General features: G+C 46.5%; 1 pseudogene; it reads right to left on the reverse strand.

Annotated features, from left to right (window-relative positions):
- Positions 1-35,728: 35,728 nt before the first annotated feature.
- LOC127045493 (chymotrypsin-like elastase family member 1) lies at positions 35,729-60,546 on the reverse strand (annotated as a pseudogene).
- Positions 60,547-60,948: the final 402 nt, after the last annotated feature.

Genomic DNA, 60,948 nt, shown 5'->3' on the forward strand with positions numbered 1-60,948 from the left:
CTCATCTGAGTGTTCTCGTCACCTCACGTTCAAAACTGCCTTCCTGGGGCTGAGACCTTAAGCACCACCCTGGTGGAGTCTTGCTTCACTTGACCCAAACCAGCAACATCTCTGTTTTCTTCACCAAACCACACTCAAATGCAGGAGAGCCCAAGCATCACGCTGCAGATGCTTTCAGAGCCCTTTTTTATTCCTGAGTCAGGACAAGCCATTCTGGCAAACACCCCACTTATTTGTAGCTTCGGGGAAGGCTGTGAAAGGTCAGGCCACCTCTTCCCAGAGTTCAGCCAAGTGGATCACTCAGTGCATTACAAGCTATAAGCAGCGAGCAGATATGCCCCTTCTCTCAAGGCCCCCTCAGTGAGATCCCAGATGACTTCTACAGCCAGACTAAGAAATATTCCTATGTCAACACTCTGCAAGGCTGCTCATTGGTGCCCAGCCCAAACTTTTCCTCAGCATTATGCCCTGATTTGGCAACTAGCTCAGATGCCAAATTCAGGTGAGCAGTAGCGAGCAAGTCACCATAAGTGGGATCCGAAGACGGAAGAACAGTTACTTACCTGGCAGTCTTAGCATAAGTGCCACGTGCCTCAGGCGGCACATAACCAGGATTCATCACTGAATTTAGGCTGCTGGTTGGATCAGTGGCTTCCCGGGTACTAACAGGGAGCACGACATGAACGCTGATCCATGCCTCCCACCTTGCAGCAACTGTGGCTCTTTGAGATATTTTAACCACATGGAGCCCACAAGCTGCCCTCCACCCCTGCTTCTTTGGAGACCTCTTTACTGGATTCTGACTGAGGGTATGTCTACATCTACAATTTTGCAGCGCTGGTTGTTACAGCTGTATTAGTACAGCTGTATAGGGCCAGCGCTGCAGAGTGGCCACACTTACAGCAACCAGCGCTGCAAGTGGTGTTAGATGTGGCCACACTGCAGCGCTGTTGGGCGGCTTCAAGGGGGGTTCGGGGAACGCGAGAGCAAACCGGGGAAGGAGACCAGCTTCGCCGCGGTTTGCTCTCGCGTTCCCCGAACCACCCTGCAAACCGCAGGGAAGGAGACCTGCTTGCTCGGGGTTCGGGGAACGCGAGAGCAAACCGGGGAAGGAGACCAGCTTGATTACCAGAGGCTTCCTCAGGTATGCTGGGATACCTGCTTATTCCACGGAGGTCAAGAAAAGCGCTGGTAAGTGTCTACACTTGATTACCAGCGCTGGATCATCAGCGCTGGATCCTCTACACCCGAGACAAAACGGGAGTACGACCAGCGCTGCAAACAGGGAGTTGCAGCGCTGGTGATGCCCTGCAGATGTGTACACCTCCTAAGTTGCAGCGCTGTAACCCCCTCACCAGCGCTGCAACTTTGTGATGTAGACAAGCCCTCAGTGAGGGAACAGAGAGGCAGCCTGGGCTGCTCTGCCCCATATGAAATGCCTGGTACAGCCCTGGCTGCAACAGACACTAATAGTCCATGATTCTAATCCCTCAAGCATGCAAGGGAGGGGAGGGGATGTCCTCAATGAGATCTACACAGAGAAAACACTGTGATAAATAGTATTTACTGTAAAGTAAGTCACTGTTCTTAGTGGTTAATGCCTGTTTAACTTCAGTACCTGATAAGCCCTTGGGAGTAAAGGGCCCCTTAGGTGAAAGAGAGTTTGCAAGACATATAGAGTAAGACCCTCACCCCCACGCTGGCCCCTGTAAACTGGAGCAGGCAGGAGCAATAAAAAGGGTCTCTCAAAGCCTCACACCCAGGGAGGATTGGCTCAGCACAGACACCCTGTAAGGCTGCCGTCAGAGGACCCTTCGCAAGTCCTAGATTTGGGTGCAGAAGGGGTATAATGAAGTGACGTGTTGCGGAGATTCTGGGACCCACTGCTGTGGCCAGTACAGCAGCCCACGAAAGCTGCGATAACTTACCTGGATTCCCAGGGTGCTCTAAGACATGCGGGAGCCACAGAACGACTCAGGCTCAGGAGAGTGCAACGGCGACTTAAAGCCACCTTCACTCCCTTCACCAGGGCAATGGGCTCCGCAGTGCTCAGCTTACCTGTGAGAGTGACTTCCATGGGGCCACTTGTGCGAAGGGCAGAATTCCACACAACTGGGGTACAGAGCCAAAGTCAGCAGGCCAAACACCTGCGCTGTGGAAAGGGCATCAAGTCAACCATCCCATCTGAAAGCTCAGCACATTGTAAACTGCATGAAGCTCAGCTTAGCAACTCTGCATAGGTGAAGGACCAAGCAGATGCCAACAGCCAGAAGGCCAAGTCCAACAGAGTCCTGGTGAGCCTGTCTTAGGGAACGTTTTTTAGCTTGTTCTGCCATAGGCTGAAGCATTGTCCTAGAAGGTGCAGTGCACTCGGATGAGCCGTGCTTTGCAAAACCTAAAGATTTAGGAGCTGGCTTACCGGATGGGGAAAGCCAGGTTAGGGGGCAACCAGGCTGCTATGTGACGGCCCAAGAAAAATAGTTCAATTGGTGTGGAGGCCAGTGCCATGAAATGTTTGTTTTTCAATATAGTCTTCAGTGGGATTTATGCAGAGAAAAATCAACGCTGAGGCTTCAGATTACCCCCCTGAGGTTTTGGTTTCGCCTAACAAGGAAGACTTTGGGACCTGTTTAAGCTCCTCCTGTTCCCTCCATATTTCATTCAGACAGGACGGCAGCTTCTTGAAAGCAAGCCAGTTGCTATAATTATTTCTGGGTGGCCAGTCCCCAGAACAAGCATTACTGTTAACAAAGCTTTTTATGTATGAACTTCCTGGCGCCTTCTGACAATTCGCAGAATGTAGCATTCAGGTCGCTACAGATTAATGACATACAGCAACACTAGGGCGGTCAGCGGAATATAGTACTAAGGAAAGTTCACAGTTCCCCTAAGATACATCACAGAAATGATGCCCGTGTGTTTCGCAGGCTAATGTTTAACAGCCTCCCAATTCAAAATAGCTGCCTGGGAGGAGGGTGTGTGAAATCAGACTGTAACTAAATTGCTGCACACTTGTACATTTGTGTGTGTGGGTGTGTGTAGCACACAGGAATGCTGATATAATGACACACAATTTATAGTGAAGGAGACAGCAAAAAGGGAGACTCAGGTGTGATTTTAAACATAGTGAAATTGGTGCAAATCGCTGGGAGGCCACTTATATTGGTTTGAGAGTGCCTTATTTTAGATTAGCTTAAACTGACTTAAATTGACTTAAGCTATATGGAAGTAAGACTGTCCACACAGTCTTTTCCACTAACTTAATGAAACAAATGTTTAAGATTGCATCTGAAGTTAAATCAGTGCAACTTTCTCATGCAGACAAGCGTAAGGTACAAAATCCTGTTTGCTGTTACACCAGTCAGTGGGCCTGAATCTCTTTTTCACATCCATACTACACTGGGATGACTCCATTGACTTCAACCGAGTTGCTTCTGATTTACATCAGTGTAAGCAAAAGGACAATAAGGCCCAATGGAGTTACTCAGGATTTGCATCAGTGTCAGAGAGAGCAGGATTAGGCCTACAGGTTGCCAAGTTTGGCATGAGCCAATATACAGTGCCAGTTCAGAAGGCAGCCGGTAGGTGTGAGCATTTGACTTTGAGAGTTGTGCTCTGTAGTGTGGCTGTCCAGAGGAAAATAGCATCCTAGAAAAATAAATGCATACAAGTAAGAAGAGTTTACACGGATCAAAAGGTCTTTTCAGAAATGCACCATTTTGCAGAAATGTTATCTTCAGCTTGATGTTGAGAAATCCCTCTGAACCAAGTGCTGATGGTGGAAAAGACAGAAAACACGTTGGCAAAATGTTCCAGTTTTCTCCAGAGCACAGTAATATTAAGGCTTGGTCAGAAAAATAACTATGAAAATGGCATCCTCTTATGCAGCCAATCAGTTCTGTGTCTGTGTTCGGCATCAGATCCGTTGAATTACTGACAAAAACAAGTTTTCAATGATTCTTACTTCTGCAAAACCCCATTATAGAGGGGAATTGTTCCAGACTAGCTACTCAGTTCAATTTCCCCATGTAGGCGAGGTGTTTCATGACCTTAGTATCTGAACTCCAACTTTTACTTACTTCTCAAGCATGATGCGGGGTGAGGGCATGGCTTTATGGACCAATAAAATGCTAGATTCCTTCTCTGTGGCTTTTACAAGCTAAATTAGATGTAATAGCACAAGGGATGGAAAAGGGTGAAGGAAGAGGATTGTATGATGTTCACCATCTTGGCCATGACTGGGGAACTGAACCAGGGAGCTACAGAACTGAAACTCCAGATGTCTGTAGCCCAAGCTAGAGAACTACCTCTGTAGCGAAAAGCCTCAATGTCATTGCCCGCTGTGGATTGGGTACAGAATGGAACACAATACAATCTAATCAGTGGGTTAGTTGGCTGGGGTGAGCAACAGGGCTAGAGAACAACTGGAGGTAGTTCTTGTTATGTGCACCTCATGCTCATTCTTCACCTGATCCAAAAAATTAATTTAACAGATTAAAACTATCACAGGAGTTGGGATGGAAGTGAAGTAAATGCATTTTCTTTACAAATAGGTTTCTCATTCTATGTAGCTAAGGTGTGATAACGAACAATACACAGCCCAGGTAGTTGTCCATGTTGGCAAACACAAGGCTTAACCCTTTCCTGTATCTATTATGTAAACATTTCTTCGGTTTAGTAGCCATAGGAACAAGCTCTATTTGCTGATATCGTTACCCTGGTAAAGAGCTGGATGAATCCCAGCTGAGCTTCAAGACACGCCCAACCTTCTGTTGTGAGGATCATTAAAGATTTTTTTTTTAATGATATCCTGTGAAGAAATCCACTAACCACTAACAGATGTGCTGCACACCGCGAAAGCATGGTTAGGAACAGAACAGCACGTTGAAACTTGTCTGACCCAGCAGCAGGTTAAAGGAACATGCTACAAAGGCACTGGCTCTGAAACATACTGCTGACTGAGGAGAATTCAGTGACAAGTGCAGGATGTCAGTAGCCTCTGCTGGTGAAAAGCAGAAATGCAGCGAGCTCCACGCTACATCAAATATTTTCCTTTGGTGTTATTTGCCTGGGTTAGGGTCACCATCTAGTGAAGGGAAATTAAAGGCTGTTTCTCTGAATGTGGACCCTATTATAGTAGCCTAAGAGAGCCAGCCTTTGGTGTAGGTATTTATTATGTGTCTGGGAGGAGACAACAAGCATGCTGGAGATGTGGGATGGATGACATAGACTCATAGACTCTAGGACTGGAAGGGACCTCGAGAGGTCATCGAGTCCAGTCCCCTGCCCTCATAGCAGGACCAAATACTGTCTAGACCATCCCTAATAGACATTTATCTCACCTACTCTTAAATATCTCCAGAGATGGAGATTCCACAACTTCCTTAGGCAATCTATTCCAATGTTTAACTACCCTGACAGTTAGGAACTTTTTCCTAATGTCCAACCTAAATCTCCCTTGCTGCAGTTTAAGCCCATTGCTTCTTGTTCTATCATTGGAGGCTAAGGTGAACAAGTTTTCTCCCTCCTCCTGATGACACCCTTTTAGATACCTGAAAACTGCTATCATGTCCCCTCTCAGTCTTCTCTTTTCCAAACTAAATAAACCCAATTCCTTCAGCCTTCCTTCATAGGTCATGTTCTCAAGACCTTTAATCATTCTTGTTGCTCTTCTCTGGACCTCTCCAGTTTCTCCACATCTTTCTTGAAATGCGGTGCCCAGAACTGGACACAATACTCCAGTTGAGGCCTAACCAGCGCAGAGTAAAGCAGAAGAATGACTTTTCGTGTCTTGTTTACAACACACCTGTTAATGCATCCCAGAATCACGTTTGCTTTTTTTGCAACAGTATCACACTGTTGACTCATATTAAGCTTGTGGTCTACTATGACCTCTAGATCTCTTTCTGCCGTACTCCTTCCTAGACAGTCGCTTCCCATTCTGTATGTGTGAAACTGATTGTTCCTTCCTAAGTGGAGCACTTTGCATTTATCTTTATTGAACTTCATCCTGTTTACCTCAGACCATTTCTCCAATTTGTCCAGATCATTTTGAATTTTGACCCTGTCCTCCAAAGCAGTTGCAATCCCTCCCAGTTTGGTATCGTCCACAAACTTAATAAGCGTACTTTCTATGCCAACATCTAAATCGTTGATGAAGATATTGAACAGAGCCGGTCCCAAAACAGACCCCTGCGGAACCCCACTTGTTATACCTTTCCAGCAGGATTGGGAGCCATTAATAACTACTCTCTGAGTAGGGTTATCCAGCCAAGTATGCACCCACCTTATAGTAGCCCCATCTAAATTGTACTTACCTAGTTTATCTATAAGAATATCATGCGAGACCGTATCAAATGCCTTACTAAAGTTTAGGTATATCACATCCACCACTTCTCCCTTATCCACAAGGCTCGTTATCCTATCAAAGAATGTTATCAGATTAGTTTGACACGATTTGTTCTTTACAAATCCATGCTGGCTATTCCCTATCACCTTACCACCTTCCAAGTGTTTGCAGATGATTTCTTTAATTACCTGCTCCATTATCTTCCCTGGCACAGAAGTTAAACTAACTGGTCTGTAGTTTCCTGGGTTGTTTTTTTTTCCCTTTTTATAGATGGGCGCTATATTTGCCCCCTTCCAGTCTTCTGGAATCTCCCCCGTCTCCCATGATTTCCCATAGATAATAGCTAGAGGTTCAGATACCTCCTCTATTAACTCCTTGAGTATTCTAGGATGCATTTCATCAGGCCCTGGTGACTTGCAGGCATCTAACTTTTCTAAGTGATTTTTTACTTGCTCTTTTTTTATTTTATCTTCTAAACCTACCCTCTTCCCATAAGCATTCACTATATTAGACATTCCTTCAGACTTCTCAGTGAAGACCGAAACAAAGAAATCATTAGGCACCTCTGCCATTTCCAGGTCTCCCGTTACTGTTTCCCCCTCCTCACTGAGCAGTGGGCCTACCCTGTCCTTGGTCTTCCTCTTGCTTCTAATGTATTGATAAAAAGTCTTCTTGTTTCCCTTTATTCCCATAGCTAGTTTGAGCTCATTTTGTGCCTTTGCCTTTCTAATCTTGCCTCTGCATTCCTGTGTTATTTGCCTATATTCGTCCTTTGTGATCTGACCTAGTTTCCATTTTTTATATGACGCCTTTTTATTTTGTAGGTCACGCAAGATCTCGTGATTAAGCCAAGATGGTCTTTTGCCACATTTTCTATCTTTCCTACCCATCGGAATAGTGTGCTTTTGGGCCCTTAATAGTGTCCCTTTGAAAAACTGCCAACTCTCCTCAGTTGTTTTTCCCCTCAGTCTTGATTCCCATGGGACCTTACCTATCAGCTCTCTGAGCTTACCAAAATCCGCCTTCCTGAAATCCATTGTCTCTATTTTGCTGTACTCCCTTCTACCCTTCCTTAGAATTGCAAACTCTATGATTTCATGATCACTTTCACCCAAGCTTCCTTCTACTTTCAAATTCTCAACAAGTTCCTCCCTATTTGTTAAAATCAAGTCTAGAACAGCTTCCACCCTAGTAGCTTTTTCAACTTTCTGAAATAAGAAGTTGTCTGCAGTGCAGTCCAGGAACTTATTGGATAGTCTGTGCCCCACGGTGTTATTTTCTCAACATATATCTGGATAGTTGAAGTCCCTCATCACCACCAAATCTTGGACTTTGGATGATTTTGTTAGTTGTTTGAAAAAAGCCCCATCCACCTCTTCCACCTGATTAGGTGGCCTGTAGTAGACTCCCAGCACGACATCACCTGTGTTTTTTACCCCTTTTAGCCTAACCCAGAGACTCTCAACACTTCCATCTCCTATGTCCATCTTCACCTCAGTCCAAGTGTGTACATTTTTAATATATAAGGCAACACCTCCTCCCTTTTTCCCCTGTCTATCCTTCCTGAGCAAACTATACCCATCCACACCAACATTCCAGTCGTGTGTATTATCCCACCAAGTTTCAGTAATGCCAACAATGTCATAGTTGTATTTATTTATTAGCACTTCCAGTTCTTCCTGCTTATTACCCATACTTCTTGCATTTGTATATAGGCATCTAAGATACTGGTTTGATCTTGCCTCCCAGCTTTGCCCTGACCCTCCTTTCTCTCTGCCATTATAGCCCATGCTCCCTCCTGTTTCCAACCCAACATGAGTTGGAACTGGGACATGTGTGGACGGGCAGGGCTGGTGCAACCATTTAGGTGACCGAGGCAGTCGCCTATGGTGCTGGCATTTGAGGGGCGCCATTTTCTTTGGCAGCAACCGTGGCAGCCTGAACTTCGGCTGCCCCGGTCGCCGTCGGCATTTAGGGGGAGGGAGATGGGGCAGGGGAATGCAGGGAGGGCCACCTGCAGCAAGTGTGGGGGGGCGGCACACAGGGGAATTCCCCACCCCAGCTCACCCCTGCCCCGCCTCCTCCCCAGGCACACCGTGGCCGCTTCACTTCTTCCGCCTCCCAGGCTTGCGGTGCCAATCAGCTTAGGCGCCGCAAGCCTGGGAGGCGGGAGAAGTGAAGCAGCGATGGCGTGCTCAGGGTGCTTGTGCTCGTGCGCGGAGCAGGGGTGAGCTGGGGTGGGAGGGTACCTCAGGGCGGAGAGTGGGGAGCTGCCGCAAGGGGGGCACCTCAGGGCGAGGGTGCGGGGGGGCACAAGGTGGAAGTTTCGCCTAGGGCGCGAAACATCCTTGCATCGGCCCTGTAGACAGGCTTGGGGAAACTTGTCCAGAGAGGCATTGTAGGCCCAGTATGTGAAGCACTAGACTGGGACCCAGGAGACCTAGGTTAAAATTCTGGCCTCATTTAACACAATGGGAGTTTTGCCATCGATTTTAGCAGAGCCAGTGGTTCACCCTGGTTTGTATTCTCAGCTCTGCTACTGATCTGCCGTGTGGCCTCAGGCAAGTCACTTCACCTCAGTTTTTTTTCCTTCCTTTGTTTGTCTTGTCTTTTTAGAGAGTGACTTCTTTGAGGAGAGACATTGTCTCTCACTAATGGCGTGTACAGCACCTAACTCAAGGTTGATTGGGGCCTCGAGGTGCTACTGTGATACAAATAACAACAGCAACAACATGCCTGATGGTGTTCACCCAGACATGGCCTCCAACAACCAAACCTGGCTAGCTCTTGAGCAAAGAGACTGACAGATGTGCGGAAGTATGAGTTGGCATGGTGCAGAGCAGGTGTTACACAAACTTCTGCTACGGAGAGAAATGACGTGATACCATCAAGTGAAAAGTAGCACTCTTGGGGAATAGGCGGCCGGTAGCAAGCCTACCAATAGGATTAGCTCAGAAAACATCAAAGGCCTCAGTTCTGTTCTTTTCCCCATCTGAGGCACTGAGTGGGACTTTAGTGGCACATAGGCCTTGTGCCAGGTCTCCGCACTGCAGTAAATTTCACTCAGGCTGAAGAAAAGTGTCCTTGTTTTGGAGGTGGGGTTGGATACAGAGATGTCCCTGTCTGACTACACTGAAGTAACTTTAGGTTCTAACTTGACAAAGACAAGGAAATCAAGGGTTTACACCCACCAAGCCAACAACCAGCATGCAGCTAGACCCAGCCTGCGAAGCACAGATTTGAATTCGGAACCAGTAAATCATTTTCTTTCATAAATGTTTTCAGTTGTTCCTTCAAGCAGAAACCTAAATCTAATAACCCATTCCTGTATTAATGGATGTGCAATTTCCAGTACAAGGTGTCCAACTAGTGTAAATCATGAGGGATTCCACCAAAATCAATGGCCCCAATTTTGCGCCGCCCCACCGCCACAAACAGCAGATCTCCTTCGTGCACAGCACTTCCTTAACCCTTTAACTTCCAGCCATTACAGCAGATAATACAATGTAGCAGGTCCTGGCTTCTATTTTGTCCAAATCCCTGAACAAAACAGGAGGATGGAATATATACTGAAGATGTAACTGACAATGCACATCAGCTCATTCCAGCAAGAAATCAGAGCCATTGCAAAATCTATTCCATTCCCCACCACCACCACCCTCACCCTCATCACTTAACCTTTTAGATTAAATAAATGCTGATTTGGCTTTAAATATGAAAAAAAAAATCTACATTTTAGGCGCCCTTTCCACTGATTTGGTCCATTTATCTAGCCAGTCTGAAGCAGGAGTAAAGATCTCACCCTAGCTTTACTGTGTGTCTATACAGTGCCTATCACAATGGGCCTTGGTCCTCATTTGGTGCCTCTAAGGACTTTAGCAATACAAATAAACAATAATAAATTGATCATCCAATAGCAAGCCAGAGACTAAATGAAATTCACAAAGAATTCCATAGCGTAATTTCAAACACGATGAGTTTCCAGAACAGAGGAAGAGGCTAAATTCATTGACTAAACTATTTGTTATGAATTATTTCCTCAGCTGTTTAAGCAATAATAATTAACCCTCCCACTCCCACCCCAGTAGCCATTATGTAATGCACAGTTAGCTGGGCGGATGACATGTATTTCTTCTGTGCATAAGAATCTGTTTAGTCATAATTTTAATTGATTGAGTCTTTATGTGTAATTTCCCGTTAGGTTAATTGTGCTCCCACTGCGAGAAGAATAGACCCCATTGTGTTGCTCCATCAGCCATATGAACTGTGAGTAATGGGTTTAAATCCCAAAGGGATGGGAGAACTGTAATGACGGGTTTGTGCAGTGCAGTGTGGACACTGAAGCTGAGGGAGAATTCTGTTCTATTTCTGTTCTTATGCCATGCCCATCACCATGGTGTCTGGCTGGCTCCAAAGCCCACTGCAGTCTGTGGAAAGGCTCTATTTGACTTCAGTGGGCTTTGCAGCTGGCTCCTAGTGAAAAGGCATCACACAGAAGTATAGTGCACAGGCAGCCTTCTAATTTCAGCTTCTGCTGCTTGTCTTTTCAGGTGACCAAAGCTACAGTTTCATTTACAATCTGGAAGAGTTCACTGGGCCTAATCTTGCTCCCTTTGCACTTAATGGGAGAACTGCCATTTTGTTCAGTGGTTGTAGGCCTTCAGGCTTCACTTAAGGTCAGCTACGGGGTGGCTTGGGCATGCAATATGATAAATATGCTCTCAGGACCTCATCCCTCCCATCCCTTCTTTCTCTGACTCTTCCAAGGCTGTGGCAGCAGAAGTTGGCAGCATATAGAATAATAGCAGACTTCATAATAGCTGCTTTGTGCCAAGAGAAGTTTATGTTTGATTTGAACAGCATGCAAGAGAAGGCCCTGGAGGAATTTCCATCAGGGATTCAGTATCATGCCTCTGCAAGGCTGTAACTTTAAAGTGACAGACCCTTAATTTTTTATAAGACTCGCTTTTAAAAGGCCACAAATCTGCCTGTTTTATTTTAATTTTTTTATTTTGCCTGCTTTGAAATAAAAGAATCAAACTTCTGTCTTTTATCCTGGCGGAAATATCCTGCAATGCTTGTCTTTCACTGTCAATTAGAGCCACTGCAAACTCTGCCATGCCATTAATGCCAGATTACACATCAGAACAGATTCTGAGGTCAGTTACTCTGGTGTAAATGGAAAGAAGTGACATGGAAATCACTGGTGCTCTTCCTGATTTAATCTGGTGTAAGGGAGAACAGAATTGGAACCAATGACAGCTTACACATACCAACTCACACATCACCTAAGCCCACTACAGACACAATTTATGCATCATTTGACAACAGGAGGTTCATCTTCACGTTGGCTGGAATTTGTGATGGGGTGTTCAATGAATGAATTTCTGCCTTCGCTGTCACTTCTGGGGAAAAAGAGCTGTGCTTTGATCACTGGCATTTGCTCCTTTCTTGTTCTGCTCCATTCTATTTTGCAAGCTCCCTTGTCTAGCTATTTCTTGCTCAGGGCTTTTAGCACTCTCCTTTTTCTATGCATGGCCACCACGTGAGTTTTTCTTTTAAGACTCAGAGGTATGGGATTGCTCACCTCCTTTCTTCATACTCAGTCTGTGCTAGCCTATAAAGCAAGAGTTAAACAGCACATTTAGCAACCGGGCTATAGAGCTTTCTCCTCTAGGTCACAGAGCAGGATTTCAAAAGTGGCTGTGTCATTTTATGCCCATTAATAACTACACATGGGCCAGAGACATCAAGTTCAGATCCAAGGATGTTTGGATCGATGCCTCTGGTTTGAACACATCTCTGCTAATAAATAGGCTAGATCATCAATGCCATAAATCATAGTAGCTCCACTGACTGCAATGGAGCAGTGCCAGTTTGCACCAGATGAGAAGGGGTGTATCTACACAGCAAAAAGAAGCCTGCAGCTGCCTGTGCCAGCCAACTCGGGCTCATGGGGCTTGGGCTGCGCAGCCATTTTATTGCTGTTTGGACCTCCGGGCTCGGCTGGAGCCCAGGCTCTAGTACTACTGGGATGTGAGGGTCCCCAGGCTTGGGCTCCAACCCGAGCTCAGAAGTCTACACAGCAATGAAACAGCCCCGCAGCCTGCGCCTCGAGAACCTGGGTCGGCTGGCATGGGCCAGCACCACGGGTATTCCTTTGCTGTGTAGACGTACTCAGTGTGGTCTCGTACTAGTATGTAAACCAGCATATCGAGTGCTGACCAGCTGGCATGATTCAGGGTGCAAACGGATCCACTCAGGAAGAAATTTCATTGCCACCATCGTCATGGACAGTACTGGATAGCCAGGCAAGTGGCTATTGATATACGCCCCTGAAACATCAACCACTAGCCACTGCCAGATGTTTATTACACAACTGACATCACCTCCATCCCCTTTGTTTTCTTTCTTCTCTGCTTCCCCCTCCCCCTCCGAGAGGCAGCCATTATTAGCGGTCTACCAAGTCCACAGCCATAAAATCAAAGCACCATGAAATATGGTCTCCTCTGTGAAATATGGTCTCCGGCTGCTCAGCACGGAAGGCAGAACTGCCGCCAGCAGCAACACAGAAGTAAGGGTAGCAGGGTACAGCCACCCTTACTTCTGTGCTATACTGGTGCTGCCTTCAGAGCTGGGTGCCTGGGCAGCAGCCACCACTTTCCAGCTGCCCAGATCTAAAGGCAAAGCGGAGAGTGGTGGCTGCTGGCCAGGTGCCCAGCTCTGAAATCAGCGCCACAGCCTGCAGCTGCAGAGAAATAAGAGTGGTAGGGTACGGTATTGTCACCCTTCTGTGCTGCTGCTGGCAGTGGCACTGCCTTCAGCCCCTTCAAAGCTGGGCACCCAGGCAGCAGCTGCTGCTCTCCTGCCACCCAACTTCAGGCAGCTCAGCCATCAGCAACAGCGCAGAAGTAAGGGTGGCAATACCATGACCTCCTAAGAAACTTATGACCCCATTTGGGTCCAGGCCCCTAGTTGAGAAATGCTGCAGAGAAATCGCACATTTTTCATGGGTTGGTCATGGCATAAATAGCAAATTTCACAGATGTGTTACACATCCACAAAATTTGCTATTTATGCCATGACCAACCCATGAAAAATGTGTGATTTCTCTGCCATTTAAGTAGACCCCTAGCCATTATAGTTCTCCTCACCGACCACCTCTCGCCAACACACTGGTATCTTTCATGGTCCCAGAAAGGCACCTGAAAAATCCACTGGTTCACCAGGAAGGCAGTAGTTAAATGTTCCACTCCAGTTCATTCTGCTCTGACCAGGCCATAGTTCAGCATAACTTCGAGATGAACAGAGATTTACTCTGTGTGGAAACAGAAGCTACAGCAGGAATTAGCTCATGTCTGCACTTAAAGCAGGGATGAAAAATGTACTATTTTAGCTCCTCTCATTCTGCATTGTTATTAGTATTACAGTCGGACCTATGGGCCACAATCAAGAGCAAGGCCCCATATAAATATATAAAGACACTGTCCCTGCCCCAAAGAGTTAATGACCTAAGGGCTTGATCCTGCAGACACACAAAACTTACTGCAGGATTGGGGCCTAAATTATGGCCACACAGCTGAATCTCCAGGTCTGTCTTTGCTGCTCCTGATGGCCCATCAGCCAGAACGCGATGGTGGTAATTTATTCGGTAACAATTTCAAGGTATATTTTATCAATTAAGTTAAATGTGAGTAATGAACATTCCACTTTCATGAATTACAGGCCTGGAACGGCACAGTGAAGCGACCAGCACAAATATCTCAGAACTGTTCTGGTTAGGATCTGCCATCCCCTGCCAGGGGCAGTGGACTTTATCCTCTGGTAAGAAAGAAACAAAATGAGAACAAGCAGAAGGAAAGTGCTCCAGGGAAGAGCACAGCTTTACTTCAAGGTAGTGCCAGAGAAGCACTAAGGATTAGAGGCACAAAGGGGACTTTAGACCCAGATGTAATTTTAAAGCAAACGTTTTTTTCTTGCTTCTGGAGACCTACATTCAGGATTCTGGGCCTTATTCTCCTCCCACTGAAATCCTTGAGATTTTTCCATTAATTTCAGTGGGAGACCGGATCAAACCCTGAAGATATTTTTTTCCCTAATTTGAGTGTCTAAAATTAGGCACCTAAATAAAATCAGCAGGGTTTTCAATTGTGCGTAGCACCCACTGCTCCCATGCGTGTCAACTGAAGCTGTGGGTGCTCAGCGCCTCAGAAAATTTAGGACCCTAAATACATATTTGGGTGAAGAAATTCAGGCTCCCAAGATGGAGCATTTTGGCCTTAGAGTTTTCCCTGCAACAGATGATAAAAATCACACACCTACTAGAGTGCAGGATAAAGGAAGAAACCACAATTTAAATGCGTAATAGGAAGGGTTAATTTGTTTCCTTCATAGAGAGTGACTCTTCAGATGACCTTTTTAACATGGATGCCTCTATACATGGTTTGTGTTATAACCCTGTTTGTGGTGTTTCTCCAATGGGATGCCACATTGATTCCTTCCTTTATTAAAAAAGATTTTGCTACACTCAGACTCTGTGCTTGCGAGAGGGGAAGTATTGCCTCCTAGAGGCACCCAGGGGGGTGTGGTATGTGAGTGTCCCAGGTCACTGGGTGGGGACTCGAGCCGGTTATGCATTGTGTTATTGAAACGGAACCCCTGGATACTGAACCCGGCCCTTGTTGTTGCCAACTCAGAGGGGCAGAAGGGTTACATTTTTGGGGGCTCGTCCGGGATAGGGTAGGCGTGCCTATGCAAATACACTCTCTGACATTCTTTCCACCAGATGTCAGGGTAGATCTTATCCTGACTCTGCTTACACATGTTAAAACATTTTTGAACGGATCTATTTTATATCTCAAGTACAGATATGAAGACTGCAGCTAAATGGAGAGCAACATCACCCCCTACCAAACAACCCAGACAGCACTCCTCTGTGCTGATCCCGTCTCTCCTGAGTGAGTGATTTCCCTTTGCCGCCTAAGCCAGAAGTCTGTGAAGGGTTCTACCACACCCTGTGGTAGGACATGCACTGGTGCTGGGTGTACTGGAGGCCCAGGGCATTGGTAATTAGACTCAGAGCCTTTAAGATCAGAAGGGACCATCATGATCATCTCATGAAGGCTCAGGGCATTGGTAATTGGGATACAGAGCTGTTGCCTTTGAGGTCACAGTTCAAATCCAGCTGTGGCTATTGGTTGTCAGAAGCTGATGGTTGTTTGGGGAACTGTATGACATGAGGTCAGTGGTCTGAGTCCAGTTCTTGGTGGGCAATTAGTCAGAGCGCAGGACCCACCCTGTAACTACATTAATTGGCATCCTCGTTGGCAGTCTCAAAGAACAGGTAAGGGACAGAAGAGACATAGAGACTTAACTGCATTCTTCTGAGGTAGAAGATGTCCCTAGATGAGGAGTGTGTCCTGCTGGGGGAGATGGGTGGAAAGCATTATACTGCTGCAGTGGTTCTGTGGGCTACTTGGCAATAGGAGTTGATATGTCACTTTTCACAAGCCTTGGTGCCTGCTTTACGCTATAGAGATTCCAGCCTGTACAATGTTTGTAAGAACATTCTGGCTACATACATAATAGTCTAGTGGTCTAGGATAGCCCATCTGTCAGCAGATTTAATAATGGGTAAAGGCTCAACCGGTTCAACGCCAGGATGGACGCAGACTAGCTGAAACAGTTCAACTCATCCTCCCTGTTACCATCCCACAGCATACCAGTGGGCCAATGAAAAAACCTCCTAGAATAGGAGCTGAGCCAGGAATTGTGGAGTAGGTGCTCACGGGGCATTGCAACTAGTCTGGATGCAGGGAGGACCTGAAACTGATTCAGCTGGGCTAGAGAGGGCTCATTAAACTGTTTAGTATAGACCTGGCCTAAGCACCTGATCCTGCATCATGAGTCAATAAGCATAAGCCAATAACTTCAATGAAAGCAGGAGCAGGACCTAAAGCATTACAAAGTAAAACAGTGATTGTGGTGTACTGAAAACTTAAAATTGTAAGCTATCACTTTACATTTCAAAACTTTTTCTGGTGCTGTTTGCTGGGTAGGGAATTCCATAAAATCTGGGCCTAGTAGCAGGCAGTCTGCAGTCAACCACCAGTCTGCAGTAAGGTTCAGTGAGTTGTGCCTCAATGTTTTTAGGGAGCAGCCTGTTTTGTCTCTCCCTGTTTTTTGCTCCTTGTGTAAGTTATCATTCTGGATTCAAAGAAATAAAGTAATGTTGCATTCCAAGCTTCCAGCAAGAGTACTTGTGTTTTTATCTAATTTCCCTGTGTGTATGCGCTGAACATAATGATGATGAATAATGTACACAGGCCTAGATAAGAGATAGGTATGGTCCAATAGGCTGCAATGCATTGCAAACTATTAACTTTTATACCATCTTGGACTAATAGAGAATAGAACTTAATGGGCCTTATGTGCTTTTCATACTGAAAGTATCCCAAAGTGCTATCCAGTAATGAAGACTGAATTGCTGTCATGGGACAACAGAGTTCATTATTTTCATTCCACCTAATGCCCATCATTTTTGCCTGGCGATCAGTGGTTGATGGTGAAGAGGAAGAGGCAAACTTTGTTAGAGACTTTGGAGACCACTCCCTACCCAGAAGGCTATTCAATCAGACACAACACTGCAGGGACAGAAGTGTCCAGAGCCAGGGCAATATAGGATATTCCTCGCACACTTTAAGGCGCTGCATTTCAGCCAGTGCAGCTGGGCATTGTTCTTTCTACAGTGTTGTCTAGTTAGGGGGTTCATGCTGGAAGGTGCTGAGCATCCCTTTGAAGTGCGGAATGCCATCAGTTCCAAATAACATCAACAGAAGTTGAGGGTGTTCAGCTCCTCTCAGGCATGCCCAGTATCTGGCCAGATCAAACCCTTGGAGATCCATCTCTTTAAAGCCAGCCATTGGCTTGCGACACCTCTCCAAGATGGGAGTGCAGACTTTCCAAAATCTAGTGGGATCCCCTGTTTTATCTCAATCCACTGCTTGCCACCTTTGGAAAAGGTGCCTGATATTACCAACATCATAGTATCATCACACAGTATGATTAGAAGGGTCATTTTAGATGAGCTTTTTTGACAGCCTTTCTTAACTGTGATCATGGGAGTGACATGATTACAGGTTTGTGAATGGGGCTTGTAGAAAGGTGAGAGGTTTGTAGCTTCAACAAGACTCTTCAGTGTTGAGAGACATTTGAAGAGTATAACATGAAGAATAATGCACATCTTACAAAGGTGCTGCAAAGCTGTAATTTTATCTAATGGTTCTTCTTATCCTATGTAATAAACTATGGCAAAGTAGCACAAGATGTTCTTGCCACCGGAGCCTGAGAAGCAACGATCCTCTTTGTAATGATGACAAGATCATGACCCTGAATTAGGGTTTACTTTCTCACAACATTTGGTTCTTCTGCCATGAAACGTGCACTGTGATACTTGCTCCTGGCTGTTCCAGAGACTGATTCTGATCTCAGTCAGTCTGGAATAACTACACTGGCTTCAATCACTGACACCGGCATGACTCAGATTAGAATCTGACCTTTGGGGTTAAAGAAGCAACATCTAGCTCAACATCCAAAGCAACTTGTGATAACAGGTTTAAAATGGCACAGTTAGGGCTTTTGTCCTAAGCAAACCGATCACAGTCACTATGTCTAGGGGAGAGCTGGCCCTGAGCACCCTTTTTCTAGCTGATGACAGAGGTTGTTAGGAGTCATGAGAGGCTAATATCAGAGACAGGATCACGGTGCAGCATTCAGTTCCCAAAATCTGAAAGGTCCAGAGTTCACTGATTTCCAATCCAAGGTTTTGGTTCAAGTCTTCCATTAATTTATTTAGGCCAGGATAGGTGCAGTCTGTCAGGCACTCAGAACATAGCATTCTTGGCCCTGGGACCTGCACATAGGAGCCTTCATCAGAAGAGACAGCCTGACCCCGTGGGGTGTCACACAGTTCAGGTGAAGGCTAGATGCTTTCACTGGGTGAAATTCTATGGCCTGTGCGATGCAGGATGTTACAATGGTCCCTCCTGGCTTTAAAGTCCATGAAAGGCCTAAAATACCGTCTCAGGAAAGCCTTCCTCCAGAGTCAGCAAGATGCTAAATATTCTACACTAGCAGATCTGTGCTCCTCAGCCCCAGAGGGACAGGGAAGGATCGTTTTGTTCTGGGCTTTTGTGCATCGTAGTTTTGGCCAGCACCTAGATAACACAGTGATAGGCAGACAGACTGACCAGGTTAAACTGGGCAGAACCACTGACACCTCAGAACAGGGGAACTGAAAAAAATGTGAGAACCAACGGGTGTCTACACCAAACAAGCTGAACGTTCACAGTACCTAGACTGAGAGCTGGATTAAGGAAACCTGGTGCCTCAGGCACACCAAAACACAGGATGCCCCAGGGCTCCACCCGCACAATCCCATCTCCATTCCATTACCTAGAGTGGCAGTGAGGGGACCTCTCATCTGCCAGGAGCAGCAGAACTGGCAGCGGAGGTGGGCACCAGTATTTACCTCAGGAACCATTGCTTGGGTGAGTACACCAAGGTTACCGACTATCTGCTCTTTCAGTCAGACAGAGTCCTCTACTGGGGTAATGCTCTCAGCCCCCTAACCCCCACCCCCAGAGATGTGAGTCTTGGAGATTACCCCCCATTGGGGGGCACAGCGTAGGTCACACTTCTCAGAGCTATTGTTTCAGGCTTTCTGCACCCAGGCAGATGTCCCTGCATTGGTTACACTGGAGTCACATTTGTTCACAACCATTTAATTTTGTTCAAATGAATGCTGAGAGTCACATGGCTCAGGAGCCAGGACCCTAGACATAGAGTTTATGCCTTAATCCAGCCTAGTGAGGTTCCTTCATTTTTAGAAGGTTTGCACTTCTGCTTCACATCCTCACCGGCACTGAACTAGAGTGAATCAGTTGCACTGTCCTTCAGGTAGCCCCCCAAAGCTCCTGGAGCAGCTCTCAGCACCAATGGCTATAGGATGATTTTGCAGGGCTTGTGAGATAGCTCCAGAGCATCCAGGGGAACTGAGCAGGGAGAGGTCAGACTCCTATAATCCCATTGGTAACATCAGCTTGAGCACTTGAACAGTTTAAAGTTACCTGGTTAAGTGTTAAGGGTCTTAAGGCCATTTACTCCACTCTAACTAGTAACAAGAGCTGACAGAAGTATAGACTGTTAGGGGTGGACACAAAGTGTTTGACAAGGCTCAGGCTGATTCTGTGAACACAAGACTTACTGTAGTACCCGAGAGCCTTTCAGTAGTACGTCAAGTGATATGACTAACATCTATCATGTGTTTGTTCTGTCAACCTCTGCGCTGGGGAGAAATGTGTGCCGGGAAGTGTCATGTTTTGTTATTACACACACACACACTCACACGTTATATGTTGATATTAGAGCAGGCAGGTCCAGAAATGCACCTTGCATTTGAGTGGAAGGTCGAGAGGTTTGGGATGGTCCTTAGCTCCTGAGGGAGTTGATGCCACAATCTCAGACCTGCTCCCCAGCAAAGTTCGGCCTTGGCACAGATGAGCTTTACCCTTATTGGATTGAGTTCCATTGGGCCAGAGGCATCTAGTTGTCGACCAAAGCCTGAATCCTGGAGCTTTAGGGGATCTTTTAGATACCCTGAGCCTGGGTCATTGAGCACTGTGAAAACAAGGATGAGGTCTGATGTGCTCACAATAGCCCATATTGCTGAGGAGATTCACTGCAGCGTTCTGAACTGGTTGGAGTTTCCTAAGTGCTGAAGGTTTCATAGCCATGTACATCTCATTGCTGTAGTCCAGCTGAGAGGTCATGTAGGTGTCAGTAACTGAGGCCAGGTCATCACCTGTTAGGATGGGACAAAGTTTTCTAGAGCGCTTTGCTCGCAGCTGCTATTACATGTGTCTGTGTCAGCAAGGAATCGAGGAGCACTCCTAACTACAGACTGAATTGGCTAGACACGGGTGTGAACCTTCAGCCAAAGGAGGCTGCAACATGGCTGCAAGTTCCTCTGCCCACCAGCATCACCTCAGCCTTGCTCAGGTTCAGGTTCAGCTTCATCTTGTCCAAGCACTGGGTCATCTTGGTGGTAGTAATGTGGTCAAATGTGGTGAAGGATAGTTAGAGCTCTGTATCCTCTGCGTATTGCTGGCACTTGAGTCCATGTCATCTGACCAGTTCACCTAGTAGCTGCATGTAGCTTTTGAAAAGGATGAGAGAGAGACTTGATCTTTGTGGGACTCAAGTGCGGAGTCTAAGTGATGAAAGTGCTGTTTCCCATCACCACTTACTGGGTGCATCCTTCCTGGAAGGACTCAAACCATTTAAGATCATTACCCTGCCCTCTTGCCACCTTTTTTAAGCAAGGAAGCATTGTTGCTTTCTGCTGCATGGTCAGGAGGATGGGCATGGATGTCTGCCCTCTGTCCATTGACAGGAGATCATCCATCAGTGCCTGTAAAGTGGTTGCAGTTCCATATTGTGTCTTGAATCCAGATTGCTCTGGTTTTAGAGTGTTGGCTTCAATTAGATGAGCTTGTAGTCACCCTTTTGCTGGCTTCTCTATGAGTGTGCTTGGGGATGGGAGGTTTGACTTTGGGCAGTAGCTAGCTAGAACCAATGCATCTTAGGTAATTTTCTTCAGTGTCAATTGGCCAATTGTGTGTTTGACGGAGGAATGGAAGATTCTTTCACTGAATGATTCATTGGCTATTTTGGTCAGGAGTTTTCACCAGTTACTCATGATTCTCTGTCACAAGCCAGGAAGGGCCCAACTTGGGTTCATAAATCTTGGCCTGAGACTCATTTTGTATGTTCAGAACTTCTTGATAAGTGAATGTACTGAATTCTGGGAATGCAGGCAGACTATTGGTTGGTGGGAGTAGGCAGGGTGGATCGAGGTTGTTTGGGAAGCCGGGCTGAATATCTGTGAACTTTTTAGGCTATGTCTACATATAAAATGCTGTGGTGACACAGCTGCCACCACACCACTGTAGCACTTCAGCATAGACACTAACTACAGTAGGGTGACCAGATGTCCCAATTTTATAGGGACAGTCCCGATATTTGAAGCTTTTTCTTATATAGAAGCCTCTCACCACCCACCCACTATCCTGATTTTACACACTTGCTGTCTGGTCACTCTAACTACAGTGACCGGAATGGGTTCTCCCATCGCTGTAATTAATCCACCTCCCCAAGAGGCAGCACATAGATAGACAGAAAAATTCTTCCATTGGCCTAATACTGTCTACATTGGTGGTTAGGTCAGCATAGCTACGCCTCTTAGGGATATGGATTTTTCACACCCCCTCCCCCAGACAGATGTAACTGTGCCAATGTAATTGTTCAGTTCACTTGGTGCTAGGTTCTGTTGTATGCTGTAGGCACTCAGCACTGATGGAACAGTTCACCATCCTGATTAGTTCCTTTGGGCAGGATTTGGCAGTTTCAGTGGAGGCTGAGGGAAAGGTTCCCTTGTGGAAAGCCCTTGCCAACTGCATCCATATTCCATTTCTGCTGAGTCAGCCCACTTGCTCACACTGCTCTAATTTGCCTGTACGTGCACATACTGGGCCAAATACTCATTTGGCATGGATCAGTGTAGCTCCACTGAAATCAATGGAGTTACCCAGAGTTATGCCTGCTGAGAATCTGAACCACATTATGTTGTTTAAACCATGGCATTATTGAAGAGAGAGCGAGAGATGCAGTCGTGTTGTAGCTGTGTTGGTCCCACAATATTAGAAAGATAACGTGGACGAGATAATATCTTTTCGTGGACCAACTTTTGTTGGTGGGAGAGACGAGATTTCGACCTTACACAGAGCTATTTTTCTGCCCAGATTTTTAAAGGTATTTAGATAACTAAAAATGCAAATAATTACTTAGTGGAATTTACAATGGTGCCCAGACACCTAACTCTCTTTAAGATCTGATCCTGAAAGCCTGATAGGTGGGTTTTTTTAGTTATTATTTAAATCAAAATAAGCAAACGGTGGGCCAGTTAACTATAATTCCACCTTGATCAAATGTTGATCAACTTAACTTTTTAAAGCTATCACTCCCCTACTTGGATGACTTTTAAAAAAATCTAGTTCCTTTTATCATATGCTAAATATTTTGTATTCGATGCTACAGAAAAGAGCTTACATTTTATGTTAAAAGGGACAAGAACCGTTATGTAATACTAAAGGTCATAAAAGTAAAACAGAGTATTTTTTTCCACTCTCAGGAAAGGGCTTTTAGTTAATATATGGCAGAACCTAGAAAATATTGTCAAATGCAGTCAAATAATGTAATGATTTTAATTTTAAAATCTATCAGTACAGATGCTCTCCACTGCTTTTACAGATCTTGCAAAAATTATTCACTGCTTTACCTTCATTTGTACTTGCCATAATATACAAGATTTATCTATTTGCAGATCAGAAATTATATCTCATTGATAACTGTATCTAAAAATCAGCTCCCTTATATATCTGTGAGTAAATTAAATGATAGTGTGCCAGGATATGCATGCACTCTTTCATCATTTAGACCCAAAGTATTTTCTTCAAGATTTGGCCTTTGTATAGTTGAGCAAAAAAAGAATACATATTTCTTTGATGTAATGGTGCCCTTCAGTGGCAATTTTGGTTAATTGCAAGTATAAAAGCTGCTATACAGTTCCAGATGATTAATGCAGATATTGGGTGGAATGCACAAAGGTCCATATTATGCCCTTGGGCTAAGCAAGCAGCTATGAGATTGAGGACAGAACAGGGGAGTGCACAAAGAAGTTAATGAGCTGGAATGGAAGTATTGGTAAATTAAACAGCAATTCTGCAGTTTTAAAATGTTCTCCTCCTATACAGCAGAAAGGGATTTGGCTATGGGTGGGCATGTAGCTTCCCCACATACTCCTACAAGCTCCATTGCTCATATTGTAATCAACCAGAAAATGAATCTGTTACCTCCAACTCCAATAACAGGGTTTGAGTGCTTTTTTCTGCTAGTTTCATAAACTCAATATCACCCCTGAATGGTTCTGTATCATTCTTTAAGCTGCTTAAAGCAGTTCACAGAAGTATTGTGTCTGGTAAGAATACATATTGTTACTAAGCTCCCATTATCTGGGATGGTGAATTCGGACATCCCAACACCTCGGTGTGTATCATCATCATCACAGGACTGAAACAAGAGTTTCTCTTGCAGCCTTTGCTCCAGGCCTGCCCTTGCCACTCCACCACTGATTCCAGCCTAAAAGCCTTTTTTCACAGTGCCCCTCACGCATGGAACTCCCTCTCCATTCCAGTTCAGCAAGGGCCTGATCCTGCTGACATCAGTGACAAAGCTCTCATTGAATTCAGTGGTGCAATTGTTTCAGGTACTTAAAGTTAAGCATGTGTGTAAATCTTTGCAGGACTAGGGGCTTGGATTGTAAGTTCTTTGGGGCAGAGACCATTGTCATTTTGTGTTTTGTGCAGCCGTAAGCACACTGTCAGAACTTAATAAATACTATAATGAAGCTTAATTTGGCTGAAAACCATACCAAGGACAACTTGATTTATTCTGCATTAGAGTGTATAACTGAAGTTGCATTCTCAATGCTCAGGAATGAACTACATGATGCTAACTCACTAGTTTTAAATAAAATGGTGTCTCTTCTACTGATTAATTAGTTGGATTTATCTCTGATGTGTCTTTGTCATCAAGAGCCGGCCATCTAATGTACTTATATGGTTCCCATTACTGTAGCACATGAGCACCTCACAAATGGGGATGGGGAACTAAGGCATAGAGAGAAGTAATGACTTGTCCAAGATCACAAAGGAAATGTCTCCAGAGCCCTAGACTACTCTGCTAGCCATTTGACCCTGCTTCTCTAGAAGATTTCTCCCTAATGCCTAGAATCACTGAGAAAATTAAACCGTTTGAATTTGTAAGTGAGCATGACATGCCTCCTCATATCATTCTCTTACACAGTTGACTGGGAATAAATGGGGGGCACATTCTGTTATCAGTTATAGTAGCATGATCCCACGAACTGCAGTAGGGAGCCATTCTACACTGGCAAGGCAATACAAATTGGTAATGAAAACATGTTGTCTATAAATTGCATGGAATCAGGCACAAACAGCTGGGTGAGGCTTTTCGAAGTTTTTCTCATCTACATTTTTTATTGTTTCGGAAGTTTGAGTACAAAGGGAATCATTTCCTATCCACAGAGAAACACGAGTGCATGGGATAAAGGGAGAGAAAGGGGTCACTTTCTTCCTTCTAATGGATCTCTTTCCCAACTAAAGGCTTGTCTACACTTACCGGGGGATTGACGTGCAGTGATTGATGTGTCACAATAAAATATCCCCCACCCCTATGGGTTCCTCTGGGTAAGCACCAGCGTCGTATATTGCTCACACCATTATATGCATTGGAAAGTATCTTGGGAAGGGTTGAAGGTGTGAGTGTGAAGCAGAAGTTTCCTTTGCAGGTTACAAGAGGCTGAAGGGGGAAGAAGGGAGAAAGGAACAGTTAACTTGATGATCCAGCTAGGCCCGAAGATAAAGAACGAAACTGCAGCCTAAGGCCAATGCACACAAACAAGCTCTCTGCTGCCAAACAGCCAAAAGGTTGTATCTCAACCCCAACCAGCAATGCGAAAAGAGAACTGAACCAGACAGAACTGAAGGGGTTGCAAAACTAGTAAAATTGCGAAGGTCAGTGAGTTGAAAAACAACAGTCTCATGACCCTGAAACTGGTGTGTTTTGGGGAAACTAAGGGAGCGGACTGGTACCAAGAGCACGAGGGATGAGGGTCTCTGGACAAAAATGCCCCCAAAAGAACCCAGGGCTTAAAAGCCTCCCGAGAGCTGAAGCAAGTCAGAGATTTACAGCAGACCCTAGACAACTTGTGCACAGGGCAGAACTCTAGTCTACCCTTCCCCCTCTTCTTCTTATGTTATACCCAGGCTTGGCCAGCCTTGGGTTGTGCATGTGTAAGTATGAAAGTGGGTTAGGGATCGGGCACTAACGCTTTCTTCCTCCCTCTGAGTGATGTGGGGCGCGCCCAGCACTCACTGCTATTATTTGGTTAATAAAGCTTTAAACTTAGTCACTTGGTGTTCTCCTTCATCTCCTCCCCTAAAGATCCTGCAACTCAGCCTGATCACCTGAAGCCCGAGGCAGATTGGTAACATAAATCTGTCACAGATGCATCAGAGGTCGATTTAGTGGGTCTAGTGAAGACCCGCTAAATCGACCGCAGATCACTCCCTCATCGACTCCTGGACTCCACGTGAACGAGAAGCGCAAGGGGAGTCAATTGGAGAGCATCTCCCACCGACATAGCATAGTGTGGACCCCTTAGTAAGTAAATCTAAGTACACTGACTTCAGCTACGTTATTCATGTAGCTGAAGTTGCATAATTTAGATTGATTTCCCCTGTAGCGTAGACAAGGCCTAACCTTCAGAGAGTTGAAGGTCAGAAAGGACCATCATGATAATCTAGTCTGACCTCCTGCCTAACTCAGGCCATCGGACTTCACTCAGTGATTTCTGCATCAAGCCCATAACTACCATTTGAGCTATAAACTATTTTTTTAGAAAGACATGAAGTCTTGATTTAAGTTAACATACTGGACTGGCATGGGTTGTGTTGTGCCAGTGCAGCAGCAGCAGCAGCAGCATGTGAACAGCTGTGCGTAGCCAGCACACAGGTGTGCTTTCTGGTAGCTTGCCTGCATCTGATGCTACTGGTTCCATTAGGATGGCAGCGGCATTGACACCATGCTGTTCTCAAGGTGTCTCTTTGATGGATGAACCTCAGCGATGACACTAAAAAGTGCTGCAACAGTCAAGGAGGTGGGTAAAATGGTCTGAATTTCAGATTTTCTCCAAGGACAGGGCTTCTCTCAAGGGTTTGGGTTTCTTGTACATTTAGCTAAGTGTACAGTAGTTGCAAGTGGTCAGGGCCCTAGCCTGGGACTTGGGAGACCCAGATTCAGTGCCCTGCTTCACCCCAGTGAGATCTTGGGCAAATCGCGTTTTGTTATTTTGAACCTCAGGCTAATAGCACTGCCCTACCTCACTGAGGCCTTGTGAGGATAAATGAACTTGAGATTTTCAGGTGCTCAAGATACTCCAGTAACGAGGTTTATAGAAGTACCCAAGACAGAGAGCTTTAACTCAGAATTTCCTGGCTTTTTCATGATGTTTACTAGCTACAGTGTTCTTGTAAGGATTTTTATCTTCATGTCATGTCATGTCAATTTTAACTTCACTTTAATGAAGACTTTTGTCCGTGGGAATACATAAAGGGAATCACTGTCTTCCCCAATTCTGCAAGCAGAATGTTCTCTAACACCAGTGGCAGTTTTATGCAGCTTCCAAGACTAAAGTGTCACGTGAAGTTTACTCCTACCTACAGGCACATGTTTTACTGAATCTCAGTGATCACTAAGAAAGGATCAAGTGGAAACTCAGGAAAAACACTCCAAAATGGTAGTTTCTGTCACAGATCCTAGTTGAGTGCCCCCTTGTGGTCACTCACTAAACTGCTGTGAGGGGAATTGAAGCCCCTGGATGGTTTAAGGCTCCTTTGGTCTCAGCAAGTTGCAGCACTGTTGTCTCCCTTGGTCACTGGTACATTTCCTAGGCACCAACTCTCAGTCTACTCCTTCACAGAAATGAAGCCCTACAGCTCACTTACCTTAGGCCCCTAGGACCAGTGCTGACCCCCAAGATACCCCAGTTGCTAAACACAACCTCTTCCAGAATGCCACCGAAAGGTGCAAGCCTTCTGTGTTAGAGTTTAACTTTCTCAGGAGGCACTTAGTAGATGTGAGGTATATAACACACATATAGCCACGGTGCAACCACAATGCAATCTCCTTTGACTGAAGCTTCACATCCACGATTGGTCAGGTCAGTCAGCAGTCTGACACTGAGCTCTCACATCATGATGGCCAGGAGTAATACCTTCTACTACCTCTGGTTCACTAGGGGACTCCATCCCATCCTGGCAGGTAATGACTTGGCTGCACCTTCACCATCTCTCGGCTGGACTACAGCAATGTGATATACCTGGGAATGAAGCCTTCAGCACTTAGGAAACTCCATTTAGTTAAAAAAGCTGCAGTGCGTCGCCTCAGCAACACGGGCTACTATGAACACATCAAACCTGTCCACCATGTTCTGGCTTCCCACAGAATGTCAAATCAAGTGTACAGTCTTGGCCCTTATCTTCAATGCACTCAATGGTCTCAGCTCAGAGTATCTAGAAGATCACCTCAAGCTTTGGGACGAAGATTGTGGTCAACAACTTCACTCCACTGGCACAGTAGAACTCAATAACAAGAGTAAAGCTTGTATGTATGGGCGACAGAACCTTCCTTTGGGGGCGATCTGAGACCATGGAATGAACTCGTCTGGGAACTAAGAACCATCACAAACTTCATCATTTTCTGCCCCAAGTGTAAGGCTCATTTATTTGACCATGCCTTCTCTAACTGGTATATTTAACACACACAAAAAAAACATTCCTCAAAACCCTATCAAAGTGGGACACTCCACTCCACATGCTTCTCCCTCTGGGGAGAAGTAGAAAGAACAAACACCAAGTGACAGATGTATAGCCACATTGCTTAATGCAGTACTGGAAGATGCTCAGATACTACGGTGATGAGCGTGGTAAGAAAAGCGTACATAGGATAGAACAGATTCTTTGCACAGCAGTCTAACACATCTTCTCATTTGCTTAATCATATAAAGCACAAGAAAGTATAGATGATTTATCAAATAACAAGCATTCTAACTGCAATGCCCCTCACTAGCTCACCCTCCTCTTGGGAATCTTTCGAGGGTCCATCTGCGTTCTGGAAAGCAGGCGGGTTCCTCTGCCTCGTGAGGCTGTTACATGGTGGTAGGGTTGCCAACTTTCTACTTACACAAAACTGAACGCCTTTGCCATGGCCCCTGCCCTGGCCCTCCTCTGAGGCCCCACCCATGCCCTGCCCCTTCTGCAAGGCCCCGCCGCTGCTCACTCCATCCCCCTCCCTCTGTCACTCACTCTCCCCACCTTCACTCATTTATTCTTTTTCACTGGGCTGGCACAAGTGGCTGGGGCTTGGGAGGGGGTGAGGGTGAGGGCTCCAGCTGGGGGTGTAGGCTCCAGGGTGGGGCCAGAAATGAGGAGTCCAGAGTGTGGGAGGGGGCTCCAGGTTGAGGCAGTGGGTTGGGATGCAAAAGGGGATGAGGACTCCAGCTGGGGGTGCAGGCTCTGAGGTGGGGACGGAGATGAGGGGTTTGGAGTGCAAGAGGGGGCTCTGGGCTGGAGGTTGGAGCTAAGGGGTTCAGAGTATGGGAGGGGACTCTGGGCTGAGGCAGGGTGTGGGAGGAGGTATGGGCTCTGGGTTGGGGGTGTGAGTTCTGAGATGGGGCCAGAAATGAGGGATTCAGAGCGCAGCAGGGGGCTCTGGGCCGGGGCAGGAGGTTGGGATGTTGGGGGATGGTGATGGAAGAGGCTGGGGATGAGGGGGTTGAGATGCAGGCGGATGCTCTGGGCTGGGATCAAGGGGTTCGGCGGGCAGGAGGGGAATCAGGGCTGGGGCAAGGGGTTGGAGTATGGGGCTCAAGGGTGCAGGCTCTGGATAACGCTTATCTCAAGCAGCTCCCAGAAGCAGTGGCATGTTCCCCCTCCAGCTCCTACATGGAAGCACGGTCAGGCAGTTCTGCATGCTGCTCACTCCGCAGGCGCTGCCCCCGCGGCTCCCGTTGGCCATGGTTCCTAGCCAATGAGAGCTGTGAGGGCAGCGCTTGGGGTGGGGGCAGCATGAGGAGCCTCCTGGCTGCTCCTACAGGTAGGAGCCAGAGGGGAGACATGCCGGCTGCTTCCCAGGAGCCGTGCAGCCAGAGGCTAGCAGGAAGCCTGTCAGCCCTGCTGTGCACCACCACCAGGCAGTCAATCAATGGCCCGGTCAGCAGTGCTAACAAGAGCCACCAGGATCCCTTTTCAATCAGATGAAAACTGGACACCTGGTCACCCTACTTGGTAGAATACTTCTCCATGAGGAAGACTTTCCCCCCAGTTTCTGTGATCTTCCTTTCTCCTCCCCAGTGCTTCCTGTGCTTGTGTGGTGCTACTTGTTTCCATAATCCCTACTTTCCCCAGCCAGAGGAATAAATGTCTTCTTGCCACTGAGCAAGCCACTTAGCATAAACATTGTGGTCAAAGTATGGTTGTTAAAAGTTAAGTACCTTCCCCTTGTCCCCAGTCTGGAATGTACTTGCTGCATGTGCTTGTCATAGTATCTTTCCCCAATCTGAACCTTAGAGTCCAGAAGCTGGGGTACTAGCATGAATTCCTCTAAGCTTAATTACCCGCTTAGATCTGATAAGCTGCCACCAATCAGGAATTCGAGTGCCTGATACACTCTGGTCCCCCCAAAACCTTCCCTGGAGACCCCCAAGACCCAGACCCCCTAGATCTTAACACAAGGAAAGTAAACCCCTTTCCTCACCGTTGCCTTTGTCAGCCTTCCCCTCCCTGGGTTACCCTGGAAGATTGCTGTGATTCAAACCCCTTGAATCACAACACAGAGAAATTAGGTCTGCTGGAGAGAGAGACAGATTCATGCTCCGTGAACCTGAAACAAAGGGATTCCACCCTTCCCCTCCCTTCTCCTTCCCTGTTAAGTACAGACTCAATTCCCTTGAGCCTCAACAAGGGGGAAAAAAATCAGACAGGTCTTAAAAGCAAAACTTTTAATAAAAAGAAAGAAAAAAGTAAAAGGTCTATCTCTACAATTTAGATGTTAAAAAGTTACAGGGTCTGTCAGCTTAAGAAATTGGAGAAACAGCCTCCTCCAATAGAAATACAATTTAAAATACTTCCAGCCAAATACACATTTGCAAATAAAGGAAAACAAATAAAAAGACTATACCGCCTTTCTACATTTATACTTACAAAATTGGAATAGAAGATTAGAGAGCCTGTAGGTACGTGTGGTCACTCTCAGAGCCCAGAGAGAAAACAAAGCAAAACCCAAAAAACACAAACAAAGGCTTCCCTCCACCGAGATTTGAAAGTATTTTGTCTCCTAATTGGTCCTCTGGTCAGGTGTTGCAGGTTACTATTTGTTAACCCTTTACAGGTGAAAGAGACATTAACCCTTAGCTATCTGTTTATGACAGTGCTGTCAGCACTGGTAGATTCTCATGCATATAGGCCTTCCGTGACAGTAATTTCATGATACACGTTCATAATATCATCTGGAATTCATAAGGTGTACAGACAGAGCCCCAGACTCATCATATTCTGTCCTTTAAATTTTCCGTAAGGTATTTCGTGTTGTTAAAGGTGCCAAGTTGGCAGCCCTGAAGTCCTCTATTAACAGTTCATTCAGCAGCACCTTACGCTTCCCAACACTGTTTTGGCAACGTGACTCACTCTTAAGGTATGTCTGCAGGTCAATCATACGCTTATGGAACTAGATTTAATCTAATGAACTCAGGCACCAATAGCAGCCAAGCCACAGCAGCGTGGGCTTCAGCATGGTCTCTATAAGTTTGCCCTGGATAATTGGCTGTAGGGCTACCACCTTTGAAATGCAAAAAGAGCGCCCCCTGTCATAACCTAGTCCCAGATTTGGACCTTAGCGTCCAAAATATGGCGGTTAGCATGAAAACCTCCAAGCTTAGTTTCCAGCTTGGACCTGGTAAAGCTGCCACCACCCAAAAAATTAGAGTGTTTTGGGGCACTCTGGTCCCCCCAAAAACCTTCCCTGGGGACCCCAAGACCCAAATCCCTTGAGTCTTACAACAAAGGAAAATAAACCTTTTCCCTTCCCCCCTCCAGGTGTTTCTGGAGAGATACACAGAAGCAAGCTCTGTGAATCTAAACAGAGGGATTCCACCCTCTCTATTTCCAGTCCTGGAAACAGAAGTACTTCCCTCTTCACCCAGAGGGTATGCAAAGTCAGGCTAGTAAATCTAACACACACAGATTTCCCCCAGACTTCTTCCTCCCACCAATTCCCTGGTGAGTACAGACTCAATTTCCTGGAGTTCCCCACTAAAGAAAAACTCCAACAGGTCTTAAAAAGAAAGCTTTATATAAAAAGAAAGAAAAAGTACATAAAAATGGTCTCTCTGTATTAAGGTGACAAATACCGGGTCAATTGCTTAAAAGAAATATGAATAAACAGCCTTATTCAAAAAGAATACAATTCAAAGCACTCCAGCAACTACACACATGTAATTACAGAAAACAAACCTATCTTTTTGTACTTACAACTGGGAAACAGAAGATTAGAAAGCAGGAAATAGAAAAATCCTTCCCATAGCCGAGAGGGACAGATCTAAGACAAAGGACTCAGACACAAACTTCCCTCCACTCAGATTTGAAAAAGTCTTGTTTCCTGATTGGTCCTCTGGTCAGGGGTTTCAGGTTACTTCTTTCCAGGTGAAAGAGACATTAACCCTTAGCTATCTGTTTATGACACCCCCCCCACAAGACAAGCCCACCACAACCCCAGCGCAAGGCATCTCTGCAACCCATCCCACTTCAACAGCTACTCATATAGTACAGATAACACATATAGAACAGGTCCATAATATGGCATGTCTCCTCACTCTTGTGTGACTCACACCCTCTCTCACACATGCACACGGTGCGCTTGCCAGTTGGTGGGGAGACAGCTGCTGTATTTTCAACAGTTTTGATCTGTTATCGCTTAAATCACAGACGTGGGAACACTGCAGCATCTTTAGCAGGACACAGAAACTTTTAAGATTGGACATCCCAGTGTATTGTGATAATAACACAAATCTTTACACCCACATAAAAAAACTTGGCAGATTAAATTATTTTTCTGGCATCTGGAAAAGCCATAAAAACACCAGCCAGGTCAAGCAAATGCCAGCCAGGTGGTAACCCTACTTGGGTGGCTAACCTGGGCCAAAGTCCATGCTGCCATGGCTTCAGTGCTACTGGTACCTAGCTAGCTTGAGTATATTTACATGTGCTGCAATCACACCTCCAATTGCAGCATAGACATACCCTGAGACCCTCTCTACACATGCATGGCAGAACCTGCCCCAACTGGGGGTCCAGGGCCCTCTGCCCCTACCCCTCCTCTTCCACTTGAGGGCCGCCCCCCCGGCCCCGGAGGAAGCTGGAGCGGACCAGGAGCTGCCGGCCCTCCATCTGCCTAGAGTGAGGGGGTTGAGAGCAGCCCCCGGCCTGTGTCCCCACCCCGCGGGCCCCCCACCCAGGGCAGGACATGCACAACTCTTACCTGAACTCGGCACCGGCCAGGGGCCCACAGCCTGGCCATGGCAAGAGTCTCGTGAGCAGCTGTGGGGAGCCACGGCACATCCTCCACCTGCCTGGAGTGAGGGGGGGTCAAGAGCAGTCCGAAGCCCGTGTCCCTGCTCAGGGCAGGTGGAGGGTCTGAAGTGCAGCACCCCCACAGCTGCCCAGGCTCTTTGTAAGGGTTGCCAACTTTCTCATCTCACAAAATCAAACACTCTTGGCCCACCACTTCTCCGAGGCCCTGCCCTCATTCACTGAAACCCCCCTCCCTCTGTCACTCACTCTCCCCCACCCTCACTGACTTTCACCGGGCTGGGGCAGGGGTTGGGGTGCAGGAGGGGGTGAGGTCTCTGGTGGGGATGTGGGCTCTGGATTGGGGCTAGGGATGAGAGGTTTGGGGTGTGGGAGGGGGTGAGGGGTGCTGGGTCCCAGCGGTGCTTACCGTGGCCCCCGGAAGCAGCCACCAGGTGCTTGCAGCCCCATGGCACATGGGCAGCCAGGGAGGCTCCGTGTGCTGCCCTTACACCCGCAGGCACAGCCCCCGCATCTCCCACTGGTCGCAGTTCCCAGCCAATGGGAGCTGCAGAGCCGGCACTCAGGGCAGGGGCAGTGTGCGGAGCAACCCTGGCAGCCCATGGGCTTAGGGGCCGCAAGGATCTGGTGGCGGCTTCTGAGAGCTGCACAGAGCTAGATCAGGCAGAGAGCCTGCCTTAGCCCTGGGCCCTCGCTGCGCTGCTGGCCGGGTTTTTAACATCCCAGTCGGTGGTGCTGACTAGAGCTGCCAGGGTCTCTTTTCGACCAGACGTTCCAGTCAAAAACTGGATGCCTGGCAACCCTAGCTCACCGGCTGGGGAGTTAGTTTCCTTATTGTAGAGAGGGCCTAGATGTTGAGTCTCCAGCTCAGGGCTGAGAGGACAGTTTGGTCTCCACAGCTCATTCAGTCTTTGGCCACTCTACTAAGACTGCCAATAAGGGTGTTCATTTGGGGCCAAACGTGGTAGTGGACACATTCACTCGGAACTGGGCTGAGGCCAGACTCAGTTCTCATAGACCTACAAAGAAACTAGCAAACTCTCATTTACTGCTTACCTGGCCTGGATTTGAACTAGTGATGGAAAACTCTGTATCCTTCTTACTCCGACTGTCCCAGGAACCATCCAGTGTCTCTAAGCTATGAGTATTCCTAATAAAGCACTGGTATGTATGCTCTAGTTATGTGACATATACGTGACAGGTACAACAGCTACCATACCCCATCCCATATGCACTATGTTGGGTTTCACTCTCTCTATATATATATTGTGATAGACCCAGGTCAGTTGGGTACAGCAGAATAACAGGAGGCAGATATACTGGCCAGTGGGTTAACAGTTTTCTGTTCCCTGACTGACCAGAGCAGGGACTGCTCCAGGCTAATGAGAACACCTGAGTCTAATTAACCTGCAAAGAGTCAGGTGAGGCCATTCAGTTAATGTGACCAACTGACTCTAATTAAGGCCCTGCTGATACTATAAAAAGGGCTCACTTCAGTCAGATAGAGAGGAGCCAGAGGCGAGGAAGTGCGGCTGAAGGACTGGTTACTGAAGATGCCCTCAGACCATCATTAAAGGAGCCCTAAAGTAAGGGTGAAGAAGGGAGAAGCAGGAGAACTGTGGGGAAGTGGCCCAGGGAAATGTAGCAACTCTTGCAGTGAAAGGTTGGCTGCCAACAACTGCTACCATTAGGGTCCCTGGACAGAACCTGGAGTAGATGGCGGGCCCGGGTTCCCCCCAACCCACCACTACAAGAACATCTCCTGGGAGGGGGAGTCAGGCCCCTGTCAGGACAGGAGGCTGAACAGCGACTGTGGGAGTTCTCTCACCAACCTCCTGGCAGGCCTATGATGAAAAGGGCTCAGTAGACTGTAACCCTGGCCCTAGAGAGAGAAGGGCTACGTGGAGGGTCACAGTGAGCCACTGAGGCTAGGATAAACCGCCTAGAAGCACAGGACCCACGGGAGCAAGGTCAGAGCTCTGCCACAATATATATAAAAGAACATAAGAGCATAATAACATAAGAGCAGCCATACTGGGTCAGAGCAAAGATCCATCTATCCCAGTATCCTGTCTTCCAAAAGTGGCCAATGTCAGGTGCCCCAGAAGGAATTAACAGAACAGGTAATCAAGTGTCACCCATTTTCAGCTTCGGGCAAACAGGGACGCCATCCCTGCCCATCCTGGCTAATAGTCATTGATGGACCTGTCCTCTGAATTTATCCAGCTCTTTTTTGAACGCTGTTATAGTCTTGGTCTTCACAACATCCTGTGACAAGGAGTTCTACAGGTTGACTGCATTGTGTAAAAAAACAAAACAAAAAAAACACTTCCTTTTGTTTGTTTTAAACCTGCTCCCTATTAATTTCATTTGTTGGCTCCTAGTTCTTGTGTTATGAGAAGTAGTAAATAACACTTCCTTATTTACTTTCTCCACACCAGTCATGATTTTATTGACCTCTATCCTATCCCCCTCTTAGTCGTCTCTTTTCCAAGATGAAAAGTCTCAGTCTCATTAATCTCTCCTCGTTTGGCAGCCGTTCCATACCCCTAATCATTTTTGTTGCCCTTTTGTGAACCTTTTCCAATTCCAATATCTCTTTTGAGATGGGGCGACCACATCTGCACACAGTATTCAAGATGTGGGCGTACCATGGATTTACATAGAGGCAATATGATATTTTCTGTCTTATTATCTATCCCTTTCTTAATGATTCCCAACATTGTTTGCTTTTTTGATTACATTGAGTGGATGTTTTCAGAGAACTACCCACAATGATTCCAAGATCCCTTTCTAGAGGGGTAACAGCTAATTTTATATGTATAGTTGAGATTGTTTTCCAATGTGCATTACTTTGCATTTATCAACATTAAATATGGAATGCACAGTACTACAGGTTTTTAATTCATTGTTGCTTTATTATTATTGCAGACAACCCAGTCTATTAGTGTGATCATAACAGAGAGAGAAATTTAATTAACAGGCATATCTTTTCATTCAAACAGTAGTTCACATTCATATACAAACAGATCCTTCCTTAATAGTCACCATTATTCTTCATAGTCTGAAAAACAACGGAGAAATGGATTCAGTAGAGAATATATTCAGTTTTCTTCTTACATTATTTTAAAATGACTGAATAGGTCATTCCTCAGCTGTGCCAGACCTCAATTCCGCACAGCTCAGGAGAGTGGGGGGCAAATGAGACTATATTCCATCCCTGGGCTCTCCCCATATGGAGCTGGTGGGGCTGGTTCAACTCCTGGTGCAAATTAGAGCAGTTTTAGAGCTGTTCCACCTTTCAGGAATTGCCCCTGTACAGTATCACTTCAGCCATGCCCTCTTCACCACAGTCATGTCTTTGGCATGTCCCGTGCCAGACGGTTGAGGGAGGCCAGAAAATGGCTAGCAATGCTAGCATTATACCAGCAAGGGGTTCTCCCATATTAGGGGAATTCCCAGCTGGCTGGATCCACCAGGCTTCCAACTGCAGCTGAAGCAGGGCTAAAAATCTGATAAGACAACAACTTTCCAAATATACAGAGTTCAGATTAGTCACAGGCACTTTCCAACTAAAGGGTAAGTTACTTCAGATGAATCCATTGGGTTTCGTCCTATCTCGTGTTGACTGTAATTGGTGTAGTGCAGATAAGACTCCATTAAATCCTTTGAAAGTTGGCTCCCCAGGGCCCATTTTTACTAGGTGAGGGATGCATTGCAGAGACAGCCATCTCACGGAATAAACGGTTGTCCTGTTTTTATTCATAATGGTTTAGAACATCCATCTTGTTTCTATGGAAGTCTGGTACAGAGCACATCTTACAAACATGATTGTACTATAGCATTTTCTGTGACCCCTGAAGCAGATGTCCCACTGTAGTACACAATGTTGCTAGGAGCAAGGGATCTTTGGATATTTGCAAACCCCAGGCATTGACTGCATTGTGGGAATCAGCTGAACTGGGACAGCTGCAGCACTTGTAGACTGTATCTACAAATGCACAACTCTATTGCCCCAGATTGGATTCAGAGAGACTGCATGGAATCCTGAGGAACACGAGTTAAAGACCTCACCCCAGATATTATAACCAACTGGTACAACCATGCTTGTCATAATCACCTGGGATGGCTGCTGTATGTGTGCACAAAGCATTGTACAGATGTCAGACTCAAAATATACCAAGTAATTTATAGCTCTTAAGGCAAAAAAAGGACCAGTATGATCAGCTAATCTAACCTCCTACATGACACAGGCCATAGAATTACATCAATGGTTTGTTGCAGTGTCTTTTTGCCTTGTGTGGGTAAAGCCTAATTGATCAGATTTCATACCAAGCAGGATTTGCCAGCCTTAAGTGTTGTACAGTAACTCCTTGCTTAACATTGTAGTTATGTTCATGAAAAATGCTACTTTAAGTGAAATTATGTTAAGCAAATCCAATTTCCCCATAAGAATTAGTGTAAATAGGGGGGGTTAGGTTCCAGGAAAACATTTTTTTCACCAGACAGACTCAGACTTTTAGGTCAGAAGGAACCATTATGATCATCTAGTCTGACCTCCTGCACAATGCAGGCCACAGAATCTCACCCACCCACTCCTAACAAACATATACAGTATAAGTTTTAAACAAACAATTTAATGCTGTACACAGCAATGATGATTGTGAAGCTTGGCTGAGGTGGTGAAGTCAGAGGATGGAAGAGGGAGGGATATTTTCCAGGGAATGCCTTACTGCTAAATGGTAAACTAGCACTCTGCTGAGCCCTCAAGGGTTAACATATTGCTGTTAATGTAGTCTCACACTTTATAGGGCAGCAGGAATGGAGGGAGGGGAGACAGCATGGCAGAAGGAGAGACACACACACAGTGCATGTGAGAGAGAGATGCACATTGCCACTTTAATATGCCAACCCCACTCTAAGTACATTGCCTTTTTAAATAGATCAGCAATTGAGACAGTAAGTGCTGTGGAAATGCAGTATAGGAGCTGGAGGCAGGAGCTGGGGGAGGGGAGCACCCTAACATTAGCACCTCTCTTCCTCACCCCTTGTACAGCAAGCAGGAGGCTCCCAGAAGCAGCTCTAAGGCAGAGGGCAGGACCAGCACACAGCAGTTGAGGGAGGGACGGCTGACCTGGTTCCAAGCCCCCACCAGCTAGCTCCAACGGGCTGCTCTTTATGCAAGCAGTGGTCAAAACAAGCGGCTGCCAAACAACGTTATGAGGGAGCATTGTGCAACTTTAAACGAGCATGTTCTCTAATTGATCAGCAACATAACAACATGTAGAGGAGCGGACTCACCCTGCAGCACTTCCTGCTGGATTCTCAGGGAATTAGCTCTTTCCAGCTCTGGAGCGCCCTTTGCAGACTGGTGATTCACCTGTCCTCTGGCCCCCATGCCCCTCCCTGGACCCAGTGCCCTTTTACCTGGAGTGCTGCCCCCTGGCAGTAACTCCTCAGTCTTAGGGTTTCCGCTCCCCGGGGAACACTCACCCACTATTCCCACCTCACCTCAGTATAAGGCTACTGCCAGTCATCATCTAGCCCCACACCCTAGGGCAGACTGCAGTATCAACTACTCATCACTGGCAAGGAGGGTTTGGGCCTGCTGCCTTTGCCTACCCCTGGGCTGCCCTCTGCAACCCTCAGCACCCGTTGGTCTTATGCTAGGCCGCAGCCTGGGGCTTTCCAGGCTGTAGCTCCCCAGCTCCTCTGCCTTTCCCCAGCCCTGCTTCACTCAGATACCTTGTGTCCAGCTCCCTGCAGCCAGGCCCTTCTCCTTCTACAGCCAGTGGGAGACTTCTGTCTGCCCCTAGCTTCCCTGCCTTTATAGGGCCAGCTGAGTCTGTTTGGGGCGTGGGCCCAGCTGCAGCCACTTCCCCCAATCAGCTCAGCTTAAAAGCTGCTTTCTCCTGCCACAGCCCCCTCCCAGGGCTGTTTTTAACTCTTCAGGGCAGGAGCAGGGATCCACCCCGCTACACAACATTAACTCCCAGTTCCCGGAACCCAATAGGTACACAACATTAACTGTGACAACTTTAAGTGAGGAGTTATTGTATTTCAATCCTAGTATTTCCAGACAGTGACTGCATTCATTCTCTTTCATTAGATTTATTTGAATGTGCCAAAAATAAGGCCAATGCATTTTGGATTTTAAACTTTCAAAGTTTCTTAATTCTGTTCTTAACATAATAAATGAATGGACTGGGTCAAACTTATCTCTGATATTACTCCATTAATTGCATGGGAGTACATCCAAGATGAAATTAAACCGTTAACTTTGGAGGAACTTACGTTGTAGATCCAGTTGATGTATGCAGATACCCGTGTGAAGACTGTAGGCTTCTGATAGGTGTTGCAGTAGGGGACAACCCCAAAACTAACAATCCCATAAATTTGCCAGCGACCATCCCTGTAACACTGCAAAGGGTCCCCTGAATCACCCTGCAATCAGAGCAGGGAGAAGTGACACACAGTTAGTTGCACCCAAATTTTCTTAGCAGTTTAGAAAATGGACTGGAAAAGGTGGTGACAGCTGATTAATTCATGAACATTCCATTCAATGGGCCCAATACTGTGATGTGCTGAGGACCTTTTGAGAGATGCTGAGTACTCCCAATGCCTATTGAAATCAAGGGGAGCAAAGAGTGCTCAGCATCTCCCAGAAGGTACGTAACACATTGCAGAATCAGGCCCATAACTATTTGTTCTCTGAACTATTCCTGGGGGGATTCTGCACCAAAAAAATTAAAATTATGTGCCAAAAAATTAAAACTGACTGAGAATGGGAACAGTTAACTAACAATAAGATCATCAACAATGTTACTATGCAGACAGGCTGCTACATTTCGGCCTCAGAGAATGAGATGAATTAACCATCAACAGCAACATTAACAAAATGTGTTGTTGTTTTTTTACAAAAGCATTTTCTTTAACTTAAAAACAAATAATTTTCAGTAACATGATACAAATATTTAATTATGTGTTTTTTACAATTCTCAAGAAGTTACAGACATTTTACTAGGCAGGCAGGTTGCTACATTTCTGCCTCGGGGACAGAGCATCCCTCCTGCATAAGAAAAAGACCTCCCCTCCTCCACGTCCCTCGAGCCACAGTATCAAGCGAGAGAGACAGAGTCCCTCTCGCTTGTTGGCCAGCCCCACCCCCTGACGATGAGCAACGTCTCCCCCACAGGCACGCACACCCAGCCTCTCTCCCCCTGCAGTGACTTGCGTCTCTGAGGCTGCTCCAAGCATGCTGGAACAGATGCGCTGCCTGGGCTGCTAGGGAAGAGATGCATCTCCCCGCAGATTTCTTTTGTGTTTTTCTATGCAGGGATCACAGAAATATGTGGGCCATATGTGGGCCAGAATTCTGTCAGGAGTACTGAACGAACACACACACACACACACACACACACACACACACACACCAAGATAACTCTTTCTTCCCCCTCCCATTCAATATAATTGATGTTTAAGGCACTCATCCACTGCCTATTGAAGTCCATCAAAAGATTCCTACTGAGTTCCCTTAAAAGATTAGGCTCTAAATGAATCCGAACACTTTTCAGGTATTTGGACCCTGCAGGAAGCGTCAGCCTCTAGCAGCTTCCGTATTCAACCAGGAATGTTCTAATTCTTCCCAAGCAGAGACAAAGTCAAAGGATCACTGGAAGCGACAGCTCATGGATTTAAAGAGATAGCAGCACAAGAAAGGCTATAACTAAAACAACAGAAGAGAAAGACAAACAGACTATTGGCTCCTGCTGGGTCTTAAAGCCCTGGATATTTTCATAATGAATTAATACTGGAAATATAGTCAAAACCAAATGCATTGCCCCTTGTTTTTAGGATTTTGCACCATTTCCTCGACTTGACTGCGCAGCTGCAATGGAGGCCTGGGTCCCTGGTCTAGCACTAATTCCCAGGATCTGATCAATGGGGTGTGCTGGTGGGATGGCATACTTCAACTCCCTCCTCCTGAGAACAGCTGGCAAGAAATATGTGCAATGATGTGCAGTAATTGAGATTCTTCAAGATGTGTCCCCCTGCAGGTGCTCCACTTCAGGTGTCGATGTGTCCTGGTGCTGTTGATCTGAGATTTTTTGGTAGCAATGTCCGCACAGGTCATGTGTGCACAATTGCTGCCTTGACTAGCATGCACAGAACCCGACCCCCTCAGTTCCTTCTCTACCATAGAGTCCTTACTGCAAACTGGAGTAGAGGGGAGGAGGTGGGTAGCGGAGCACACCCAGGGACACACATCTCAAAGAACCTCAGTTACTGAACAAGGTGAGTAACCTTCTCTTCGAGTGCTATCTCTGTAGGTGCTCCACTTCAGATGATTGTAGAGCAGTGCCCCTGTGAGGATGGAAGGGGCTTCAGAGTTGCGTTCATATTGGAGGTTAGCACTGTTAGCCCTAGCATTGTGTCTGAGCTCAAACCTTAAGTAATTGCATAATGGTTCATAAATATGTGTTCAGAGGCCTGAGTGGCTGCTCTGGATATGTGTATTATTGGTACATTACACTGCTCTACAGCCAAAATGCTTCTGAAATAAATGTAGTCCAACTTTACTAATTCTGGGTCACTGAGAACAAAAATGATGCTTAAAATTGTTGATTGGCTCTAGTTTTCAAGATATGCTATTGGGTCAGTATATACGACCCTTGACTTGGGAATGGCAGAGGAGAAGTGAGTTATAAAGGAAGGGATCTCAATTTAAACCAGAAATGACTAAAATACATCTTTGACTGGATCTATGAATAAATCTATGACTGGGTTTGGACAGTACTTGCTTTTTAGGCAAAACAATGAATGATGCAATCTGAAGCTGGTATTGCGTCATACATGATATGAATTGCATCATGTTATTCCTAGAAGTCATGGATGATACAATCATAAGGAAGCTTACATCACTCTGCTGAAGAAATTGCCATATATCATCTCTAGAAATCATACAGGGTCGTGCTCTCTTATTTGTCAGTGTTTGATTTTGCAAAGGGACACATTTCTGTTTAGCCAAAGTGAGCAGAGATGCCTCATACTTGTGTGAACAGTGCAGATAACTTCTGCTATGTTTGTGGTGAAGTGACTTTTGCATCACAAAAGCGCAGTATAACCACTATGGTTAAGAAAGCCTACAACCTTTTATTTTGGCTGCAAAACTGGAGATCAGGACAAGAGGTGGGCCCCACACATATGCTGCAACTCTTGTGCAACAAATCTTCGCCAGTGGTTGAAGAGGAAAAGGAAATCTATGCCTTTTGCAGTGCCAATGATTTGGAGAGAGCCAACAGATCATACCAGCAATTGTTACTTCTGCATGGTGCTTCCAGTTGGGAAAGGTGTGTCAAAGAAGAAAAAGTGGACTGTGCATTATCCAAACATTCCATCAGCTATACACCCAGTACCCCAGGGAGAAGGACTGCCAGTTCCTGATGCACCAGAATCATTCTCACTTGAGTCAGACGAGGAAGAGGATGAAACTTCTGGTCCTGAACCATCAATGTCACAGGACCCACATTTTCTCCCATCCTCCTCCTCTGAACCACACCTCATAACACAAGGTGAACTGAATGACCTTGTCAGGGATTTGGAACTACCCAAGAGTAAGGCAGAGCTGTTGAGCTCCAGACTACAGCAGTGGAATCTCCTGGCAGGCTATCAGGGCAAATGGAGCCCATCAATGCTTGCAGACTATTGCTGGACAGTGACAAGAGATGCTCCATTTAATGAATACAAGAGACAAGCCAAGATGCGCCAAGTAGACACTGAATAGGACTAAACTATGTACATAATAGTTTTTTTGCCTTTTGTTTCATAATAAATTTTGTTTATATAATCCTTTTGCTGATTTTTAAAGTGTTACATTAACAGGACAGGTGAAATATCATGTAAAGCAACCATAAACACATGAAAAGACCTAGGTTTACAATTTATGATTAAAACTCTACTATCTACACAATATACATAGTCATAAAATGTAAAAACTTAAATATCTTAGAAACAGTAGCCAATCAGTTGTTTTAATTGTCATACTTGAATTCAGCACATCAAAATACATAATAAATATCACATTTTATCTCTGAAGCAGACAACTTCTAAAAATTGTAGACCAGTGTTATTTAAGAAGGCTATTGAGGTAGATACTGATGTTGTTGAATGGGCCCTGATCCCTGATGGGGATTCTGCTTTGAGTTGTTCATAACACATCTGGATATAATTGGAGATTCATTTCGATAGTCTCTGTGTGGATATTACAGACCCCTTGGAATGCTCTGTCATTGAAGTAAAAAGCCTGGGGGATTTTCGGAAAGGCGTTGTTCTGTCCAGGTAAAATGCTAATGCACGTCAGATGCCTAATGTATGTAGGGCAGTCTCTTGTGTATTCACATGAGGTTTGGGGTAAAATGTAGGCAGGTGAATCAACTGATTCAGGTGGAAAGAGGATGATATTTTTGATATAAATTTAGGATATAGTCTCAATGTGACTTTGCCCTTGAAGAATATGGTGTACGGGGGATGAGCCATGAGAGCACCTATTTCATTTACTCATCATGCGCATGTAATTGGGATCAGGAATGCCACCTACATTGAAGTAGGGAGCAGGTGGCTAGTGGCTCGAATGGGGCTCTGGTAAGGCTTTTGAGCACCAGGTTTAAGGCCCATGGTGGGGTGGGTTCATGTATTTCTGGGTACATATTTTGTATGCTCATAAGAAAAGGTTTTGTCATTGGGTGCACAAATATCGATACGCCATGCACCTTATGGTGAAAGGCAGTAATGGTTGTTAAGTGTACTCTAGACTAGCTTGTGGAAAGTTCTGAGTTCTTTAGTTCTAATATGTATTCCAAGATCAATGGTAGTGGTGCCTTGATCGCAGATACGTGCTTGTTCTGGCACCATAAGGAGAATCTTTTCCATTTTTGGAGGTAAGTGGTACATGTGGTTGGTTTTCTGCTGTTTATTGACACCTGTTTTACTTGTTCCGAGCAGGTTAACTCATCATGGTGGAGCCATGGAACAGCCATGCCTTCACGTGAAGTGTGATGGGGCATCTGCCCCACACTGGCAAAAAAAAGGGGTTAAAAGTAGCCAGTCACAGAAGGGCTTATAGGAACAGCTAATCAGGGCCAGGCTGGCCCACATAAGAAGGGCTGCAGAACAGTAAGAGTCACTCCCTGGAGCTTGAGAAGGGAGGAGGACTGGCTGCCTTGCTGGTAGAGGGCAACAAGCACCCTGGACTGAGCCGTGCTGTAGGCAGAGACTCCGATCGACGGCACCAGGACGCACTGACGCCTGAAGTGCAGCACCCACAGGGACAGCACTTGAAGAAGAACTTTGGAGATTTCCTCTGCTTTACCCACTTCCCATGGGTTCTCTTGTGGGAGGGGGCAAGTAGGAACAATAATAATTAAGAGGATGGTGCTCAGTAAGAAGTAACTAGCTTGTCAGGAAGGCCTGAACTCCTGGGGGAGTGTGTTGTAAGTAATTCACAATTCCTGTAGGCACAGGGTTGTATAGGAAAGAAAGAGTTAAGGGGGGAAAAGAGAAAATATAGCACTTACACTGCACCCGGATCTCACACCATCTCCACCAGCACACACCATGTTCTCCTTTGCATGAGAGCCCCACTAGTTATTCTGAGAGCAGATGGCATGGTCAACCACCGGCAGCATCACTTTTTGAAGTCTAGCAGGAATGCTGCCACCAACTAAAGGAGGAAGGACAATATTCTGCTCAAACAGACACTATAATTAGAAATAAAGGCCCACCTCTGCCACCCTCATTCACGTTGAGTAGTCCCGTACTATGCATGACTAGTGACCTCGGGAGCAGCAGTGCTACTCACTGAGTAAAGTACAACTCAGTGAAACCATACTGGGACTGGGCCCAGGATGAGGATAATATGTCCCCTGCTGACTCATGGGATCTCCCCCTGTGTCTAGTCAGTCATATCTGCCGAGTTGAGTGAGTGCCACTATCACGGACATGTTAAACACGACAGGGCTTGTCCACACTGAGTGCTAAATGGTGCCAAACATCATGCTAGTTAATGTTTATTCTGGGAAAATGCATCATGTGATGAGAAGAGCTTATCAATGCATTCACCCCCCTGCTGAGAGCCATTAGAAGACCCATGCACCACTTACATCCTACTGAAGCTGTCAAAGATGTTTCATAGCAACTGGTTTTATTTACAAAAAGAGTTGTGCTGGGTCTCTGATCTGAGTCAGTCTTTCTGGAATGAGGAGTAACTTTTTTCCAGTTACCACTAGCCAGTCCCCATCCAGTAATATAACATGGATAATTATTAGGCAAAATGTCTCCTTCAGATGGAAGCATTCCTACATCAACAAAGCCATTATCATAGGCTGGTATGGAGAGATGCAGCAGGGCAATGTCATTTCTGAAATAGGACACAGATATTAGCCCTTTGGATGCCACAAGGCAAAATCTTGAGTTAGTCATGACCAGATCCCGAACATTCTTGCTCACTTTTTACTTTACTTATCTATTTACATAGCCTCTACTGCCATAGTATCTGAGACCTCACAAACATTAATAATGTACCCTTAAAATGCCCCTGTGAAGTTGGGAAGTGTTATTAACCCCATTTTACAGATGGGGAATTGAAGGCACAGAGGGATTAAGTGATTTGCTCAAATCATACAGGAGCTCTACAGACCAGAAACTGAACCCATATGTCCTGAGTCCCAGTCCAGTATTTTTACAAGGCCATCCTTAACCTCAGTGGGTGATGGATAGAATACGTACATAAACATTTGCAGGATTGGCCCCTAAGTAAGGACATCAGTATTCATTCCTATGCCAAAGTCATATTCAAAAACAAATTACCCATTCTCAATATCAGTGGGATTCCAGTCTTCATGAATAAATATTTTGTCCACACCAACAGAATATTCAGTGCCATCCAATTCAAAGAGATTGTGTCACCCAGAACCACTTAGTAATTTGCTTGCAGTGGCCTGAAAATGAACTGAAAAATAATTACCATAAAGCATCTCCTCTGCTCCACATTGGTGCCTCTGTATGATAGCTTCTGCATCAGTAGGATCTTTCTTCTGTTACAGTCATTTCTACAGCACCTTTCATTTGAGGACCTTCACAGTGCTTTAACAGACATACCTGTGAGCTGGGGAAGTACTATCTGCATTTTACTATTTGGGAAACTGCAGCTTTTGTATCTGACCTCCTTGTTCAACTGCTCATAACCTTTCCAAACCAGAAAATACGGTTACCCACCTTTTAGTAACTGTTGTTCTTCAAGATGTGTTGTTCATGTTCATTCAAAGTAGGTGTGCGCACGCTGCGTGCATGCCAGCTGGAAGATTTTTCCTTAGCAGCGTCCGTAGGGTCAGCCCGGGCGCCCCCTGGAATGGTGCCACCACGGCGCTCTATAAAGGGGCCTGTCAACCCTCCACCCCCCTCATTTCCTTCTTGCTGGCACTCCAACAGAGGGGCAGGAGGATGGGTGTTGGAATGGACATGAACAACACATCTTGAAGAACAACAGTTACTAAAATGTGGGTAACCATTTTTTCTTCTTCGACTGGTTGTTCATGTCCATTCAACGTAGGTGACTCACAAGCCTAACCTTAGGAGGTAGGGTCGGAGATCACTGCTGACTGGAGAACTGCAAGCCCAAAGGCTGCATCATCCCTTGCCTGATGCGTGATGGCATAGTGAGACGAGAAAATGTGGATGGAGGACCACGTGGCAGCTCTACAAATTTCCTGAGTCGGAACCTGAGCCAGGAAAGCCGCAGAGGAGGCCTGCGCCCTAGTGGAGTGGGCCGTGACTGGAGGGATAGGGGTCTTAGCTATGCGGTAGCATTCCTGGATGCAGGTCGCGATCAACGAAGAGATTCTCTGACAGGAGACCGGGAGCCCCTTCATCCTTTTTGCCACTGCAACGAAGAGCTGGGTCGAGGATCTGAATGGCTTGGTACGCTCTATGTAAAAAGCCAAGGCCCTGCAGACATCCAGGGAGTGTAGCCTCCTCTCCTCACTGGATGCGTGTGGTTTCAGATAAAACACCGGGAGAAAGACATCTTGACCCATGTGGGACTGCGAAATGACCTTGGGTAGGAAAGCCGGATGAGGTCTAAGTTGGACCTTGTCCTTGTAGAAGACTGTGTACGGGGGCTGTGATGTTAACGCTCGAAGCTCCGACACCCGTCGGGCCGAGGTGATCGCCACCAGGAAGGCGGTCTTATACGATAGGTACAGCAGGGAGCACGAAGCCAGAGGCTCAAAGGGAGGCCCTGAGAGGACAGAGAGGACCAGATTCAGGTCCCAAGCAGGGGTCGGCTGATGCACATTAGGGAAGAGCCTGTCCATAACCTTGAGGAAACGCCCAACTAGCGGGTTCGCAAGCACCAAGGCACCCCCTTCTCCTGGATGAAAAGCGGATATGGCCGCCAAGTGAACGCGAATGGAGGAAAGGGAGAGGCCCAGTTGTCTTAGGTGAAGCAAATAGTCAAGGACAGTGGGAATTGGAACCCACAGCGGGTCATGACCCTGCTGACCCGACCATATGGAGAAGTGCTTCCATTTAGCCAGGTAGGTGGCCCTGGTGGACAGTTTCCTGCTACCTAGCAGCCTGCCTGACCTGCTGGGAGCACTGCAACTCCACCGGGTTCAGCCATGGAGCATTCAGGCTGTGAGGTGAAAGGACTCGAGGGTCAGATGGTGGAAGGAGCCCCGGTCCTGCGTGATCAGGTCTGGGAGTAGGGGCGGCATCAGGGGTGCCTGAACTGACATGTGCAATAGTGATGTGTACTAGTGCTGGCGCGGCCATGCCGGAGCTATCACGATTACCCTGGCGTGATCCCTGAGAATCTTTAAAAGCACCCTCTGTATCAGGGGGATCGGAGGGAAGGCATAGATCAGACCTTCCTCCCACGTCTGTAGGAAGGCGTCCAACAGAGACCCTCAACTGCGGCCCAGGAGGGAGCAAAACCGTCGGCACTTCCTGTTTTCCCTTAAGCAAACAGGTCTAACTGGGGAAAGCCCCAGAGCTGGAAGATTGAGCGCACCACATCCCATCGGAGGGACCACTCGTGACCCTGCAACGAGCAACTGAGGGTGTCCGCCAAATCGTTCTCCTTCCCCGGAAGATATAACGCCGTCAGGTGAGTGGCATTGTGAACACAGAAATCCCATAGCGCGAGGGCTTCCCTGCAGAGGGGAGAGAAGCGTGCACCCCCCTGTTTGTTGATATAAAAAACTGGAGCTGTGTTGTCCGAAAGGACTGAAACGCACCTGCCGACCAGGTGAGACTGGAAGGTCAAACACGCCAGGTGGACCGCTCTCAGCTCCCTGACATTGATATGCAACTCGAGGTCCTCCGACGACCACAAGCCCTGCTTCTTGAGGCGTCCCAGGTGCGCTCCCCAACCTCGATCCGAGGCATCTGTCACCAGGGAGAGGGAGGGTTGTGGGGCAGCAAAGGGGACACCCATGCAGACTTCCCGCAGGTCGAGCCACCACCGTAGCGAGCTCAGCACCAAATGGGGAACGGACACCACTGAGTCCAGGGGGTCCCTGACCGGGCGATAAACTGTCGCCAACCAGAACTGCAGCGGGCGAAGCCGGAGTCTGGCATGGACCACCACACAGGTGCACGCTGCCATGTGGCCCAACAGCCGGAGGCAAACTCACGCCGTGGTAACCGGGACACTGTGTAGTCTGAGGATGAGCTCGGAAATTGCAGAACCTGGACTCCGGCAGGTACACTTTGGCATGGGTGAAGTTCAGAACCGCTCCTATGAACTCTATTCGTTGCGTCGGAGACAGGGTGGATTTGGCTTCGTTCAAGAGGAGGCCAGGATCGAGAAATGAACAACACCTGGGTCTCTATCTGCTCCTTGGAGCGGCCTTTTATGAGCCAGTTGTCCAGGTAGGGGAATACCGGGATGCCCCGCCTGTGCAGGAAGGCCGCCACTTCTGCCATGCACTTCGTGAAGACCCTGGGAGCAGCCGACAGGCCGAACGGGAGCACCATGAACTGCAGATGGACATCGGCCACGATGAATCTGAGGTACCAACGGTGCCGTGGAATTATGGCAATGTGGAAATAAGCGTCCTTTAAGTCGAGGGCCGCATACCAATCTCCTGGATCCAGGGAGGGGATGATCGAGGACAGGGAGACCATGTGGAACTTGAGTTTTTGCACTAACTTATTCAGCCGCCACAAGTCCAAGATGGGTCTCAGGCCCCTTTTTGCCTTTGGTATTAGGAAATAGCGGGAATAGAAGCCTTTGCCCCTGAGCTCCTGCGGGACTTCCTCCACCGCCCCTGCCTCTGTGAGGGACTTCACTTCTTGAATTAGAAATTGCTCATGAGAAGGGTCCCTGAAGAGGGACGGGGAGGGGGGTTGGTGAGGCAGAAGGGAGGAGAACTGAACAGAATATCCCCTCTCTACTGTGCAGAGCACCCATTTGTCCGACGTAATTCAGACAAATGGGTGCTCTGCGTAGTAGAGAGGCACGGTAGAGGTGGGACAGACATGACTCAAAGGTAGGGGTGGAAGGATCCAGAGTCTCTATCGGTAGGTCGTCCTCGACCGTACCATCAAATAGGGGGTCTAGGCCCAGATGGTGGTGTGGATTGGCTAGACGCCTGGCCGGAGGGGTGGCGCTGGTGACGCCTCCTGCCATTTCTGCCCCGCTTGTGCCCTAGCTCCTGGTGAGTCTGTGGCTGGTATGGGCGGTGCGGCCTAAATTTTCTGCGCTGGGTCACGGGGGTATGCAAGCCCAGCGAGCGAAGCCTGGCCCTCGAGTCCTTTAAGCTATGGAGACGTTTGTCCGTTTTTTCTGAAAACAGCAACTGCCCTTCAAAGGGGAGGTCTTGAATTGTCTGCTGGACCTCATAGGGCAGGCCCGAGACCTGGAGCTAGGCTTCCCGCTGCATGACCAGGCCTATGGCTGAGTCCGCCGCATCTAAGACGGCCTGGAGGGAGGCTCGAGCGATCAGTTTGCCCTCCTCCACTGGGGCCAAAAACTCTGATCTCGAGTCCTGGGGAAGGAGCTCCGCAAACTTCGACATGGCTGAACAGATGTTGTGGCCATATCGGGTTACTATTGCCTGTTGATTGGCAATGCGGAGTTGAAGACCCTCCGTGGAGTACATCTTTCTACCAAAGAGCTCAAGTCTTTTTGCATCCCTGCTCTTCGGTGTCGAGCCCTGAAACCCTTGAAGTTCCCGCTTGTTAGCCACGTCTACTACCAGTGAGTCAGGGGGAGGCTGGGTGTACAGGTGTTTGTGCCCTTTAGAGGGGACGAAGTAGCACCGCTCCGTCCTCTTGGCAGTAGGGGCCAATGAGGCTGGTGTTTGCCATAGGGTGCGGGAAGTATCCGCTATAGTCTTTATCAGCGGGATGGCCACCCTGGATGGCCCTGAGGGGGCCAGAATGTCCACTACAGGGTCCACGTCCACCTCGATCTCCTCTGCTTGGATTATGAGGCTTTGAGTTGCTCGCTGAAGCAATTGTTGGAGGATTGGAGTATCCTCTAGGGCTGGTGCCGCAGCAGTGCCCGAGACTGCCTCGTCCGGGGAGGACAACGATGAGATTACATGGAGCGGCCCTTCCTCTGGTGCATGTGGCCCCTCGGGGTCCTGCGGCACGCGGTATTGAGGTTGCGGTGCCAGTTCTGAGTCTAAATGCGGCACCGCAGCCGGTACCGGGGTCGCCAGTGAGCAGTGCCGGCGGAGCCCGAACTGGAGCCGCTGCCGGTGTCGCTGCCCGGTTAGGGGATGCTGAACTTGACAATGGCACACCCCTGCCCGGCAATGGTGCCAGTGGGGGAGGCAGCTTCCCCGGGGCCATTGACATCGAGGACACTGAAGCCGACTGTAACTGAGGGCCAAACACCTGGCCTACCGACTGGTGGTAGGCCTAGGGAGTCCAAAACGGCCACTGCGAGGGTGGCTGCCATTGTTGCTGCCACTGTGGGTAACATTGGTGGCTCACCCCTGAAACCGATCTCCTGCTCCGCGACCAGCTGGAGTGAAAGGAGTCTGCCTCTGAGTCTGAGGTCTCTGAGTATGAGGACCTAGGGGGAGCAGTGCCCAGTGCCGAAGGAGAGCTGTGCGGAGGCGGCGGGGAGCCTCTCCTCTGGTCCAGTGCTGCCTTCACAGCGCAGTGTGGGGAGGGAGGCGACAGCATGGTCGACTTGCCTCTAGACTGCACTGGTGGACGGACCACAGTAGGCAACTCGCTACGATGAGGGGAGGCCGGTGCCGGGAGGCCCATTAGGTCTGAAGCTGCCTTGAACGCCTCCAGTGTTGATGGGGGGCGTATGTCCCTGCTGAGGTCCAGGGAGTTAGGCTGGTCCAGACTCGACCGCCCTCTCTGCGGTGCGGGAGTCAACAGAACCGCGGAGGGCTGTAGCCCAGCCTGTCTGCTTACACCCGCGGACAGCATTGGCCTCAGATCCTGGTGGGGTGACCGATCCCTCACCGGTTTCTTTCTCTTGGAGGGCACCGGAGAAGGTGAGCGGTGCCGCACTGAGGCCGACTTCCTATGACCCGACTCCGTCCGGTGCCGGGTTTTCTACGACTTGGGCTGGGCCCTAAGTCCTGATGTTGGTGCCAGGTCACTCAGCACCGAGGACGACATGCTGGGCCCCACCTCGGCCGGTTCTGGGTCCGAGGGTGGTCGCTGGGCCGCCTCCATCAGGAGGACTCTAAGGTCTTTGAGCCCTGTCCTTAAGAGTTTGTGGGCGGAAGCCTCTACAGATAGAGCACCGGTCCTTTTGGTGACTCTCTCCGAGGCACCTCAAACACGCAGAGTGCGAAGTATCAGAGGGGTAGCCGGTCAGAGGGGTAGCCACAGAGTGCGGGTCACTCTTGGGCATGAATTTCCCACAGTCCTTGCAGAGTTTGAACCCGGGGGACCCAGGCATGCCCCAGCAAGCGACGAAGACTCTGGGGGGGGACCCCCCAACTACGAAAAACTATATACAAAGATCTATCTAACTAACTATAATATGACTGAATACACGGACTAAATAGTAAGGATAGGACACTGCCAACTTGCTATGCAAGAGAAGTTCCAGCTAGCCATCACCGGCGGTAAGAAGGAACTGAGGGGGTGGAGGGTCGGTGGGCCCCTTTATAGGGTGCTGTGGTGGGCCGACCCTACGGACGCTGCTAAGGGAAAATCTTCCGGCTGGCATGCACGCGGCGCGCGCACACCTACTTTGAATGGGCATGAACAACCACTCGAAGAAGAATCTGGAATTGTTCACATCCCATCTATACTTAAAGTTTTATATATAAAATTATGGAATATATATATGGAATGCTAAGGATGTGTTTATTATGGATACTTTATTTAAGGATACCTTTGCTAAGGGCATCTGTAGCTAAAGATATGTTTCTTCTAACTATTATAATGTATTTTTTACATGGTGTCAAAAATGCGTGAGAAGCTTTGTGGATCATATAAGCAGACATGGCATGCAGAGGGAGTAGGCAGGGTTTCCTTCCTCACTCTGTCTTTGTGCAGGTTTATGCATATTTAGATTTATTTTCAATACTTATATGTATGCAAATTTGTATGTATTTGTATGCATTTATGTAAATTTGCAATCACCTGTTTTTTGCTTCCAGGAAGTTGGCAGAAATGGGTAAATATGGATCAGTCTTATAATATTTACCACAGGTCACAAACTACCTGTGGGTTAGTCACACTTGCTTGTCTCAGAGAATGAACATGTTGAGACTGTGAGTATTTGAATGGCCTGGTAGAAGCAGGGCCGGTGCAAGGAAGTTTCGCGCTCTAGGTGAAACTTGCATCTTGCGCCACCCCCCCCACCCAGCTAACCCCACCCATTACCCCCCCTCCCAGGGAGCCCACTGCCCCCCCACCTGGGGAGCCCCCCCAGAGCAGCTATCCCCACCCGCAGCTAACCCCCGCCCGGGGAGCCTCCCCTCCATGGCAGCTAACCCCTTCCAAGGAGCCGCCTCCATGGCAACTAACCCCGCCTACCACCTCCCCCACGGCAGCTAACCGCTCCCAGGGAGCCCCCCCCGTGGCAGCTAACCCCCCCAGCGGCAGCTAACCCCACCCAGGGAGCCCGCCTCAACTCGTCTCCACTCTGCCTCCTCTGCTGAGCACGCCGGCGCCGCTCTAATTCTTCTCCCCTCCCAGGCTTGCGGCACAGATTGGAGGAGAATTAGAGCGGGGGCTATGTGGTCAGCAGAGGAGGCAGAATGGAGGTGATCTGAGGTGGGGAGCGGTTCCCCTGTGCACTCCCTCACCTCAGCTCACCTCCACTCCACCTCCTCGCCTGAGCGGGCTTTTAGGCACCCTCAACCACTAGGTGCCCTAGGCAGCCGCCTAGTTCACCTAGTGGTTGCACTGGCCCTGGGTAGCAGTCCAGAGTGAGAAGCAGAACTGGGATGAGTAGCAAGAGTTAGAAGTCTCATATAATTTTACTTACATTTGGATGCAGTGGGCAGCAGTCATGACCCAGATGGGACTAATAAGGGTGCCACCACAGATATGAGAAAAATATTCAGGATAATATGCATCGGCTATTTGGAGGGACACTTGTATCAAATGACAAAATATTTAACCTCAGCATTCCATTCCGGACTCTGCAGCAGTTTACAAGTGCTATTTTGATCAGTTACATACCCCGCAACCCACCCATGCCCTTACTGGAGCTTGCTTTCTGTGTCTGCTTAATTGTCTGCTGCCGTTCGTCCAGTGGTAAAAAGTAAGTCTTCTCCAAGGCCTTGTCTAAACTAGGAAGAAAATGTACTTTTTTAAATTGAATTAGATCAATCAAGATGGCTTTACTCAATTGTATACTTACCACAGATGTTGACCAAGTTTAACACCTTTAGGAGCTAACTTGATTGAAAGAAACACTTTTCCTACACTTTACACTTTACCTGGAAGCAAGGCCTGATTGAAGGTTCAAATTACCAGAGAAATACAACACTTAACCCTTTAGCATCTGAACACTTGACACTAGTATGCTACAGAAAGCCACTCCTTCAGGATTAGTGTGCAAGTGAAATGTCAGGATGTGGAACATCTTTATCATTAATGTATGCAGAATCCATATGCTTGAGTATAATTTAACAGGTGTGAATCAAGTTTATGGGATTGGAAAAAACATTATTTAGGATGAAAATTCAAAGAAAAATGACATATGGGAGGACAACAGCTTCCTTGTGGGGATTGGAATGGGAATCCCTCACATGGGTTGCCAGAGACCCATCCATGACTTTAATCTCTTTGTGTGGGTACATCTACACTATTTGCCAGATCGGCGGGTAGTGATCAATCCCTGATCGCTCTGCTGTCGACTCCTGTACTCCACTTCGGCGAGAGGCGGAAGCAGAGTCAATGGGGGAGCGGCGGCAGTCAACCCCACGCCGTGAGAATGCGAGGTAAATCGACCTAAGATACGTCAACTTCAGCTAAGCTATTCTCTCAGCTGAAACTGCGTATCTTAGGTCGACCCCCCCCCGCCACCTCTTCCCCAGTGTAGACCAGTGTCTCATTTTGTCCAGCAATAAAATAAAAATATTACCTAGTGTGACAGACCCAGACCAGTGGGGTAGAGGAGTCTGGTAAAGGGCAAATATACTGGTCACTGGATGAATAGTTTTCTGTTCCCTGAGTGACCAGAGCAGGGGCTGCACTAGAGTAATCAGGAACCTGCGAGAACCAATTAAGGCAGACAGGCTGATTAGAACACCTACAGCCAATCAAGGCAGGCTAATCACAGCACCTGGGTTTAAAAAGGAGCTCACTCCAGTCAGGCAAGGGGGAACCAGAGGAGAAGAAGTGCATGTGAGGAGCTGGGAGCAAGAGGGACAAGGAGCTGAGAGTGAGAGGGTGTGCTGCTGGAGGATTGAGGAGGACAAGCGTTATCAGATAGCAGGAGGAAGGTCCTGTGGTGAAGATAAAGAAGGTGTTTGGAGGAGGCCATGGGGAAGTAGCCCAGGGAGTTGTAGCTGTCATGCAGCTATTACAGGAGGTATTATAGACAGCTGCAATCCACAGGGCCCTGGGCTGGAACCCGGAGTAGAAGGTGAGCCCGGGTTCCCCCCAAACCTCCCAACTCCTGATCAGACACAGGAGGAGTTGACCCAGACTGTGGGGATGATCACTGAGGTGAGCAAATCTGCCAATAAGCGCAGGACCCACCAAGGTAGAGGAGGAACTTTGTCATACTAGATAGAGACACCCTTAATGTAAAGATGTTGTGTCTAAATAGGCTTAGCTCTACTTAATTAGCTCGTAGGTAGCAGCATCTCCCTGAGCTTGCGCTGAAACCTGGCTGCAAGTTAGCCCGTGAAACCCCAGATTGTTGGCTAGCTCAGCCATGTCTCTTACAAGGGATGCCACTGGGCAGGGCAGAGTTTTCAGAGTCACTACAGAAGGCCTGAACACCCCATCACAATAACCTTTTAACCAAAGATGGTCAATTGGGCTAGTCATTCACAAAGATGGATTACCAACAATTGTGGTTTTCCAGGGGGGAAGGGGGGTTAAAATTAAAAAAAAATAAAGATTAACAGTAACCCTTTAAATAATTTCAGTCAGATTAGGCTTTATATTAACTAATATCAAACTTGCAAGCTGTTTTTGTTATACTACAGGTCAAATAACTAAGGTCCAGAGTAAAAGAATATCAGAAGATATTATGTAGAACATGTACAAAATAGCCCGATAAAGTGAATCATCAATAACTTGAGAGTGCAGTTTCCATTTAAAATTCATTGATTTATTTAATATTAATATTAGAATAGTATCTTGAGTGAAATCATAAGCAGTAACATCATTTAGTAAGTGCTTATACCTTGCTTGGTATTTTCCTCGTATTTTTAAGGGAAGCTATTTGCCCAAATTTACTCTAACAATGGGGATAATTTTTCTGTACATATATTTCTCAAATGTAGAATAATTCATGCTGTATAAATGCGTAAGTCAGAACACTCTTTAACCATTTAACATTCCCAGATTGTATTTTTTTTAAAAGAAGAATGAAAATCATTGCTTGCTGACACTTTTTGTTCCTAATTGTATTATTTTTACCGTGGAAGTGTGTGATAAAATGTGTGCAGCCTTTGTAATACATTACAACATTTCCCGTTGTGGTTTTATGGTCTGACTAAATATTATCAATGACATTCGGGTATGAAGTATCAGAGGGGTAGCCGTGTTAGTCTGGATCTGTAAAAGCAGCAAAGAATCCTGTGGCACCTTATAGACTAACAGACGTTTTGGAGCATGAGCTTTCGTGGGTGAATACCCACTTCGTTAGATGCATGTAGTGGAAATGTCCAGGGGCAGGTATATATATGCAGGCAAGCTAGAGATATTATAATATCTATTAGAGATAGATATTAGAGATAACTAACCTCATTATCTCTAGCTTGCCTGCATACATATACCTGCCCCTGGACATTTCCACTACATGCATCTGACGAAGTGGGTATTCACCCACGAAAGCTCATGCTCCAAAACGTCTGTTAGTCTATAAGGTGCCACAGGATTCTTTGCTGCTTTTACATTCGGGTATGAGATATCAGTGGTAGCAACTTAATCACTTAAAATACTAGACACATTTGTACACAATGCCTATTATTTTTACTCCGAATTTATATAGCTTATCTTCTTCAAGACTGAGCCTCACGACACCAGAAGTTCTGTTTCAGCTGTATTGCTGTGATGATATTCTAAATTGGCTAGTTATGTTAGTTACTGAATTAAGATAATAGACATAAGGTAGTTTTAAACAGATTTCAGTATGCCCACACAGGAGTTTGTACTAATTTAACTAAAATGATTTACAAACAGATTGTAGTAATGCAACTGATGCATGTAGACCAGGAAGGGGTAGGCAACCTATGGCCCGCATGCCGAAGTCGGCACACAAGCTGATTTTCAGAGGCACTCACACTGCCCGGGTCCTGGCCACCGGTCTGGGGGGCTCTGCATTTTAATTTAATTTTAAATGAAGCTTCTTAAACATTTTAAAAACCTTATTTACTTTACATACAACAATAGTTTAGTTATATATTATAGACTTACAGAAAGAGATCTTCTAAAAACACTAAAATGTATTACTGGCACGCAAAAGCTTAAATTAAAGTGAATAAATGAAGACTCGGCACATAACTTCTGAAAAGTTGCTGACCTCTTGATGCAGACAAAAGTTGGGAGTCACAGCATTCTACTGAACATAAATGTTTGTTAAAGAGAAATTAAGTTTGTTAAAATGCAGCTAGATTCTGAAAAAGTGATTCTGTGAAAATGACATCAAAAGATTCCAGGCTTATTGTCTCTCAGTGGTTTTCATATTAAATAACTTAGATTACAAAGAACAAGATTTTCTTCTAAATGCTGGGCCTGTGAATTCAAGTGAGATCTTAAAGTCATGTTGGTTTCCATTGATTAATAGATTCCAAGGCTAGAAGGGTTCATTGTGATTATCTAGTCTGACCTCCTGTGTAATGCAGACCAGAGAACTTTCTGGAAAACAGTTCCTAGAGCAGATCTTTTAGGAAAACATCCAATCTTGATTTTAAAATGGTCAGTGATGGGGAATCCACCACAACCCTTGTGAATTGTTCCAATGGTTAATTACCCTCCTTGTCAAAAATGTAAACCTTATTCCCACTCTGAATTTGTCCAGCTTCAACAGATGACTGGTGCCTCCCCATGTAACCTCCCCATGTGACTCCTCCCCACCCCACCCCTAGCCCACATTCTCCCCATCCCCCTCCACATTACTAGGCTCAACTTCTGGGGACAGGAGCCGACTCTGAGCATGCCAGAGGGGCGTGGGGGCTCCAGCTTGCTTGGCCACAGTCCCCAGAAGCTGAGCCTGGGCGGAGGGCAGCCTGCTGCTGCCGCAGCCAAGCACTCTCCCAGTCAGCCGCTGCATTGCACCAGGCAGTGTCCCAGGCACTGTGGTTGGAGGAGGCTCTGGCCCCGCCTCTTCCCTTCCAGCTCTGGCCCCACCCCTTTCTCTCCTCACCTGGGCTGGCTGCTGGAGAGGCACCTGACCCTGCTAGAGGAGGGGCACTTGACCTTTCATGCCCCTTCCTCGAGTCCATCATTAAAAATTTATTCCACATGTAAATACTTACAGACTGTAATCAAGCCACCTTTTAACTGTCTCTTTGTTAAGATAAATATATAGAGCTCTTTGAGTCTATCACAGGAAAGCGTGTTTTCTAATCCTTTAATCATTCTTGTAGCTCCTTTCTGAATCCTGGCCAGATTTAGCAACATATTTCTTGAATTGCAGCCATGTCCACACTAGGGGGAAAAGGTGCCTTTTAACATGCGCTAGAATCCTAGTATAGACAAGACAGTAATAGTTCAATATGTGTTAGTGGAGTCTAGAGTTTAGGCTCCACCAGCTAACACCGACTACAACTTGCCTTTTCTATCCTCGGATTTCAACACATTAACTAACATGAGTTAAAAATACACCTTTTCCCAGGTGGAGACAAAGCCTGAGAGTAATAAAAGATATTGGAATTTAGCTAACAATTCTGATGGCACATAAATCCAGAATTTTTATTAATCCACTTTACCATCTCTTTATTAATTCTCTGGTGCTAACTGGAATAAAAAAAACTTAGCAAAAAAGCATTTTTGACAGTGAAGCAAGCAAAAATTATTTTGGAGATATACAAGAAGCAGACGTCATTAGGGAGATGCCATTTTTAATCTACTCACTCTTCTAATCAGAGTCATATTTAAAAAAAAAACAGGAAAAAAATCCCTTTCTAGGAAAATGCACCCTAGTCAAAGCAAAGCTCCATTATTTTAGTTTCATATTATGGATTTTGGAGATACTGTTTTTCTAAATTCCTGGTACCAAACTACCACAAGCAAAGCAGCTCCCTGATGATGTGGTCAAGGGATAGCTTGTGAACCACAGCTTCTGTTTCTTATTAATGTGCTGGATTGACGGATTTAAAGAAAGCTGTACATTTGCTTTGACTAGCAGTAGAGAAAATTTATCCATATCTGCTATCCCATATTTCTGCTTTGCTGTCATGTTCTCAAATCTTTTTTTTTTTAACTAAGCAAAAGATTTCAAATAAAAAATTTACCTGCCACTTCCAGCTGTTTCGCAGGGCCTCCTGTCCTCCAATTACTCTCTCAATTAGCATATCATTGTGAAGCGCATGGCTCAGAGGGCTTCCAGAAATTGCCTCTAATCACAAAGAAACGAATGCAGTTCATCATGTGGATCCTTAACCAGGATCAGTCAGTTTGGTTTAATGTCAGCTACAAACCTGTGCTGCCCACTGCAATCAAGTAAGCAAGACTGAAAGCTCGGGTAACTTTTTCAGTTATGAAATGAACTGGTTACAACACAGTGGATTGTGATAGCAGCAGGTTCTGTTCTTCGTTTCTCTTTCAGGTTCATACTGATTTTAAAACAGTGACTTTAAAAAAGGTAGCTATATTACTGCACCATGCAGAGCTTTCCATACCAGCTCCTCAAAACACATAAACACATGCAGGCATTAACACTAGTAAATGGTTTTATTTTTGTATCCTTTTAAAGGAAACGTCTGGACTAGCTGGTGGTAGGTTCAAGGTCTATTCCCTGAATTTGGGATTACCTTCATTAAAATGGTGGAGTCCTGTCTAGCATCTCTCTTGAACTTTGCATGATGGAAAATTTTAGGAAAACAATACTAATTTAAGCAGCAAAGAATCCTGTGGCACCTTATAGCCTAACAGACGTTTTGGAGCATGAGCTTTCGTGGGCGAATACCCACTTCGTCAGATGCATGTAGTGGAAATGTCCAGGGGCAGGTATATATATGCAGGCAAGCTAGAGATAAAGAGGTTAGTTAGATATTATAATATCTCTAGCTTGCCTGCATATATATACCTGCCCCTGGACATTTCCACTACATGCATCTAACGAAGTGGGTATTCACCCACGAAAGCTCATGCTCCAAAACGTCTGTTAGTCTATAAGGTGCCATAGGATTCTTTGCTGCTTTTACAGATCCAGATTAACACAGCTACCCCTCTGATACTCAATACTAATTTAGACAGCCTTAGAGGTCTGGCCTCCTCATGCAATGTTAAACCATCTCTTTTTTACCAGTGGCTGCTGGATATCCCATTGCACTTTCTGGAATGAGCAGGGCATGTTTTTGGTGTCCTGAATAATCCTTCCTTCAATAAAAACAGATCCTGAATATCTGCATGTAAGCTTTTGAGCTGTTCAGCTGCATAATCATTACAGTGCTGTAGCTTCCCTCAGTATTTTAAAAAACCCTTCATGGAATAACTTGCATCTATAAGGCACAGCATAAAACCAAATTCTACATTCTTCCAAATGAACTCGCCCTTTATCAATGAGATATGCTGGAGTATGAATGTGAAGAAATATAATGAGATTTCTCACACATTGAAAATGTCTTAGTGTGGCACATCCCACTTGAATTCAATTCTATCATATCAACATTCTGTACAAGAGACTTGGTTTGATTCCCAGTCTCTCTCTCCCACACACCTCTGCAGCATAGTCCTGCAGTAGCAATATGCTCAGCCCTTGGGATGCAAGACTTCCTTTGCCTAAAGACAGATTTTCTGGTGGGTAACCAGCTAGACAGATTCTGAGGGGACCTTGTCTAGCGCAGCCCAGTTAAAATGTGACACTGATACAATAGTTGTAAATTATGAAGAAAAAATAAGATGCTTTAAGGCTCCAGCAATTGTTCTGCAAATCAAACCACTCTCCCTCTCCCAGCTCAAATCCTCTAATTATAACTTACCCAGGCAACTAAGAAGGACCAAATAGTGAATCATTTTTTAAAATGCACTGACAACACTTTCCCAGTGAAATACGTTTTATACTGAACCACCTGATAAGCAGTTCTGTTTGAACTAGTAATTAATATTGTTTATCTGCACTGTCTCAAGATAACTCACTAGGCTGACCAGAAATGGTCTATGTATAGAGGGGGGGAAATGATAACCAATTAATGACCCAGCATAAGGTTACATAAACACTTCCACACCAGCAAAATTCCCAGGGATTTGAAAAAACAATGATATATTTAGTGGATACTCAAGTTATGAGCCCAGGGAAAAATTATGCCAACTTGTGCTAAACATTCCAGCACAGCATATTAAATATTTTATATTAGTGGATTATATATGGAGATACACCTATCTCACAGAGGTGGCAGGGACCCTGAAAGGTCATCA

The sequence above is a fragment of the Gopherus flavomarginatus genome, chromosome 2 (genome assembly GCF_025201925.1).
Source record: "Gopherus flavomarginatus isolate rGopFla2 chromosome 2, rGopFla2.mat.asm, whole genome shotgun sequence".
In the NCBI taxonomy this organism is placed as follows: Eukaryota; Metazoa; Chordata; order Testudines; family Testudinidae; genus Gopherus; species Gopherus flavomarginatus.